A 68789-nucleotide genomic window follows, 5' to 3' on the forward strand; every position below is an offset into this window, starting at 1 on the left:
GCTGACTCGATCAGGTCGATGTTTTGCTCCGGTGGAGTTAAGAAAAACCAACCCAGTGGCAACCAAGAAGCCAGTGTCAGAAGAAGAGGCTGAAGACTTCCTGAGGAAGATGAAAGTACAAGACTATTCTGTGGTTGAGCAGCTGAGAAAAACACCTGCCCAGATCTCACTATTGTCATTACTCCTCCATTCCGAGGAACATCGTCGGGCCCTGTTAAAGATATTGAACGAGGCCCATGTACCCAGTGAGATTTCTGTAAACCACCTGGAAACCATCGCCAGCAAGATTTTCGAGGTGAACAGGGTAACATTCTCAGATGATGACCTGCCGGTGGAAGGTACGGAGCATAACAAAGCTCTATACCTAGCTGTCAAATGTGAAGACTCGGTGGTAACTCGAGTATTGGTGGATAACGGCTCAAGCGCCAATATTTGTCCATTATCCACCCTGGACCAGTTAAAGATTGACCGTGGAAGAATCCGGGAGAATAGCATCTGTGTCCGGGGGTTTGACGGAAACGGAACCGCCACTGTGGGGGATGTTGTACTTGAATTAACCATTGGTCCGGTCCTATTTACCATGGAATTCCAGGTGTTGGACGCCACGGTATCTTACAACTTGCTGTTAGGACGACCTTGGATTCATGCAGCTAAAGCGGTGCCTTCCACCCTACATCAGACAGTGAAGTTCGAGTGGGAAAGACAAGAGGTCGTGTTGCACGGCGAGGATACAACATGCACCATGGGCGGAACCATTGTGCCTTTCATAGAGACCACTGATGACAAGGGTCCCTGGGTCTACCAGATTCTCGATACAGGGTCGGCCAACAAAATTTCTGAAGGAGAAATCATCCCGCACCCTAGGGTGGCTGCCGCAACAGTCATGATGGTATCAGAAATGCTGGGTAATGGGTTTGTGCCGGGAAAAGGCCTGGGAGTTGAACTTCAAGGGATAGTCCAACCTGTCTCCCTTCCTAAGAATCTGGAAACTTTCGGGTTGGGGTTCAAACCAACCACAGCAGACAGGAAGCAAGCGCGAAAAATGAAGAAGAGGGTCTGGTCTCTGCCTAAACCAGTGCCACGCCTCTCAAGGTCTTTTGTTAAAGCTAGTGCCAAGGGGTCAGCGATCCCAAAGATTCGAGGACCTTTGATCGGTATAAATGAAGACCTGAATCAGAGTTTTGAGAGGCTATTTGCGGATGTCAGTATGGTGGAAGCTGGAGAAGGTTCCAGCAGAGCAGAGATACAATTTGTGGGGCCTGAGGCCAAGACCAACAATTGGACGGTTACTCCTCTTCCTGTCCGAGGGGAGTCTTGGTAGTAGGCTTTGATTAATGTTTTGTTTGTTTGTTTGTTTGATCGGATTATTCAAGGGTGTAATCCCAATTTTACTTTCGTTTTGTAAAAGTGTGAACCCTTTTTATCCTGCAAATTTAATAAAGTTCTTTTCTTTTGTCCCATTTTAATTTCTTGTTTTGTTCTTTCTGAACAGTTCTCTTTTTACTGGTCCTAATGACATGGCATGCACAGCGGATCTTCGACCTAGTCTAATAAATCAATCTGAAACCGACTCAATGATGCAAAAGGTCGTTTGTGACGATGAATCTGAATGTGACGAAGGTGAAGCCTTCGAAGAAATAAACAGAGAACTGTGCCAATTTGAAGAGAAACCCAAGCCTAACTTAAATGACACCGAGGCTGTGAATCTAGGAGACGCTGATAACGTCCAAGAGACCAAAATTAGCATCCACATTGAGCCGAATGTCAGAACAGAATTGATCAAAACTCTCAGGGAATTCAAAGATGTTTTTGCCTGGTCCTATGATGATATGCCTGGATTAAGCACCAATTTAGTGGTTCACAAATTGCCCACTGACCCGGCATACCCTCCGGTCAAGCAAAAACTAAGGAAATTTAAAACAGAAATGAGTGTAAAGATCAAAGAAGAAGTGATTAAGCAATTACAATCGAAGGTCATTCGGGTCACTCGGTATCCCGAGTGGTTGGCCAATGTGGTACCAGTCCCAAAGAAGGATGGAAAAATCAGGGTATGCGTTGATTACCGCAACCTCAACAAAGCAAGTCCCAAGGACAATTTCCCGCTGCCCAACATTCATATCCTGATCGACAATTGCGCAGGGCGCGAGATTGGATCCTTTGTGGATTGCTATGCAGGTTATCATCAGATCCTAATGGATGAGGAGGATGCTGAGAAGACAGCGTTTATTACGCCATGGGGAACCTACTGCTATCGGGTAATGCCGTTCGGGTTAAAGAACGCCGGGGCAACGTACATGCGAGCAATGACTGCTGTGTTTCATGACATGATACACAAAGAGATTGAGGTGTACGTCGACGACATGATCATCAAATCTTGGCGTCAGGAGGACCATGTAGCAGACCTAAGGAGATTTTTCCAAAGACTCCGGAGGTATGATATCAAGCTTAACCCGGCCAAATGCGCATTCGGGGTTCCATCAGGAAAGTTGCTAGGATTCATCGTCAGTCGACGGGGGATTGAGTTAGACCCATCCAAAATTGAATCCATCCGAGATTTGCCACCGCCAAGGAACAAAACAGAGGTAATGAGTTTGCTGGGTAGACTCAATTACATCAGCAGGTTCATCGCTCAACTCACAGCAACTTGTGAACCCATATTTCGGTTGCTGAGAAAGGATGCTGCAGTAGGTTGGACAGCAGAGTGTCAGGAGGCCTTCGACCAAATCAAAGGGTATCTGTCTAATCCACCCGTATTGGTCCCGCCTAAGCCCGGGAAACCCCTAATCCTTTACCTGACGGTCTTGGAAAATTCATTTGGTTGTGTACTGGGGCAACATGATGACACAGGAAGGAAGGAGCAGGCCATCTACTATCTCAGTAAGAAATTTACAGTGCATGAGGTCAAGTACACTCAACTCGAGAAAACATGCTGCGCCCTAACTTGGGTAGCTCAGAAATTGAAGCACTACCTGTCTTCATATACTACGTATCTCATATCCCGTTTGGACCCATTGAAATATATATTTCAGAAACCTATGCCCACGGGAAGGTTGGCAAAATGGCAAATTCTGCTCACCGAGTTTGATATCGTCTATGTGACGAGGACAACCATGAAAGCCCAGGCACTGGCAGACCATTTGGCAGAGAATCCCGTTGATGAAAAATACGAGCCCTTAAGAACGTATTTTCCTGACGAAGAGGTGATGCATACGAATGAGTTGGAATTACCCGAGGAACCGGGTTGGAAGCTTTTCTTCGATGGAGCTGCAAACGCAAAAGGGGGTTGGAATAGGAGCAGTACTCATTTCTGAAACAGGACGGCATTATCCTGTTACGGCTCAACTACGCTTCTATTGCACCAACAATATGGCCGAGTATGAGGCTTGCATTCTGGGTCTGCGCCTGGCTGCTGACATGGATGTCCAAGACGTCTTGGTCTTGGGAGACTCGGACCTCTTGATACATCAAATTCAGGGAGAATGGGAAACACGAGATCTAAAACTCGTACCATACCGACAATGCTTGCATGATCTGAGCAAGCAATTTCGATCGGTAAAGTTCAAACACATCCCGAGAGTTCACAATGAGGTTGCGGATGCCTTAGCCACCTTAGCATCAATGCTGCACCACCCTGACAAAATGTATGTTGATCCTCTGCACATCCAAGTCCGTGATCAGCACGCCTACTGCAATGCCATAGAAGAAGAAGCGGATGGCGAACCCTGGTTTCATGATATCAAGGAATACCTCAGGATGGGGATATATCCAGAACATGCCTCTGGAGACCAAAAAAGAGCCCTTCGGCGTTTGTCGAATGGTTTCTTCCTCAGTGGGGGAATATTGTACAAAAGAACCCCGGATCTGGGATTGTTGAGATGCATAGATGCCAGGCAGGCAACAACGGTTATGGCAGAAGTACATGCTGGAGTTTGTGGGCCACACATGAGTGGATATGTATTGGCAAGAAAAATCCTTCGAACAGGGTGTTATTGGCTCACCATGGAACACGACTGTATCACTTTCGTGAGGAAATGCCATCAGTGCCAGATACATGGAGACTTGATTCACTCTCCGCCAACAGAGTTACATACGATGTCAGCACCCTGGCCGTTTGTAGCATGGGGCATGGATGTCATTGGGCCCATCGAGCCAGCAGCGTCCAACGGTCATAGGTTCATTCTAGTGACCATTGATTACTTCACCAAATGGGTTGAGGCTAAAACCTTCAAATCAGTAACTAAGAAGGCAGTGGTGGACTTTGTTCACTCCCATATCATCTGCAGATTTGGGATCCCAAAAGTGATCATCACGGATAACGGTGCGAATCTTAATAGCAGCTTGATGAGAGAGGTATGCCAACAATTCAAGATTACGCACCGCAATTCCACCCCATATCGTCCTAAGGCAAATTGGAGCAGTCGAAGCAGCCAATAAGAATATCAAGAAGATACTGCGAAAAATGGTGGAAGGGTCCAGACAATGGCACGAGAAATTACCCTTTGCTTTGTTGGGTTACCGCACTACCGTCCGGACTTCCATAGGCACAACTCCTTATTTGTTGGTGTATGGAACTGAGGCCGTGATACCAGCGGAGGTCGAAATTCCGTCCCTCCGAATTGTCGCTGAAGCCGGAATTGATGATGATGAATGGATCAAAGCTCGCTTGGAACAGTTGAGCCTGATAGATGAGAAAAGATTGGCAGCAGTGTGCCATGGTCAGCTGTACCAGAAGAGAATGGCAAGAGCGTATAATAAAAAGGTGCGCCCCAGGAAGTTTGAAGTAGGGCAGCAGGTATTGAAGAAGATCCTCCCACATCAGGTCGAGGCAAAAGGCAAATTCGCCCCAAATTGGCAAGGGCCTTATATCGTGACCAGAGTCTTGGCCAATGGTGCTTTGTGTTTGACAGATGTCGAAGGTAGATGTGTCGACATGGCTATCAATTCAGATGCAGTCAAGAGATATTATGCGTAATTTCTTTAAATTATGGCAATTTTGGTTTATTTGTTTGTATTTGGCATTTGTTGAATAATGAGATGACGGAGGCAATTCTTTCTTCTATCCAAACACTCTTAACCCTCGCTTCCCCCTTTGAGCCTTAAGCAAATTCTTTCAATACCCCTCTTTTGGAATCAATAATGGGAAAGACATGAAAAAAAAGAAAAAGGAAAAGAAAAAAAGAAGAAGATAAAATCACAAGAAATACAAAACCGTGGGAACTACGTTTGACCTGATTCCTCAAAGAGGATACGTAGGCGCCTCACGGCTCGGTCATAGTATGCATCATAGCAAATATAGGATGCATAATGTACATAGTGTGCATAATAGGCACAATGTGCGTAACGCACATAGCTCAACATAAGCATAAAAAATAAATTCCCCAAGCAAGAAAACTGGGGCAGAAGTTATGGTTTGATTCCAAAAGTTGTAGCACATCACCCATCAAATTATTTTCATTTTTCATAGCCTTTCTTTAACTCCACACCAAAACCAACATCAACGTCCCAAAGACCTCCCGATCAATGTTCAAGAGATGTCAAGTCAGGCAAATAAGACCGAGAATAATACACCAATCCCCAGCAAAGAAGAGGATCGTAAGACTGGAAATGAATTGATAGTCGAAGGAATCTCCAGAAGAGAGGGTCGTATCTACAACGCCCCGATTCCTCGAAAGAAATAAAATGAGAGAGTCTCATCGGTGAAAACCTTCGCAGGCACCGAGAGGCGATGTAAGATGAGGGATATGAAATGAGAGAGTCTTATTGGTGAAAACCCTCACAGGCACCATAAGGCGCCGGGAGATGAGAGAAAAGAGAGAGTCTCATTAGTGAAAACCCCTCGAAGGGCACTATGAGGCGACGAGACAGATCAGCGAAACTACCACATTCGAAACGGAAGGAACACTCCTTTATCATCCCCAGCAAGTCAAACCATCGGGCAAATCAATTGATACAAATAGACTGGGTCAGGAATCTATGGTGCACGCCATGATCACAGGGACCAGTTGTGTCCTCCAGATAAGTTCTTTTGATTGTCTCCTCCCACAAAAAATATTGGTTCAGAAAGATTTTCTCCTTTTCATATCTTTTATTTCTTTTCCTAAAATGTGTCTTGAAAGGATTTTTAAAAAAGCTTACTACCAGGAACCAAAGGGGAATTCATCCAGTGCAGGATAATACAAACAGTCTTAAAGGCCGGTCCCGGGCAATACAGTGATTGTGCCCGGAAATTTTGGAAGAAGTAAGCTCCAAAAGGGAGTGGTTTCGGGAGTTAGAAGCAGACTCCCACATCATATGTTTTAAAAGAAAGCAGAAAAGGGGATAAATTGAAAACCAATCCCCAGCAGGCTAGAGACCCCCAACAGGCAACTTTGCCCGCCAACCAATTATGGGGACAAAGAGCAAGAAAAGAGGAAGAGAGAAAAATTGCTCGCCAGAAAGGCACCCTCTACCACCACGATTAAAACTGACCAAATCCTTTTGTCTGTTGCAGGGGAACAGAGGATTGATGAGGGCTGCAAGATGCACCGCCATGGAAGTCACCAAAAACCGGGGCAGAAAATTTTCTGCCGATTGTCGAAAATTTTCTCGGAAGAACGGGGAAACAATTTCAATACATTTAAGTTCTAGGTCGCCCACCAGTATAATGCGGGAATACATTTTAAGTTCTAGGTCGCCCACCAGTATAATGCGGGAATACATTTAAGTTCTAGGTCGCCCACCAGTATAATGCGGGAATACTTTTAAGTTCTAGGTCGCCCACCAGTATAATGAGGGAATACTTTTAAGTTCTAGGTCGCCCACCAGTATAATGCGGGAATACTTTTAAGTTCTAGGTCGCCCACCAGTATAATGCGGGAATACTTTTAAGTTCTAGGTCGCCCACCAGTATAATGCGGGAATACTTTTAAGTTCTAGGTCGCCCACCAGTATAATGCAGGAATACTTTTAAGTTCTAGGTCGCCCACCAGTATAATGCGGGAATACTTTTAAGTTCTAGGTCGCCCACCAGTATAATGCGGGAATACTTTTAAGTTCTAGGTCGCCCACCAGTATAATGCGGGAATACTTTTAAGTTCTAGGTCGCCCACCAGTATAATGCGGGAATACTTTTAAGTTCTAGGTCGCCCACCAGTATAATGCGGGAATACTTTTAAGTTCTAGGTCGCCCACCAGTATAATGCGGGAATACTTTTAAGTTCTAGGTCGCCCACCAGTATAATGCGGGAATACTTTTAAGTTCTAGGTCGCCCACCAGTATAATGCGGGAATACTTTTAAGTTCTAGGTCGCCCACCAGTATAATGCGGGAATACATTTAAGTTCTAGGTCGCCCACCAGTATAATGCGGGAATACATTTCAGTTCTAGGTCGCTCACCAGTATAATGCGGGAATACATTTTAAGTTCTAGGTCGTCCACCAGTATAATGCGGGAATACTTTTAAGTTCTAGGTCGCCCACCAGTATAATGCGGGAATACATTTCAGTTCTAGGTCGCCCACCAGTATAATGCGGGAATACTTTTAAGTTCTAGGTCGCCCACCAGTATAATGCGGGAATACTTTTAAGTTCTAGGTCGCCCACCAGTATAATGCGGGAATACTTTTAAGTCCTAGGTCGCCCACCAGTATAATGCGGGAATACTTTTAAGTTCTAGGTAGTTCTAGGTCACCCACCAGTATAATGCGGGAATACATTTTAAGTTCTAGGTCGCCCACCAGTATAATGCGGGAATACATTTTAAGTTCTAGGTCGCCCACCAGTATAATGCGGGAATACATTTATGTTCTAGGTCGCCCACCAGTATAATGCGGGAATACTTTTAAGTTCTAGGTCGCCCACCAGTATAATGCGGGAATACTTTTAAGTTCTAGGTCGCCCACCAGTATAATGCGGGAATACTTTTAAGTTCTAGGTCGCCCACCAGTATAATGCGGGAATACTTTTAAGTTCTAGGTCGCCCACCAGTATAATGCGGGAATACTTTTAAGTTCTAGGTCGCCCACCAGTATAATGCGGGAATACTTTTAAGTTCTAGGTCGCCCACCAGTATAATGCGGGAATACTTTTAAGTTCTAGGTCGCCCACCAGTATAATGCGGGAATACTTTTAAGTTCTAGGTCGCCCACCAGTATAATGCGGGAATACTTTTAAGTTCTAGGTCGCCCACCAGTATAATGCGGGAATACATTTAAGTTCTAGGTCGCCCACCAGTATAATGCGGGAATACATTCAGCTCTAGATTGTGGAATCAGTCACCCCACCTGAAGACGGAAGGGTACAACAGAGATCCCCAAACGGGAAACAATGAAATCCCAGCACCAAGAAGCAGACAACTGCAGAGGCAAGCGCACAATTCAAAAGGAAAAAGGAACGCGTCTCAAAAGAAGCAGTTTGGGAACGTTGTAGCATGCCCAGTATAACGATGCTGATGAAGAAACATACCACTAAAGAAACCATTGGAAGATTTAAAGAAGAAAGCCATGTCCCCAGCGGATCAAGCAAAGTGATGAAAACTGGCATTCAAACGTCAGCAAAGGACCAACATCATCTCCCAAAGTCACAAGATAAAGGCATCGGAGGAAAGCGTTAGCCGACAAGAAAGCAAGGCAACAAGAACAAGTTGAAGATGGATGAGATTTCAGGATCCTCAGTTTAGCTTAGCTTCTTGTTTTCCTTTTAGAGCAATGTAATAGGGAGATCGGTTGAGCCGTAGCATCCTACAGCAGCATACAACAACGCACAACAACAGCAAACACTACAGTCACACGGTAGTCCCAGCTACCAAAGATTTCCCGAACTACATTGACCTGATTCCTGTTCAGCCCAGGATATGTAGGAAACCTCTGAAGCAAAGGTTCGGTCAAATCTTTTTCAAAAAATGCTTCACACGGAGTATTCGGACGGGCAAAAATCGCTCGCTTTATCTTTGCGCGAAAACCCTTCGTGTCTTCGGGCAAAGAGGGGCAGCTGTAAGCACGTGATTTTTGCTTTACGAGCAATCGCTCCAAAAGAAAATAAAAATAGTGACAAATGATTTCGCGGTACAATTTTTCGAGTTTTCCGTGACATGTGTTGTTAGTCATTTATGGGTCTGTCCGTTTTGCATCTAGGCATTATCAAACAAAAATACAAAAATGCCTGTCGTTAAAAGAAAATTCAAAAAATGTGTATGTGTGCATCGTTCGTTCTCAGCTGTGAGCTAACCATTTTTATTTTTATTTTATTTTTTCATTTATGTGTGTTTATCGTTGTGGGTATCACTCAATATGTGTGTAGGTTTATTTTAATTTTTACATTATTTTAGGAATTTTTGTTTAATTTGAAAAAAAAAAAAAGAGAAGGGAAAAGGAAAATCTGATTTGGGCCCCGAAACAAGGCCCAAAACCAAAGTACTGATCCAGTCCAAGACGAGCCTGCCCAAACACGGACTCAAACGACGCCGTATCGGCGTCCCTACCAAAGCCGTTGATCTGATTCAAACGAACGGTCCAGATCAGGCTGTTCAACTCGCCTCAACGACGTCGTTTCAGGCAAGATGATCTAAGCCGTCCAACCCCATTGATCCAACGGATCCAGGCCCTCCTCTAAACCCGTCAACATGACCCGATCCATGCCCTTTACCCGGTCTCACCCACCATCACGCCCAAACGACACCGTCTTTCCTAAGTGGATGGATCCTGGCCATAGATCTCACTTGATCCAACGGCCAGGATCTAAACCCTCAATACATATATAAGCTCTCCATTACACCCCACGCCCCCAAACCAAACCCCACCTTCCCCACTGTACACCCTCGTCCCAAACACAACCCCTTCTCATCCTCGAACCCTAGCAGCCGCCCCAGTATCCCTCGCCATTAAAGCCGGCGGCATGAACGCCGATGACCGCCTCCTGAACACCCTAGGACCACCTCACTGTCCTGAACACGAATCCACTAACCACGAGCCTCGAATCACTTTCGTTCGTCTCGAATCTTCATTTGAAGATTTGAGTCGAACCCGGATCTATGCCAAACCACCCCATCTTCATACCAGACACTCCCCTGACCTTCCTCGTGACCAAACCAAGCTTGGTTTGGTCCGAATCTACCCACAACTCCCTAAAAATCAGATCTGGAAATCCAGACTTTAGAACACATGCACCTGGGGAATCCGGCCGGTTTGGACATGGGTTTGAGGTCTAATAGACCTTAATCAAGGTGTTCTCATGTGAGAACACCCTGATTAAAGTTTGTTCGGCCTCAAAAGTTCGAAGTTGAATCAGATTTGGGTCTGTTTGATTTAAACATTTTCGGTAAGTTTTCCTTTCTTTTGTGTTAGTTTTGATTAAGTGGTCAGCATGTTTCGTTGTGTTTGTTTGTTATTTTTTGTTATTTTTCATTCGGATTTCTTTCATCTCTGTAAAGACCTTTTATTTGGTCAATTGTTTTCTGTGTATGATTTGAATGTATTCTGTGATGTACATGTTCGATTAGATTAGTCGTCAAACGAATTAATTCATATAGCCCCAGTAATTGAACAAAAATTGTCTGATGCCCTTTAGGTCCCTGTATGTGTTGTTTATTTGAACGACTGATTATTACCCGTTATAATTAGTGTAGTCGACTTGATAAATGTCGTCGATTAGTCTCCTACGACTGAATGTTCAAATATTCTGAATGGGCCTGTATTGTGATTTGAATTGGGCATTGCCTGAATATTAGCTTGTAACTACCTTGTAAACAATTAAAAAGCCAGGTTGGGGCAGTTCTGAATGGTCAAAGCCCAAAGTGCCCTGATACTGCAATGAGCAGGGCAGTGATAATCAAGGGCTAGCAAGGGTAGTCTGGGGTTTGAAAAGAACAAAAATGATTAGTTTAAATGAGCTGACAAGTAAGGTACTAATTTAGGATTAAACTAATACCAATGGGGAACAAGACACAAGGGTATGGGGCTTAAATTGAATAAAAAAGGGATGCCCATAACTCCTGATTAAACAAGACCAGGCGTGGGGAACAAAATGGGCTGGCACCAAAGATGTTTAGGCATGGGTTTAAAGGGTATGGGTATTCTGCCAATTGGCAGGGCAGGCAGCTCAGCTGCACTAGTGCATTTGGCCTATAAAGAGGCCATTTGAGAACTTAAAGAGGGCTGGATTTTGGAGTCTTCAGAAAAGAAAAAAACTTTAGTCTGAAGAGAGGTCTAGTGAGTCCCAAATCACAATAGCGTAAACACAAGGTAGTTTCCAATAGACATTGTAACCAAACACTGCCTGAAAGTTGTACAAGAGTGCATATTGGTCAAAGCTGTCTTGGCCAAGTTCTGTTGCTTGCATTGGCTGAGTTGTTTGTGGTTGTTGAACTGTTAGTTTTACTGCATTTGAACCCTCAGTTACTGCTATTATTCCCTTACTCTTTCCTGGGATTGCTGGCTTGGTTTCGACTATCTGCTAGTCCTGGTATTCTGGGAGATATTGTTGGTTATCTGTGGCTGTGGAAAACACTTGGTTTAGTTGGTTGTTGCTGTGTTGTTGTTGTGTGTCTGCTGCTGCTGCATTTACTGCATACTGCCCAGCTGATCATTCCTTTCTTCTTTTGTTCTCTATACCAGGTACACACCTAATACACTGTCAGATGTAATTGGAAATTGAGGATGAATACAAAAATGAGAAAACCTGAAGAATGTCTTTTATACGTAGATTGTTGCATTAAATATCATGTAATGTAGAATGATTTTTATTTTGGTTTGGATGCTGGAAGTAGCTTGCACGCCTAGTAGATGTCAATGCATGGTAATTGAATATCAGTTTGTATACGTATGCTGCTAGTTAAAAGTATTCTCAATAAATTAGTTTGTATCTCAGATTTAGTTTACTTTGCCATATATGCTGTAATGTAGGCCAAAATAGGAAAACTATCCACATGAGTTAAAGTTCTTTCCCCTTTCGCTAGTTTGTCACATATAAATTGATAAAGAACAAAGAATCAGTTCTAGGCCTCAACCTCAGGAAGGCCGAGCCCAAATCGAAAGAATCAGCTAGGCCTGTATCGGAAAGGCAGGGCCCAAGTCTGGCCATCTCGCATGAGCTAGTTTGGGCCCATAATTTGCGACTAGTTGTCCATAAGTGCAGTCACGTTTTATTATTCTGTAAAAGCATTTTAAATCCGGTTTTATAATCGACTAAGGCTATTTACTGCTTTCAATTGATAGAGACAAACACGACAAGAAACGTAGGTGCTATAGGATATCCTTTAAAAATAACAACGAGATGAGCCTCGATAAAAATAAGCAAAACGCAGATGCGGGGCCCTTGTTAAATGTATATTAGTGAAGCATTTAGTTTCCAGGACGGGTTGTTTAGCAAATCTCACAACCCTCCTAAAATAACAACACGTTAGTCTCTTTAGGATACGCCTTAACAAATCTTACCTTCTTAAACTAGGGTGCGCATTCATGCGACCCAAATCCAATTCTCAACGGAGTCGAAATGTGTTTCTAATCACGGGTACATTGACTGTGACGTGATTCGAGATGCATGTCCATGACGTTGCAAATTCATAAAAAATAAAGAACGAGATGAGCCTCGCCAAGTAAAACATACAAATTGCGGGGCCCTCAGTCAATATTTGCTTTAAAAATTATTTGGACTTCGGGATGGACCGTTAGTAAAATTCCACGGTCTTACCCAAAATAAATACGCTAGTCGCTTAGGGTGCGTCTTTAATAATTCAATTTCTTTAAACTCGGGTGTGCATTGATGTGACCCAAATCCAAATCTCAACGGAGTCAAAGTATGTCGACGACCACGGGTACATTGATTGTAACGCGGTTCGAGATACATTTTCACAACGTTGCAATTCATGATAAAAACAGTAAAGTGATAAAAGCGGTTTAAAGATAAAATTTGCACACAAGTTCATATTGTATTTAAAATCAGATAAATAAGCCAAATATAACAGTTGAGCGACCGTGCTAGAACCACGGAACTCGGGAATGCCTAACACCTTCTCCCGGGTTAACAGAATTCCTTATCCGGATTTCTGGTACGCAGACTATAATATAGAGTCATTATTTTCCTCGATTCGGGATTAAAATTGGTGACTTGGGACACCCTAAATCTCCCAAGTGGCGACTCTGAAATAATTAAACCAATCCTGCTTCGATTGTCCTTTAATTGAAAAAAACTCCCCTGCGCCCCCTCGGGCGCGGAAAAAGGAGGTGTGACAAGGCTAACATTTGAGAACTAACATTAGTTACTAACATTATTTACATTGCTATTTAAAATGATGTTATTTACTCAAGTGAACTCGCAATTTCAGAATTAGACCTATTAAACCAACATGCTGATTTCCATAAACTATTTGAACCTGTTTTGTGACATAAACTATTTGAAACTATTTCATGACTACTGAAAAAGAATTAAATACAGTATATTTCATAACTAGTAATCACCAACTAAGATTAATTACAATTGATTTTCACATGTTTGTAGAAATAGATTCAATCAGTCCAGTTTATGCATTCCAAAGTCATTCTAATACATACTATGAAATATCAAGTGAACTACTGCTTATACATTAAATTAAACACAAAGAAACAGGGGAAATTCAGAAATCCATTCCAACAACTCTTTACTTGCCATTAAATTTGAGAGCTTTAGAACGTGTACCTGGATAATAGAAATACAAGAAGATGAAGGAGCAGTCAGCAACAGTAATAACACAGCAATACAGCAGCAACCCAACGGCAGCGATTCAAACCAAACTCGAAGCCCAGAAAGATTTGAAGAAAACCAAACATGCTCGATAAAACAGCCCCAAAATAATACCAAAACTCAAGTTTGAACACATGGACCGAAATGCAAGCAACCAGCTCTTCTTTTTAAGATAACAATGACCTTTCCTCACTCTCCAAAATTAAAATGCTTGACGGCTTTTGAACTCTCTCTGAACTGATAAAAAATGCTCTTAAGAATTCTCAAAATGTTGTTTAAGAACTCTTCAGACTCTCTTTCAATGCTTTTAGAAATATTCCCCAAACTCTCAACACTATGTTTTTGTATTCAAGCTTTTAACTCTTTTTTACTCTTCTGCCCGTTCCCCCCCCCCTCCTTTTATGTCTCTATTCATCTCTATATTTAAACCCAAACTCTTCAACCCTTTTCAACCCTCCTCCTTTCTTTAAAGTTGTAAGAAGGATCTTTTATTATTACCCCTAAGTTTCTTTTGCTTTTCAGCTTTTTAATATTCCTCCCCATGTGAACCCTTTTAGCTTTTTCATTATTATTCCCCTCTTTTTACTTTCCAGCCCCTTTTTCCTTTATTTTCATCACTATGTCTTGTTCCCCACTACTCTTAAACAAATACAATAGTTTAATGATCCATTAGTACCTTACTGACAGCCATTCAAACTAAAGCATTTTTCAAGTTTTGACACCCCAAATTACCCTTGTGATGCCCTGAACAATATTCTACCTCAAACCTCTGCGACCACATCAGCTATAACCAATTCTTAAATAAGAAACCTAATCACTGATTTACCTAAACTAATCCTTAATTAATGACTGAAAACAAATGAACTGACTCTAAACCAATAAACACATCAGCTATAACCAATTCAAACTTATCAGAATCAGTTAACGAATCAAGCTAGAAACTTAGTTTAGATCAAATATCATCAGAATGAAACCAATGATTCCGGGCAACATATATTGAACTATTAAGTTCAGATTGATTCACACAGATACAGTGAATAAGCTAACCAATTCTAACCTAAACAAGAACAAATGAACACTGAACGAAACAAACTGAACTCATATGAAAAAACATGGTGAATAACAATGAGAAAGGGAAATTGGAACAATTTGAAACAAATGATACCAACAGGCTTATTTCAACACAAAACTAGAACAGAAAAGAAATAGGAGGGTAACCCTACTGGAATGAACCAAAAATTAAACTATTATCATGCTAATCTAACATTCAAGCATAACAGACTAATCGGCGACACTTATTCAATCGATTACACAAATTATAACATATAACAATCGACAACAAACAGAAGCAATGATAAAATTGGACCAAATAAAAGGTCTGATGGAGAAAGAAAAGAGTAATTGATAAAAGACGAATTTGAACTCATCTTAAACAAACAAACAACAAAACATGAAAAACAAATAGAGAAACAGAAGAAATACCTCTGAACTCATACCTATCTCTCACTCGCTCTGCTCGTAACTCCGACTTGAGCCTTTTGGGGTAAAAACGGACTTTAATCAAGTGTTCTCAACTGAGAACACTCAACTATAGTCGATTAGAACCCCCAATTTTTCCTCGGACTGCCTCTAGGTTTGGTGTTAGGGTTTGTTTGTTCGATTTGGGATTTGAATAGTTCCGATGAGATTCGAACGAAACTGGGGTGTGATTTGGGACTGGGGAGGTCTAGTGGTCAACGGGTGTAAGTTTGGGGGCGATTGGGTAAATTAGGTTTTTTGGTCGGATTTTTCGATCTAAGATTCGAAGAGCTCTGTCATGATTCGAGGTTAAAGGGGTATGGATTCGGAAAGAGGAAGGTATGGAGGTTCAGCGGTGTTATTTGGGTGGCTAGCGGCGTCGTTGCCGCCGGGTTCAGGCGAAGGTGTAGGGTGGCGGCTCTAGGGTTTCGAGGGGTCGTTTGGTCTGTGGTTTGGGAGACGAAGAAGAGTGGTCGGGAAATGAGGGGGTAAGGGGTTTAGGAGTTTGGTATATTGAGATGGTGAGATTAATGTGGTCCGTTGGATCAATGAAGATTGATGGTCCAGATTAGATCAGGGGGGCAAACTGGGCTGGTGATTGGACCGGGTAAAGGGGTGAAATTTGGGCCTGGTTTTGGTCAAAATAAAACGGCCCAGTTCCGATTTCTTTGGATTTTTCATTTCTTCCTTTTCTTTTAACTTCTTTTTAATTCCTAATTACCAAAAATTAAATTCTAAAAAATCTTAAATTAAATTATAAAACTTAAATTAACTTGTTAAAAACACAAATTAACTTCTATTACAACTATTAACACAATTAAACATCAATTACAAACAAAATCACACAATTGGACTAAAATACATATTTTTGTGATTTTCGTTCTTTTAAAAACCAAATATGGTTCAATTAATTCCTAATTGCAAAATTAAATCCTAAATGTGCATGCAACATATATTTTGTATTTTTCCTTTAATAAAATGAAAACAAACATGCACAGACAAATACAGATAATTAACAACATGCCACAAAAAAAACTCTCAAAATTTCGTATAAAGGAAAAATTATTTTATCTTGATTTCTTTTAGAGTAGTTCTTTGTGAAGCAAAAATCACGTGCTCACAGGTTGGACCATGTCTTTTAGGTTTGAATCTAGGCTAGGAAGACCAAATAGTACAATGTATCTATAAAATATAAAAATCACTCTAAATTAAAATAAACTAATATAAAACTAAATACTAAAAGTGAAACGAATTTTTGTATTTTCAAATGTTATAATACTATAAATATAAATGTACTAATTGACTTTAACCTAAAGAAGAAAATATATAAAAAAATTGTAATTTTTATTTTTGTGATAAAAATAAAGTAAAAGAGTCAAAACTATTTAGAATAGCAATATTAAACCTAAATTAAATATTTACGCTAAAATGTGTAAAATCTTGGGGAGGGTCAAAAATTACATGTCTACACTTACTTGCTTGGTACTAAAGGAACTCATTATATTCCTCTTTAGATAAAGAAAATTCATGGTTACATATTGTCTCGGTCTGAGCAATATAAGCATTTTTGGGTGGTCGACCATGTAAAAAATAACACACTTCACGAGTGTGTCCAAGTTTATTACAATAAGAACACTTAGGTCTAGATTTTCAAAAATGACCTCCTCCTCGTCTATTCTCCATAGTTTGAGATGCCCGATTTACACTGTTTGCGATACGGGAACAGAGGAGTCAAGTGTCCATGATGAGATAACTGGGTGACTTAGTTCTACAACAAGACGAAGTAATAGAGAGAATAATTCATCAAATGTTGGGACAGTCGGACTAGCCAAAATTTGGTCACATACTAAATGAAGGTCATTAGGAAGTCCAGCAAGTGTAAGAACTAGAAACATATTCTATCGTTACTCTTGTTGCTTTTCAATACCAGTAGAAACTAGCATCAGCTTCTCAAATTCTTCCATGACTGCCTGTACTTGTCCCAAGTAAGTAGACATATCTGATTCATATTTCTTCAAGCTTGTCATTCGCGAAATCAAATCATAGAAACGAGATATATCATTAGTGTATAAAGTACGAGCCTTTTCCCAAACTAAATAACATGACTGGAATGGGCGAAATAAAGGCATCACTTTGGAATCAATAGATCGTCACAAGATACTATAACTGAGCGTCGATCTTTTTTCACTGTGCTTTGGCCTATTTATCTCCCTCACTAGCCTTTTTGGTTAAGTGGTCTTGAACGCCTTGACCCTTGCCCCACAACTCAACAGATGAAGCCCAAGCTAAGTAGTTGAACTTCCCATTATGGACTCTGAAGTAATCATGAAACTTGAATTTGCAGAACACGAGCTTTTAGAACCAAATACATCAGTTCCCAAAGACATTGTTGGATAGAAGAGAATTCTAGAAACAAGTAATAAAATAATCAACTGTATCTTGTTAAAAAGGGAAGAAAACACTGTTTTTGCCAGGAAATCACAGCTTATGCTAGAAAAAATAATTGTAGTTGCCGAAAAAAATTGAAAGTGATCGAAATAAAAATAAAATATAATGAGTAGGCTCGAAGTTGATAGTCGAACACATTGTCCAAAAGAACTTTCGCCAAAAACTGACCAGGACATAGTCCACGCGTCGGCACGTGTGACAGACGCGCCGCCGGCGTCAGCTATTTAATGCACGCGTGATGAGGCGTGTTAGGGTTTATTTCGGGGTAGTTTCTTGGGGTTTGGTCACCGGAGCCTTTCGAGTATGTTGGTGGTGTTGGTTTTAGCACAACACTCACCAATAGGGAGGTGACACAATCAAATCTGGAAAAAATCGTCGGAAATTGATGCACAACGACTGTCCGACCTTTCTAGAGCTTCTCGTTGATTCTATGATACCATGTGAGAATTAATAACTCCGAAAATTATATTATTGATGTACTGACAATGATACAATGAGTCTTATATATATAATACATGTTCTACTCTTACTACATATGGGATTAGGGTTATTTACATAAGACCATTTAACTAACAAACTAATAGTAATAATGCTTGTAGTGCCTTAGTTGAGTGTGGAAACCAAAGCCCTACTAGTAGCACATCTTCACATATAACATTTGTTAGGCAGAACATGGGCATAGTTGGTGCTCCATAAATGGCATATGCTCGACAACACATGAGTATGATTGGTGCTCCTCATATGACACAGGTAGGCCAACAGTTGGAAAATCAAGCTAGAGCTCCTAATGCTGCCTCAGCCACCCCATTGGCTCCACTTGCCTGTACCTTCACCAAGGAGCAATATGATTAAATCTTCCAAATTCTTAACAAGGCTACCTGCTCTTCATCCTCTTCATCTACAAATGTATTAGGTATAAGTAGTGCTTGCTTGGCTTTTGTCTCTAATGATCAACAAACAGAAGAAACAGGTACATGTAGTGCCTGCTTGACCTCTAATTCTAATAGTCAACAAGAATGGATTATTGACACTGATGCTAAAAATCATATGGTATCTAGCATTAACCTACTAGATCAGTCTTCTGTTGTTGTACCACCTAAGTCCAAGAAGGTGTTTCTACCTAATGGTGCTATCACAAATGTTACACATGTAGGTGTCAGTCTCTAACAGGAGCACACTCAAGAATGTTTTCTATATTTTAGAGTTTTAAGTATAACTTACAATCAGTCTCTAAAGTGACTAGAGATTAATGTTGTTCTATGGTCTTCTTTCCTGACTTTTGTATCTTCCGGTATCTCTTCAATGGCAGGGTGAGGAACATTGGAAAGGAGAAGGATGAACTCTACTTTCTACTCAATCAACCTCTTGGAAAATTGATAGCAGGTCAAACTTACAATGCATGGAATAAAGTGGACATTGCTCTTTGGCACATAAGACTTGGCCATGTCTCCTCTGTAGTTCCAAAGAGAATGCTTTCATGTACCTTATCACATATATCTGCTATTGTCAATAAATGTAGTGTTTGTCCTTGTGCTAACCAACCTAGACTTCCATTTCCACCTAGTAGCATTAAAAGTAGTAGTTCATTTGACATGATTCATGTAGATGTATGGGTGCCCTACAAAACTGCTATATTTGATGGTAATAAATACTTTTTGACAATTGTTGATGACTATACTAGGATGACTTGGCTTTTCTTGTTAAAACTAAAGATGGATGTCTGTGTGGCCTTGCAACAGTTTTTAATGTATGTGAGTACTCAGTTCAACAAAATAGTTAAAATTGTGAGGACTGATAATGGTACTGAATTTGTTAACAGTCTATGTGAGGATGTGTTTAAGAAACTGGTATTATTCATCAAATAACTTGCTCATACAGTCCTCGACAGAATGGAGTTTATGAGAGAAAGCATAAGCACAATCTTGAAGTAAAAATGGTAATCAAATTTCAAGCCTCTATCCCTCTTAAGTTTTGGGGCCATTGTGTGCTTGCATCAATTTATCTCATCAACATGATGTCTTCACTAGTTACTGGAGGCATACCTCCTTATGAGATGATGTATGGTAGGAAACCTCAGTTGGAATATATGGGGTGTTAGGTTATCTATGTTATGCCAAGACTGTGCAGGAAACTGACAAACTTCAGCCCAGAACAAGAGTGGCAGTCTATATGGGGTATTCACATGTTCCAAAAGGATGTGTTCTCTATGATTTGTCTAGCCATGTATTCTTTGTTAATAGAGATGTGGCCTTCAGAGAACATGTGTTTCCTTTTCAAATAATAACCTCCTTTCCTGCACCTGTTTATGTCCCAAATGAGTATTAAAACTCACTTGTTGAGTCTCAAATTAGTCCTACACACAGACCACCTATTGAGTCGTCTATTGTTAATCCTAACCGTCCATCATTCGAGTCTTCTGTTGTTAATCCTAACAGTCCCCCTCTTAGCATGAGTGATACCTCAAATGCAAAATCTTCTAGTGAGAGAGACTCCACAACTGAACTGCACCATCTCCAATGGAGAATAATGATGCTAACACTCTCATAAGATCCACTGGGGAGAATAATCCTCCTATTTGGTTAAAGGATTTTGTTACCCTCAATGTTCAAAAAAATGTTCCTATGCCATATCCACTTATGTGTCATATGAGAGGTTGACTCCTAATTATCAAGCCTACATAGCAACCTTCTTCTCTATTGTGGAACCCACTACCTATGAAGAAGCCAGTAGATATCCCAAGTGGATAGAAATAATGAAATATGAGATTGCTGCACTTGAAGACAATCATACCTGGGACATTGTGTCTCTACTAGCTAGTAAACATCTAATTAGTTGCAAGTGGATCTGTAAAGTCGAATACAAGACCACATGAGAGGTTGAAAGATTCAAAGCCCAACTGGTTGCAAAAAGATACATCCAACAAGAGGGTATTGACTATCAGGAGACCTTTTCTCCTTTAGTCAAGATGGTCACAGTCAGAACTGTCTTAGTAGTTGCAGTTGCCAAGAAGTAGCACATCCATCAAATGGATGTCTACAATACATTCCTACACGGGGATTTGCATGATGAGATTTATATGGACTTACCACAAGGATTTAAGAGCCACGGGGAGTCGAGACCGGTTTGCAGGCTCATAAAATCCTTGTATGGTCTTAAGCAAGTACCAAGGCAATAGAATGCTAAGTTAACAGAAGCACTACTTAGCTTTGGCTTCTTGCTGAGCCGACATGACTATTCCTTGTTTGTCAAGAAGGTTGAGGGTGGCATCACAATTGTACTAGTCTATGTTGATGACATGCTGATCACTGGCGCACAATTGAGCCTTATTACTGAGACAAAAACAAAACTACAATAAGCCTTCATGATGAAAGATTTAGGAGACCTAAAGTACTTTCGTGGTATAGAATTTGCTAGATCAAAGTAGGGTCTATTGATACATCAGAGGAAATATGCTCTATAACTTATATCTAGAGTGTGGACTAACAACAAAGAGCAAAATGAACTATTACCTGATGTAAGAAGTTATCAGACATTTATAAGAAAACTTATTTATCTTACAATAACAAGACCAGACATAGCATACAATGTCCAAATACTGAGTCAGTTCTTGTAAAGTCCTAAGAAATCTCACATGGGGGATGCTTTAAGAGTTGTGCGATAAGTGAAAAGTCAGCTAGGACAAAGTATTATATTGTCAAGTTGTAACAAGGACACAATTACTGCATACTGTGATGCAGATTGGGCAGCCTGCCCTCATACCAGAAAGTTTGTTACAGGTTTTCTCATTAAGTTTGGTGACTCTCTAATATCTTGGAAGTCAAAGAAGCATAGTGCAACTTTTAGAAGCCCCGCAGAAGCTGAATATAGAAGTCTAGAATCCACAGTTGCAGAACTAACATGGCTATTGGGATTGATCAAAGACATGGGAATTAAGGTCAAACTTCCTGTAACTGTGTTCTGTGATAGGAAATCAGCATTGCAGATTGCTGCAAATTATTTCATGAACAAATTAGACATACTGAAATAGACTGTCACTTTATCAGGGAGAAAATTCGAGAAGGATTAGTTAGAATAGAGTATGTGGCAACAAGAAATCAACGGGCTGATATACTCACAAAGAGCTTGAACAAAGTGTAGCACGAGTACTTGAATTCCAAGCTAGGTATTTTTGATATTTTTAGACCACCTGAGGGGGGAGTGGTGAGAAGGGTATTACATAAAAGAGACTAGTTGTGGAAGAGTAGTTTAGTCTATTTAAATGTACAGTGCTAAGTGACGTCGGTTAAGGAGTGAGTTAGGATTAGCTGTCAATTAGTCAATATATATGTTTGTACTGTCAATTACAACTTACAAAGATAACATAATTTTATTTTTTGAAATTGCTTTCTCTCTCTAACTCTTACTGCTCTCTCGTCTCTCTCCGCTTTTCATTTCTTGTTAGGGTTCATCCGAATTGATTCCTTGATTTCATCAATTTATTTTCCTCCACCATCTATTTCACTTTTGGATCCTATTATACGGGTAGAAATTAATGTCTCTACCTCATCTACCATTAAATATTTCCACATTTTTTTCGATCATATATTTTCTATGAAAATGATTACTTATTGTTTTATTTTAAAATGTCTTGAAATGCTTGATACTATACAATTATCATTTGGTTGGTTGTATTGACATAGTTAATTTTAATATAAAATAAAAAAATGTTGTTGCGTCATTAACATAGTGTTTGTTATCGGTATTAAATAACACTCTCATTAAGTAATGCGAAAATTTATGTATTATATATGAAGTAGAATACGAAATAATAATACATATATTAGTAACACATATTAAATTATTGAAAGATAGAAATAGGTGAAAAGAGAGACAAAAATATATACCTAACAAACTCTTCATTAATATTGACGGCATAAATAATTCATTTATTATATTCTCCGTGTAGTAGCACCTAAGGATGTGATATGGCGGTCGATAAAAAATAATGAGTTTTAATATTCAAAACACAGCCGTTGTTAAAAAAACTCCCCTTTGTTATAAAATAAAGACTTTAAAGTAAAGAAATCAAAGACAAGTAGAGGGAGAGGGATTTATTATTCAACTTCAAATTCATGTACACAATGAATTGAAATCTCCTCTATTTATAGAAGAAATGAAGTTGTTGTGTAAGCTGCTACGACAAGCTACTGTGTAAGCTGCTACGACAAGCTGTTGTGTAAGCTGCTACCGCAAGCTGCTACTACAAGCTGATGTGTAAGTTGCTTGTAAGGTGCTTGTAAGTTGCTTGTAAGCTGCTACTGCAAGCTGTTGTGTAAGCTTCTTGTAAGTTGCTTGTAAGCTGCTACTGTACCAGATATAGATAATCTTCTGCCGGGGGTAATATTTATTCATAACGAAGTACCAAAATGATAAGCTTCTTCGGGAAGCTTATTTACAACGGAGTACTAAATGAACATCCATAATATAATATATATGCATAACACTCCCCCTTGGATGTTCATTAAAAGATAATGTGTCTCATTAAAACCTTATTAGAAAAATCTCCGTGGAAAAAAAATTCTAGTGAAGCAAAAAGAGTACACATATTTAGTAATACGCATTGCTAGGTGCCTCATTAAAAACCTTATAAGGAAAACCCCGTGGGAAAAAACCTTAGCAAGGAAAAAGGAGTTCATCGCGTATTTTACTCCCCCTGATGAAAACCTTGTTTCAAATATTCGAGTCTCCGCATTCCAATCTTGTATACCATCTTCTCAAAAGTTGAATTTGTCAAGAATATTATTCACCACTATTTCAGATCGATTTAAATTAATCTCATCATACCAAGAAGTTGCTACAAGTCATTTCATTGAGTTGCTTGCAACTTGCCTGCATCAGCTGCTTGTAGAAAACTTCAATGAAGTGCTAAAATGGATAATCTTCTTCAGGAAGATTATCTACAGCGGAGTAATAAATGTGCATCCACAAAAATATTTTCAAAACACTCCTCCTTGGATGTTCATTATTATGTACCTCGTTAAAACCTTACTAAGAAAAACCCCGTGGAAAAAAATCCTAGACAAGAAAAAAAAGTACACTAATAATATACATTGCAAGTTGCCTCATTAAAAACCTTACCAGGAAAAATTCAGTGGGAAAAAATCCAAGCAAGGGGAAAAGAGTACAGTGCAGAGACTTGGGTATATCTGGACCAAGGAGTTCATCGTTCTCTTATGGAGGTAAGAATGGATCCTTAATCCGTGTAGGAGAAGAACTATATCTTGCTAGTAAATTAATAGAAAATGTTATGCCAGGCCTTGTAGCATTAGCAAGATACATTAATGCACCAATTGCACTGAGATAGGGTACTTCGGGACCAAAGAGTTCCTCATCTTCTTCTGGAGGTCGGAACAAATCCTTATCCACTTCAAGTGATCGAACAACCATTTTTGTACTCAATGGGTGCGTCTTGTCCATGTAAAAGCGTTTTAAGACCCTTTTTGCATAGGCAAATTGATGGATAAAGATCATGTCCGCTAAATATACAATTTGCAGATCAAGACAAAGTTTTGTCTCATCAAGATCTTTCATCTCAAATTCTTTCTTAAGATATTCAATTGTCTTTTGGAGCTCTTCTGGAGTTCCAACAAAACTTATGCCATCAACATAAACAACAAGTATATCAAATTCTGAATACATGGACAAATAACACCATATATGTAACTTTCTTTCAGCAAATATTCATTGAGGCGATAATACCACATACGCCTAGATTGCTTTAAACCGTACAAAGATCTTTGTAACCTGATTGAGTACATTTCCTGAGATTTTGAATATGCTTGAGGCATTTTAAATCATTCAGGGATCTTTATAGAGATTTAATCAAATGAGCCATATAGGTTATGACTCACATTTAAATAGCATGACATCTTCAGGTGTCTGGACTACTGGTTCGATCCTCACAATATTTCACAGTATTGTGCACTATATGATATCAAATATATCGTCGATGATCATTTTGTATCGGTTCACAAGCGACATAACTTGTTGAGATCTCATCACTTTCTTTATTTTCAGGTACCTGAACTTCTTCTGGCGTTTCATGAAATGTTATGTTGTGGGCTCTTCTAGAGCTCATTTCCTCCTCATTATGATCATTTTGATCATTAGCTCCTTATCACTTTTCAAGGATTGTTATCTTTGGAACCGATTGGTCTACTACGCTTCATGCGAATAGTAAACTCTATCCTTCAGGGACTTTAAATTTTAATAGGAACATTTACAGCTGAAATATGATATTTGATTTTGGATCAACAAATGCTTCTGGCATTTTACTTGAATTATCTTTTAAGTGAGGATCATATTAATGATAATTCGATTCATATATCATATTTTAGCTGTTTATTCCATCCCCCAAATGATAGAAAACTAACATATATTTTCAATCTTTTTTGGGAAACATATCTTTGTATATTGTGGTAGAGAAATTAACCATATACCACATATCAAGAGATAGTAAAAATATTTGGTTTCTGATCCTAAACCAATTGTGAGGGGAAGACTTATCATATATTGTTGGTCTGATGCATACAAGTGCTGCTATATGCAATTTAGAAAATCTTAGACAAACACACGAAGCTTTGTTCTCATAAGCAATGGTTTAGCCATTAATAGGAGGTATTCAATGCTAAACAAGCTTGGATATAAACCAACATTATCAAGATGAACTGTCTTGATTTCATAATCTGAAAGTTTTGCTCATAGTTGAGAAAAGCAATTTCAAATGTCAAACTGCAGGTTGACAATGAACACACATGTAACCATCTTATATATGCATCTATGAGTGGTTCACATGATAGGTGAATGAGCCCATATTCACCTTTATATATTCTAGAATTTAGGGGTTAGTCCCAACTTTAGCCGGTATAACTAATTTATTATGAGAACAAGCAGCACAAGAGAATTATTGAAGAATCTTCTGGTTCTTCAGTATATGCTTATCAGAATTCTCAAATAGTTCATTTAAAAAAATGGCAAAATGAAAATTTCAAGTTTATCATGGCATGTGCTATCTCTTAGTAAACTGCTGGTGTACTATGACATAAATTTTTGCATTAGTAAACTTCTGATTTACTGTGGCTACTTTTGTATTAGTAAACTTCTGGTTTACTATGATACATGATATAATACAAAATTGAAGAATAAGGCGGGTAACTTCTCGCATACATATTATTTTACCCCCTATGATTGTGGAAACATGAAGATTTTCAATCTTCCAATCATTTTTAGTCTCGGTATGATTGTCATTTGTATTAGTAAACTTCAGGTTTACTACAACATATGTTTTGACCATAGTCATATAATATGAATGAAATATTTGTATATAAGCTCTTCGAGAGACTTCATTTATTATCCACAGTCTAATATTTATCGGACACTACTGGTGTCATGTGTATTCTAGACAAACAGTTAGCTCTTCAGGAGTTGTTGATACATTTTGTACTATCAAATATTGCTCAGACACTTCTGGTATCCACCAACTTTGTGACAAATGTCTCCTTCAGGGAGAAATGCCATTAACATCTGAATATTTTATATCAAAGCGGTAACAACATAGTCATTATATCCTTCATGGAAAGATACACGAGTTGTTATTTCCTTCGGGAACTCGATAACTAACCATAACAAATTAATGTGGTTGTAGTAGAAAACATTCTACAGGAATGCTTTTGCCTTGGAATGATATTTAATAAATATTCCAAGATATTTTACGTACAACAGGTACGTGTGACAATGATCTTTATGCCACAGAAACAAGATTTATATCCTTTATTATTCTACCTCTTCAGGAGGTAAGTTGTGGTATTTCTTCACTCACTCCAAGTAATGAAAATGTGCTTCAAAAATAACTTTGAATAGCTTATTATTTTGTTTAAGCACAGAAAGACACAGTTTCATAATATTTTCCTGCTTCAGGAGAAAATTTCAATTGTGTTACTTCTTCAAGAGCAAATTTAAAATACGAAATATTGAGTATATATTCCCTCAAACATATTACCTCTTCTGGAGGTGACTTGTAATATATTCACATCAAAAGCGCGTTCATATTTACGAGCTTTATTAATATTGTCACATTCACTTCGGGGAATGAATTAATATATATCAAAAGTTCTCATCCTTCAGGGAACGGAACATAATTATTTGAATGTGAATTAATCACACCAAATTATGTGACGGCTTAGAACCTCTTTTAAGATATTGCTACTTCAGGAGCAAATCGAGGCATGTAAGTAATGTAGAGAAATTTTCTCTAATTTATCTTCAATTGTAACCATAGAAAGCCTAAATTATCACTTTTGGTGGTCATAGGCATATACCACTTCTGGTAGTTACCAAAATTTAGTTACAATGAGATATATGAAACATAACCACTTCTGGTATTTGTATATTACTTTCAAACTCTACCAGAGTTGCAAACAAACTTATTTTCTTTGCTCGCCTTTAGAATCAAGTTATAGGACTTCAATATAAGGTAAAAACCTTACCTGATAAGCATGAAATGCTTTTAAAGTGGTGCTTGTATTTTATACATGGTAGACGATGATGCTCATGAAATCATCGTAACCAAGAGCGTGACTTTAGTTGGAACACATATCTTCAACCGGGAGGGACGTTACTGCCAGCATCTCAACACCTCAGTTGGTTAGAACTTACTTAATTTTAAAGCTCTACCATTCACTTGAGATAGGAAAATCAAATTCGAAGTAAGTGCTCAAAATGACAGAGTCTTGTGCTGATAACGTGTTATAAAATAAAGACTTTAAAGTAAAGAAATCAAAGACAAGTAGAGAAAGATATTTATTATTCAACTTCAAATTCATGTACATAATGAACTGAAATATCCTCTATTTACAGAAGAAAGGAGGTTGGTGTGTAAGCTGCTACTGGAACCTGCTGTGTAAGCTGCTACGGCAAGCTGCTGTGTAAGCTTCTTGTAAGTTGCTTGTAAGCTGCTACTGTATCATATATAAATAATCTTCTGTCGGGGTAATATTTATCCATAACGGAGTACCGAAATGAAGCTTATTTACAACGGTACTAAATGAATATCCATAATATAATATATATTTATAACACCCTTCAGTAACCTCATCAATTATTATTATTATTTGAGATTTTATTTCATTATAATTCGACCCATCTGTTGACGAAAAAGGGGAGGGAAAAGAAAAGGAAGAAAAACCTCAGCTCCATCCCCGTCTTCACTAAGCTCTGCGAGTCAGTGTAGAAGCAAAGAGAAGCAGAGAGCGACGGCGCTATGGGAACGTCGGTTCAGGTGACGCCACTCTGTGGAGTGTATAACGAGAACCCTCTCTCTTACCTCGTCTCTATCGACGGCTTCAATTTCCTCATCGATTGTGGTTGGAATGACCAATTTGATACTTCTCTTCTTCAGCCCCTTTCCAGGTCAACAAACAACTCAATTTCACTTCAATGCATATAATATTCCTATTTCTCAGAGCAAAACAAATATTACAATGTAGGATTTAACAACAGATAGCTAACTATTGCATGAAATTTCTTTATCTATTTACTGTCTTTTGAATTTCTCTGTGCTGAATAATATATTGTTAATATACAGGGTGGCTTCAAGTGTGGATGCTGTATTGCTATCACACCCTGATACATTTCATCTTGGTGCTTTGCCCTATGCTGTGAAACAACTTGGTCTTTCCGCTCCTATTTATGCTACAGAACCAGTGTACAGACTAGGGTTACTAACTATGTACGATCAGTATCTCTCACGGAAGGTGAACCTTTTACTCTAGCGTTATCCATGAATTATCGAATGCACTTGTCTATTTTAGTTTATAAGCTTTATAATCAAGCATTTCACATGTATATTAAGTGACCGTCCTTAACATTGATGTCGTGTTTAATTTTTTGTGCTTTGCAATGAATTATGTTGAGCTATAGATTCCAATGTGCTTAATGATTTATGTATTCCCTAAGGGAGAGAGTTTATCTGAGGCAATACACAAGTTTACTAGCCAGAGTTTGAGGCTTCTGTTTGTATGTTTCAAACTGTCTTCATTAGAAAAGGAAAATAAAACTTTCGACTGTTACAACATGTATTATAGGGATCATTATCTCTATAATCCTTCTGTATTTTGTTGACAAACTGATTAATTAGGTCTTGGTCTCCTTAATTATTTGCATAGTAAACGACGAATGCAGACTACTGATTCAGTTGCTGTCTACTTGGTAGTTAAGGTGTCAGTGATGCTAACCAACCCTTTCAAATTTTAGAGAAGAACAATGGAAATAAAGTTGGCAAAAAGTGAGTCACCATTATCAGACCCGTATGTACCAACTCGAATGTTACTTAAGCTTTCTTCTTCTACTAATAGGGTTCAAAACTTTTTAAAGAAAAATAAAGAGAAATAGAAGTACCTATAGAACAATATTTGGCAGCTGCTAAGAATAGTATTGTCCAATATCTGACGGAATCATTTGTGTTTGTTGTTTATGAGTGTGTAATCGTATAGAAGTCCATTGACATTCTCTTCTCGTGCAGCAAGTTTCAGAGTTTGATCTATTCACTTTGGATGACATTGATTCTGCATTCCAAAATGTGACCAGATTAACCTACTCTCAAAATCATTACATGTCTGGTAGGTTTCTTTTTTGTTTAGTATGTTACTCCACCTTTTTGAGTTCACTCCATGTCCGTTTATGGTCTCTTAATATCATGTATAATCTAGTACTTCATATTGTCAAGGAGATAAAGTTGCCCATGACGTTGATGAGTGGTCGTTAAGAGCTAGATTGGTTGCAAGTCCTGACTACAACTGAATTTGAAGAACTTAAATCTATTAATGACTCCGGAAATGCTGTTATATTGTAGGAAAAGGAGAAGGGATTGTTATTGCTCCACTGGTAGCTGGTCATCTGTTGGGAGGTACTACATGGAAGATAACAAAAGATGGGGAGGATGTCATATACGCTGTTGACTTCAATCACCGTAAAGAAAGGTAAACTTAGAACAGTCTTATTATCCGGCTAAATTGGATTCTACTCAACTTGATCCTAATATTATAATTACTCTTTTCTCCCTTCCAGACATCTGAATGGAACTGTTTTAGAGTCTTTTGTCCGTCCAGCTGTTCTAATAACGGATGCCTTTAATGCTTTAAACAATCAACCCTCTAGGCGCCAAAGGGACCAAGAGTTTCTAGGTAATTGTTGTTCCTTTTTTATTGTGAAGAACTTTTTGGATCTCATAATGGCTTGTCATACGGACTTCGTTGGTTTAGGCCTTTAGGGGAAGTCACAGATACACACAATATATTTTAAAATTTTTTAGTTATTAACTTGCACATCCAGAGGACTTCCGGATTGTGATTTGGTCTTCCCTTATCCTCATTCAAAAGAAAAAGATCGCCACTTTTCGGTTTGAGGAGCTTTTTTGGATCTGAGAAGGGCTTGTCCGACACATTTTTATAATTTTACAGTTATTAATTTGCATATTTAGAGGACTTTCAAAAGGTCGTTTGATCTTCCCTATCCCCATTCAATAGAAAAAAGATCGTTGGATCTTCTCTTCCATGCTGTAAGTGATAATTTCTCAGTTCTTGTCTATGTGTTTTTCTTTTTCCTGTAGATGCCATAGAGAAAACTGTAAATGTTGGGGGAAATGTATTACTTCCTGTTGATACTGCTGGTAGAGTTTTGGAGCTCATCTTGACGTTGGAACAGGTGCAGGAACGAGAATGTCTCATTTTTTTGTCTGCAACTTATTAACTAGTTAGTCTCATGGCTGGTTTTGGTGAGAATTGCAGCACTGGACGCAAAAGCAGTTGTCGACTCCCATCTTCTTCCTCTCATATGTAGCATCAAGTACTGTTGACTATGCGAAGAGTTTCCTTGAGTGGATGAGCGATTCAATTGCAAAATCTTTTGAGCACACTCGGGACAATGCTTTTTTATTAAGGTAAGGATGATACACTTCAAATGTTTTCATTATTGGAGATTTATTAAAAAATGTTGTCATTCTTGGAGAGATATTTAACTAATGAATTGTTTTGCTTCAATGATGATTCTTTGAGGCTATTGAACTGTGGGGGTCGGGTTTACTTATTTACTTTAAGTTGTCCATTATTTTTGGAGGTTACTGAACCCAAAGGGTAAGATTTCCTTTAAGGAGGTTAGCAGATAACTTGTGACAGCCTGTGCTTTAACAGCCTCAGCTTTCAAGCTAATCATACCATTGTTATAGGCTAAGATCAACTGAAATTCATTGGATCACCTTTCTGTCAAATTACAAAGAAAGCCTACATAAGGGAAGTTAATGCAAGAGATAAAATGAATCTAGTACCCTCCTAAGTTTGTTTTTTATTTTTTTATTTTGTCCTTTTGTCTCTGGGTATTTTTTCCAAATATTGTATCTACTTCTTGGGAAATCAGGATGAAGGTTTTGAATCATCCGATAGACGGGGTAAATGACTTGGAAGTTGAATGTCTAGTTGTGTCAGATCAACCCTACTAAGGTTGAAGACGTCCTCTTTCTTTAGTTTCTTATTCTTCTTTTCTTTGTTCGAGTGGCTTTACAAATCTGGATAACATATTCCATTTTGGAAGGTGAATGTGGCATCATATTTACCTTTTACTGATTGTCTTGCTGTCACTTATGGAATTATAGCAAAGGTTTTTTGTTACTTCAAAAACTCAAGTGGTGATCCTTTGAATATTGCTCAACAGGATGGAAAGTAGTGCAATAAACTCAAAGTATTGTTGTCACCTTTTTTCTTTTGCTACCTTCAAGTGGCAAATACTCTCACTTGTATTTGTAATAGTCAGCATGATTAATATTACTTAAATTTTCCTATATTCCAGCAGTTATAATCTTATTAGAAATATAATGGAGCGTTTATACAATATATACAGGAAAATTAAGCTCGTGATTAACAAGAGTGGTCTTGAAGAAGTTCCTGGGCCAAAGGTTCATTTCACTGCTTCTTTTGGTAAAAGAGGACTCGTCTTTATGTTTTCTCAGTTGATCTGTATACAATGTATAGGTTGTTATGGCTTCCATGGCCAGTTTAGAAGCTGGATATTCGCATGACATCTTTGTTGAATGGGCAGCTGATCCAAAGAATCTTGTTTTGTTCACTGAAAGAGGGCAGGTGTGCTTGTACTCAGATTAATTAATCCTTTTTCAAAATTTGGATTATGACCAGCATTTTTTAATGCTAACTTATAGTAAGACATATCAGTTTCACCCCTTCTGAGGTCCAAGGGATACTCGTCTGTTAGAATATCTCTATAACTTACTTGTAAGATGCATGTGTAATTTTGCAGCTCCAGTATCTATACTTCTTGAGTGAATTTCTTCTTGCCACGTTTTTTGAATAGTAATAATATATTTCGTTAATGGCAGCTCATTTTCATTGTTGGAAATTGGTTTCACCGTTCTTTGCTTTGCAGGAAAGCTGCCAGTTTCACTGATAAACATTTTAATAATATTTATTCAAAATTTCGTATTTTGAGGAAATTGATCTTGTTTCTGTTTGTATCTTCAATTACATATGCTTATACTGATGCCTTCAACTTGAATATAGTTTGGCACATTGGCACGCATTCTTCAGTCAAATCCACCTCCTAAAGCTGTTAAAGTTACTATGTCAAGGAGAATTCCCTTGGTTGATGAGGAGTTAGCCGCTTATGAGGAGGAGCAAAACAGGATAAAAAGGGAAGAAGCTCTCAAAGCTACTCTTATTAAAGAGGAGGAATCAAAAGCGCCTATTGGGGCCGAAGTCATCACTGGTGACCCAATGGTCATTGATGCCAATGTCACACATGCTTCCTCCAATGGTATAGTGCAATCTTCTGATATGTGAATGAAAACACTTTGCATCTGGTACCTGTGCACTTTGACTCATCATATTTGAGAGGATGTTGAACCTTTAAATTGTATGTTTTTTTCTTTGAGATCTGTCAGAATCCCACATCGGGTGGGTATGGGTTCTTTGGTCCCTTCATATGATCTTGAGCAATCATCACCTTATAAGCTAGCTTTTAGGGTTAAGTTAGGCCCAAGGTCCATTTCTTTATCCTGGTATCAGAGCCAAGCCCATCCCAATCCATTGTTTACCTGATGTTGAGCCCCCATCTTATGTTTTCCACACTCCAAATGTCCAGTCCTTGGTGTCTGGTCAGAGTCCCACATCGGGTTCTCACCCCATAAGCTAGCTTTTGGGATTGAGTTAAGCCCAATGTCCTTTTTTTGTTGGTAAAATAATAAAATTCATTAAAACAAGGGAAAAAATCACCCGTATATAAGAAGTATGCCAAAGAGTAGAAAACCTTCCAAAACACCCAAGGTCCATTTCCTTATCAAGATCCATCTTTGAAACTTTGGAACATTTCTCATCCCCCACAAAAACATGAAGTAGAAAGGCTGAATGCATCACTGGATTTCCATTCCCTTATTCTTTTTTATTAGACAATCCTATCACTAATAGATGTGAACATTACTTTCCTTCAGGTGTCTCTCTACAAATTGCTTATCCTAGAGTTTGGTTCCCTCTCCGCCCTCTTTCTGTATACGTCTTCTGAATTCCTTCTGTGTAGTCCTCTTTTCTCCTACTTTATTGAACCTGCTTCTATGCCAGATCTTCACTATTCGTCCGCCTCCTCTATCTGAATGCTCTTCTGAACCTTGACTCTCCCTGCCCCTATCACTTTGGTCTGGAGAACTCCTGATGGTGTATGTGGGTAAACAAAATATTTGTGGCTGATTTCTGCTGGTTTCGGGTATAATTTTCAGATCTGGCAGTATATTGCCGGTTGAGATTTACCAAAATTTATTTTGATCGGATCTGGGTTAAACCAACAAATTTAAAATGTTGAAGGGATATTCATGAAATTAGTCGTCTGCTGGTGGTCAGATAAGGAAGTTGTTGTCTTGTTGAAAAGTGAGGGCATAATCACACTAGTGGGCTTTAATATGCATGCTAAAGAAATAACAGACACACTGAGCTCTAAATTTTTTTTTTTTTTTGAGAAAGAACTGAGCTCTAACTTTATTTTGAAGAGAATATATATCTACTTTTTGGAAGTAAAGAAAATTGGCAACCCCACTATGAACAAGGATGCAGACAAAATATCTATAGCACCCATGCACATACTTTCCTTTTTTTTTTCTTTAGAACTTTGATATTTAAGTTAAACATAGGTCTTATCATGTTTACAGCTGCTGGTCCATACAGTGGTGCTTTCAAGGATGTCTTGATTGATGGATTTGTTCCACCTTCATCTAGCGTAGCTCCAATGTTCCCTTTCTATGATAACACCTCCGAGTGGGATGACTTTGGTGAAGTCATCAATCCAGATGATTATGTGATCAAAGATGACAACATGGAGCAGTCGTCAATGCATGTGAGTTAAAGTTGGTCAATTGTGCCTTCAGTTGAGCAGTGTCATGGTTATTTTCTTGTTTAGAAATCAACTTGTATGTTGTTTGTCCAATGCAGAAAATCTTTCTGGTCTCATCTGAGTCAAGAAGATTGAACTCTGAATCATTTTGCTAATGATTGTTCAAATGTAACCATACATCATCAGAGCATCTGATAGATTTTAGTGGCAGCTCGAGTACTTTCTGAACTAAAGTTTCTCATGTTCCTGAACTGTTTATATCGTAGCCCATGTAGGGTGAAACAATAATTTCTCTTGGGCTTAAAATCAATTTTGGGGTTAACAGCATCACCTGTGGTCTTAAACACGCCTGTAATTTTGTAAGGGAAGAAATGGCGATTTGCCTGTGAATCATGTATTATGATACTTGGAGTTGGAGTTTGTAGTAAATAATTTTACAGGTAAACATTATAGCTCTTGCATACATATGACTCTTTTTAAAAGTTTACAGTTCTTCAAGACTTTATATCATGGATATTGTACATCCATGGTAGACAGGAAACATGTCTTCTCACATTTGGCGAGTTCAAAGTTTTTCCTACTGTTTGACTCAGAACAAATGGCTATCTCTGGTGTATCATTTATGTCTTGTGATAAGCAGAGAAAATACTAGGAAGAAATGAAAGACAGACACTAGGAACTAGATCTAGCATTACTTTCTGCGTTGTATAGAAGAATGAAGGTCTCTTCCTTGGTTAAAGTTTACTAGCATTAGCTGACACCTCAAGAATTAATGAACATGTTATTTATTAGATGGTAAAATTTCATCTCTAGGAAATTACAAGTATCCTGCTGTTAACTTTTTTCAACCATTCAATTAGCTACAGTTTTGTGGCGAATTGTACGTTTCCCGACCTTGTTGGATAATTATTTACTGTCTTTCTAATCTTATTCTAGGTTGATGGAGATCTAAATGGAAACCTTGATGAAGGATCAGCAAATCTAATCCTTGATTCAACGCCCTCAAAAGTTGTATCGTCAGAGTTAACGGTAAGTCTCAGTTTGCTTCTTGATTTCTTTTGATACTCTAGGTAAAGCTGAATTTGCTTGAAACCACTTCAATAAATGAGAATGTAGAATCTTAGTTACAATGCAGTGATCAAATTGTCTCTTCAAAATGAGCAAGTGAAAATAGAATTGGTCAATCCAACTTTTGTATCGTGGTACTATAGGCCTGTCATTTTTACTTTTACTAGTCTCCGGATACCCGCGTTGTGCGTGTACCCTATATAGATGAGAATAACTTTTTTGAAAAAAAATGACATTCAAAGCATGCGTTTGAGTCACAAAATAAATATTAAGTAAAAATTCAAGTTCCTGAAATTGATAAATATTGATCAGAAAATTGACACATATTATATTCATTTATTTTTGACCTTATGTAAAAATATTTATTTAAGTTACAAATTAAAGTCAAGGTATACAAAATCTTATTATGAGTAATTTGAAATTAGATATCTTATGAATATTGCTTTGTTTTGATCGCCATATATAATGTGATTCGTCATGGTTAGATATATAAGAACCAGTAAAGATTGGCAAATTAAGTTATTTAGTTAGGTATTACTTATCTATACTATATTAAAAGCACGAAGACCATTAGCAAAATGTCGTTCGCCTTTTTTACCCTTTTAAAATAATGTTCACACTAGACAAAATAGTCTTTCCATTATTTTCCTAATATTTAGAAATATTATTTAATTATTTTCCTATATTTAGGAATAAAGATTTAATTAGTTTCCTACTATTTAGGAATAGTCATTTAATTAATTCCCTATTATTTAGGAGTAATCATTTAATTATTTCCTAATATTTATAACTTTTATGTTTTAATACACTATGAAAGTTTTGTTCATGTTCAAGTTCATTCATACGTTGGAGTATCAAATTTCTCTTTTTAGGTTTAGAAGGGTCTTTTTTAGTTAATAAAATTTTGACATATTATTCACACGCAGCTCAATTTGACATATTATTCAAATTTCAAGTTCATTCATACGTTGTACTCCTTTTAGGTTTAGAAAAAAACAAAACACTTTGAACTTCTTTTTGATTTAGGAGTATTTATTTTTTGATAATATTTTCTTTGTCTATTTGAATTATACACAATTAAACCTTATTTGAATTATATAAGCGACTACTTCTATTAAAGAAACAACGATTTCATATTTTATTATCAAAACTTTGTGTTGTTCGGGTATTGAGCAAAAAGATTTGTATTAGTAGTTGAATTTTGAATTTACGTATTTGTATTAGTAGTTGAATTTATTCACAAGCTAATTTGAATTTTGCATTCACGTATATTATTTTTAAAAGTTTGTTCTTATTAATACGAGGGTCATGCGCTATATTAAAAACATGAAACCCCTTAGCAAAATATTGTTCGCCTTTTTTATCTTTTAAAAATAAGAGGGTGTTTGGTTAAGCTTATAAGCTGGTCAAAATGACTTATAAGCACTTTTTGGCTTATCTACGCGTTTGGTAAAATTAAAAGTGCTTATAAGTTAAGTGCTTATAAGCCAAAAATAAATCAAAAGCCATAAGTTGGTCTCCCCCAACTTATCAAATTTCAGCTTATAAGCACTTTAAGTTTGACCAAAATATTTACTATTCTATCCCTAAAATACTTCTTTTTAAAACAACACTCTTCGTATACCCAGTTCTTTAGGTGCATATTATTAATTTCAGCACTTTTATACAAACACATAACTGCTTATTTTTTAAATAAGTTTCAGCACTTAAAAAGTGATTTTCAGCACCTAATGCTTATCAACTACTCTAAATCAGCTAAGCCAAACAGGCTCTAAGTTTCATACTAGACAAATTAGTCATTTAATGCTTTCCTAATATTTAGGAGTAATTTTTTCCTTATTTTAACTACTTTGTAAGAATTTCTATATAAGATTTTAAAAGTTTAGTATTTTACCTAATTTTTTTTCTTATTTGGACTTTGTAATATAAATATAATATTTTTTGAAAATTTAGATGGGAGAGCATTCTCGCCTATATTCCTCAATGAAGTATCTATTTTTTTAAATAACTCTTATGTAGTTATTTTTAATTTTGAAGCTTAATTTGTTAGATTTTAGTGTTCCCTAATAAGGATGCAATATCAAGAAAATAAAAGACTATGAAAAATAGGCAAAGTTGTTTCTGACAAGAAAAATGCCACAAAAAATGATTCTTCGGCCTTTTGTCATTATATTTTAAATTTTTAACCACATAAGAACAATTTTTTCCCTCTATTTTTCTTTCATATAACCTATTCACGGTTAGTAAAACTCAATTTACAAGTGTTTTTGAAAAATTTGATTGATATTTACTCATAACTATTCTTGAAATTTGATTCCGTAAGTGTTTCGACAATATTTTTTAGATAATATCTATTATTAGGTTTACAAATTGGAGTTATTTTCATAAAATTAATTTTGTAAGTGTTTCTTTAAATTGAAAGGTTAACTGATAATTTATATTTTTTCTTGCTTGGATTTTTGAAGACACTGTACCTCTTTCATCTTTATTTCATTACTCAAATAATTTATAATAAAATATTTATGTAATTTTTACTATTTTATACTTATTGAGATAGGATACACGCGCAACGCGCGTATACTTAGACTAGTAATTGCAATTCTTTGGACGTCCTAGAAATAAAATAATGCACTGGAATTCTCGAAAAAGGTTTATATAAACTTTTATTTGATTTTAAAGTCCAAAATCTTAGGACTTCTTATACATTAATGATTTAATAAGCAAAATTTTTAGTTGATCTCAAAGTCCTAAATATTAGGAAAGTAACTTAATTTACAATCTTATCCAATGTCAGATCTATTTTTAAAGGGTAAAAAAGGCGAATGATATTTTGCTAAGGGGCTTCGTGCTTTTAATAGAATATAGATTTATCAAATTCAACCACTTTAATGTACGCCATCAGAATGCAGAATTCTTAGTAACAATGTAGTGACTGAGTAGTTCTTTCGAAATGAGAAAGTGAAATATTGTAGAGCAATCAAAATATTGTATCATGCTAGCTTAGGCCTGTTATAATTTTTCTTAAAATTTCTTTCTTATCAAAGTTTCATGCACTTGCTACTTCCGTCAGTATTGCACTTTTCAGAAACTATTTCAGGGCTGTGATAGTTTTGAGATGAGAAGCAAAAGATGATGCTATTTCTGGAATATCTTATCGAGCAATTAGTTAATCCGGCCGCCCCAATTTTTTGGGCTCTATTACTATTTGGATAATCAAAAGTTTTCTTTTTAACTAAGATTTTTTAAATGTTTTTAAATTTTTTATCACGCGCCTATGTATATAGCTTTGGAAAATCTATATAGGATGACCTTGTCCATCCGCAAATAATGAGAAAGTTGGAAAATCACACCCAACTTTTGACACAGGAGGTCTCCTCTTCCGTTCCGCTTTCTTCTGCTCACCGAATCAAAACTCCATTTCAAAACTTAGAAAAAATTGTGATTGATGGTACTTTTATGCAGACACATGTAAAGTGTATTGCAAAGCATTTGAGAAACCTATATCCAAATTCACTTTAGATAAGTTGAGATGGGGAGCCTTGGAGCAACGGTAAAGTTGTTTCCGTGTGACCTATAGGTTACGAGTTCGAGCTGTCGAAGCAACCACTAATGCTTGCATTAGGGTAGGCTGTCTACATCACACCCCCTGTGGTGTGGCTCTTCCCGGACCCTGCGTGAATGCTCCAATCGGGTTGTCCTTTTTACTCTAGATAGGTTGACCCTCATACTTTAACCCTAGCATTCTTTTTGATGATTGGGACAGAGGGAGTATATGATTAGATCCTAGCTGGAAGTAACTTACAGTCGATGCATCTTCAAACTGTCTCTATCTGAATTCACTCTTTCTTTACAAAGTTGGCTCTTAAAAATGTTGCTTCAATTGTTAAACTCCGGAAATGTTGAATGTCACTTAAGTTTTGACATGTGTTCCTGATCTTCTGAAACTCTAGTTTTAGTGATCCATGTTTTGTGATTTCACAAATATACAGATTCAATCATTAGCCTTAGAAAAGGGTAACAAGTTGTAGTGTACTGTGATCTGGAAAGTTGGATGGTTTGCTGCTAACCTTTAGTTCTTTTTTTCTAATTGCACTTGCTCACCAGCAAACATACAACATTTTAATATGCTCAGTATTCTGATTAGCATCCTGATAGTATGTTTTGCTCCAATTTCCATCCTCCCCTTTTCCCCTCTCGCAGGTACAAGTCAAGTGTTCCTTATTATACGTGGATTTTGAAGGTCGTTCAGATGGCCGCTCAATCAAATCAATTCTTGCTCATGTTGCGCCCTTAAAGCTTGTATGGACGTCCTTTCTATAACTGATAATGTAGATTTCCTTAAGATAAGAGAAAATCACATTTTTTCTTTCATGCACTTCTACCATCTTTTCAAAAGTTGCTAGTATCAGTAATAACACAATTGTTCTCGTGTGTTTTATGACGTGTCTTCTATGTTCTGTGTTTTTTTTGTGTTTAAATTTTCATTTATGACATATATTCACACGCTTCCACAATGTTCTCATTCAAAGAACAACATATATTCCTCATGCATGCATGGAATATATTCTTGGCACAGTTGGATCATAGGCTTTCTTCTACCATGAAGAAATAATCTCCAGTAAAGTGATCTGAAATATTTTGGTCATTTAATGGCTTTTCTTGAAATAATAGGATATAACATCTTTAAACCTGTCGGACAAGAGGATGTCGTGCTTTTAGTAAAACTGGAGGGTTTTGTTCTTCTGATCTAACTGCTAGTTCTCTGCTGTATAGCTTCATCCTAAATTGTAAAAGAATTTCTTAGCCAAAAGACTTGTGGAACTCTTAACACATTTGAACAGATGGTTTTGTTGGAAACACTATTAAACTACTGCAGAAGAAAATTATCTTTTTCTCCTTCTACCTCTGCTGCCCCACCTTAAGAGAAAAAAGAGAAGCATTTGTATCCTATGTAATCAGAATCTGGTGAATCATCTGACCTTGCTTGCCTTTTCTCTATCTGGCGAGGAAAGTGGAAAGCCAAAAGAAAGAAAACCTGTAGGTCACATATATTAAGCTTTCAGTATATATGACCGAACTATTTTCGTTTTCCCATAGAAGATGTATTTCACTGATTCTATATCATGTTCTTATATTTTATAACTTCATTTCACAAGATGAAAACTGCTAGCTTGGTATCGATTTCTACTTCAATGCTACTGGTAGCTTTTTACTAACGGAATCAAAGGATATTTTTTTTACCGATTCTGTATTGCAAACAAGTTGAGTCAAAGATTTTGAAAATCTCACATAATATATTTGAATATCCTATGAAGACTTTATTTAGCTTTTTTCTCTTGTAAAGCTGAAACATTGACTGATGTTGGTTATCCTTAGTCTGAAACTTACTTGACATGAGGGTTACAGGCTTACAATTTTGGAACCAATAATAATAGGGTTTGCAGGAGCTAGTTGAACTCATCCCATCCTGCATATGAAAAAAAAGAATATAGGAAGGAAAAAAGTGATGCATCAAGATTTGATAAAGGGCCTATTAGTATGGTTCATTAATGTACGTCTAGATTAATGAGTCTGTATTCTAAAATATCAATGTCAGTTAGTTTATTTATGTCTTTATTTTTGATAACCGAGATATCCCCAAGGGTTGGTGGCGCAAGCTTTGAAACTCGATGGATACGGGGCCCACACCTCTACCCTTCTCCACTTAAATACCAGACTTTTGTCTAGGGGAGGGTTCGAATCCGTGGTGTGCGTCTAACCTACACATCACGTGCTGCTCTTACCACTAGACCGAAGCTCCTGGGGATTAAAGATCAGTTAGTTTATGTTGTCCACAACTTCTCCTGGATCACAATTTCCTAACTGAAGTTGGTAATTTTGTATTAGAAGTTCAATAGCACAAAAATGGCCATTTGGATTGATTGGATCTTCATGTCTACATCTTTTTGCTTTTGATGCACTTATTGGATGTTCATTAACTTAACTTTGTGCCCTTTTCCCTATAAATACTATCCCTGTTCTACTTCTCTTCTTCTTCAATTATTTGAAACCATTAGTTCTTGCAGTTTCGACTGTTTGACATGCTATAATAGCTGTTCTGTTTTATAGGTGTTGGTGCATGGATCAGCTGAAGCCACTGAGCATCTGAAGCAACATTGTCTGAAACAAGTTTGTCCGCATGTTTACGCTCCCCAGTTAGAAGAAACAATTGATGTCACTTCAGATTTGTGTGCTTATAAGGTTAGTCTACTTTCTTTATTGTGGTTTATACCTTTGTTAAAAAACACACCAGTATTAACATCCCGGTTCTATGTTTGTTTCCTTGATAGGTCCAACTTTCTGAGAAGCTAATGAGCAAAGTGCTCTTTAAGAAGGTAAGCTGGATATGGTATGGCTATGACATCAACAAATGACTTTCTTCAGGAATTTTGCCCCCTTATGTATTCTAAGAACTATTTTTACGCATTTATGGAAGCAGGTGAAGTTAGTAAGTAAATTATGCACATCCAATTTAAAAAAGTTAACCTATGTACACTTGCTGAAGTTATATCAAGGTTCTCTTTCTCAAAAGTTTTCTGCACTAGCAATTTTGTAGCCATCCTTCTGTTCTGAAATGTTGGGGCTCTGTACACTCCATAAACTAGAAGGGTATAAAGATTTCAAGCGTTTGTGCTAAAAGTTCTGGTATATTCGACCTTCTGCCCCATATGCTGTGGCAGAGACCAATTTTACTTTGATCATATTGTGGTCCGAGTCTTCCTCTCTCCTTGGTTAATTGTGTTAACATTTGTAATAGCTTGGAGACCATGAAATAGCATGGGTTGATGCTGAAGTGGGGAAGACAGAAAATGGCATGATCTCTTTACTTCCTTTCTCGGGACCCGCTCCCCCGCATAAAACAGTTCTCGTCGGAGATATAAAAATGTCCGATTTCAAGCAGTTTCTCGCCAGCAAGGGCGTCCAGGTCCTTTTGTTTTTCTTTTGTCTTCTCTTTTGTGTTTATCTTTTCTACTAATTATGTTTTGGCTTTTGCTTAGCAAATTGTTAAGACCAACAAATTTCATTTTTCAGGTAGAATTTGCTGGTGGTGCTTTACGTTGTGGGGAGTATGTGACCATTCGCAAAGTTGGAGATGCTAGTCAAAAGGTGGTAACTTTTGATAATACCTCAAAATCTTTTTCATATTACTAGCAAATTTAAGCATTTCAGAGCCTTTTCTTTGACTTCCTTTATTGAAACTTCTGTTTGGGAAATTTATTTTAGGTTGGAGGTGCTGCTATTCAGCAGATCGTGCTTGAAGGTCCATTATCTGAAGAGTACTATAAAATTCGAGAATACCTATATTCACATTTTTATTCCCTCTAATGTCAAGAGCAGAGTAACTTGTCTTGTATTTGTACCCGGGTGCGGAGGCAGAGGGATGCAAGGGGTTCAATTGAACCTCCTTTGTCGGAAAACTATGTAAATAGTGCAAAAATTGGAATTTTTTTGCTTATTTATTAGTTGTTGAATTCCCTTGGCATAAGATTTTTTTTCTGTTTAAATCCCCTTGTTTGGATTCCTGGCTCCGCCTCTGTTAATTGTACTTTGTATCCATAGTGCAGTTTTGCTGTTCCTGTTTTTGCCTCTTTTCCTTCTCATGGACGTGGCTGTTTTCCTAGTAGTTTGTAAATATCTTCTCTTTGGTTACGGAAAGTTCAATCGTCAGTATTTCCTGCAGAGTGGAGACCGTTTGACTGTTGAATTTGCGCCAATGGCAGTTCCGAACGAAAATTAAGAATATACTCACTGCTTGGTAAATGAAGAATCACGAATCCTGACGTATTAGAGTAGAAAAAACTGAGCTGAATTTAGAAGTTTCGACCAAGCTATTGACAGAAAAAAGAGAGGACCAATTATAACTTAGCGTACATCTCTAATTGAATGTTTTGTTGTCAATTAATTGTCCCCTTTTATCTTTTAAGTCTGGGGGAAGCATACATGTTTCTTAAATAGGGTTTTGGTTTAACTTTTCCCGTGCAAGTTTCAACAGGATTTTTATTTATCAAATTGAAAGATGACCAAATTAGAAAGGGAGTATTGGATAACGGTAAAGTTGTTTCCGTGCGACTTATAGGTCAGGGGTTTAAGCTATGGAATTAGCTATTAATGCTTGGGTTGTCTACATGACACCTTTTCAAGTGTTGTTCTTCCTCGGATCCTGAATGCTTTTTACATCGGGCTGCTTTTTGAAAAATGACCAAATTAATGCTGCTATTAGATGTTGGCGCACTTTACATGAGATGTAAGTATTCGTACGCTGAACCAAGCGTTAGGTAAGATCGGGCAGCAAATAAATGAGTAAGCCGAATTTGATTAGACATATAGTAATACTTAATACCCGCAGTTTTATTTGATTTTAGGGAAAGGATGAACAATTATAGGACCATCCGAATATTAAATTTCAGATATTATAGATCCAAATTAGTTCGCAGGTTCACTTCTTTCTAATGGAAATACCCAATTTCTGTTGCCTTTTATCCTACCCTCCACGCCTCTCTCATTCCATTGTCTTAACTTTTATTTTTGTTATTTTGCTTTTACTTTGTATGGTTCTTTTAGTAGCTTGATATGTTCTACTATGTTTTAAAAAAATCTTAATCAAAATTGTTATTTTCTTACGTCTATCTCATCAACAAAACAAAGGATAAAAATCCATCAAATCCCATCCAAAACAAGATTAAAATTCATCTTTAACTTAAACTAATTAAAATTAATATGCAGTTTGCTGATTTAGTCTTCTGGTCAACCGCCTCAATTACTTAATGTATGGTAATTCTACTCATAGTACGAATTTCGCCTTTACCGTATTAAGATATTCCATATTTTTTGATTTATGTGATATTATTTTTTACTACTAATCTGTTTAAAAAAGAATGAGACATTTCTTATTAATCGTGTTATGATATATTCTTAATACCATAATTAAATTAAAAAAAATCGAATCAAATTATGTCGATGGATGGAGTACTATATATATATATATATATATATATATATATAATTTCAGGATTAATAATGCATTTGCAGAAAAAGTGTATCTGTCGTATATCTGGTAACGGGTAATTCAGTTGGTCTTTGACAGCTTATATAGCTGTATTTCGTAAAAATATTTAGTATGAAAAGCAAAAAGGAAAAAGTTGGTATCGTATAAGAATAAGAATTAAGATAAAGCAAAGATAAGATAAAACAAAGAAAAGGTGAAACAAACATATCTCTATTTCATCTTCTACAGTTGTACTTGCTCCATAATACTGACAAGAAAAGCCCTAAATTTTCTCACTTCCAAATATCTTAACAACATTTCTGTAATTGTGTGTTTTCACTATTCATATATGCAGAGTCAAATTGTTTGAACCATTGCTGACAAAGCTCAATTCACTATATAAACCCTAATTTATCAATTGGGGTTTTGTTGAAAATTTACAACAACAACAAAAAAAAAAGGATGAGTTCTTTGAGTAGTACAACATGGTGTCCCAACTCTTCTCAGCTTCGACTAGCATTCAGCTGCAAAAACAAAAAGCCTTCAGTAGTTTTTGCAGGAATGCGTGTAGGGAAGCTGGATTATCGTGGGGTTCGTTTGGTTTCGATTAGTGTGAATAATATTAATGTGTCAATTGGTGGTGGTGGATTGGAAAAAAGAAGTACAGGGGTAAATTCGACTTCTTCTTCAGCTGATGGTTTCGCTGGATGGTCTGGAGCTGATGCTGCTGAAAAATCCACGGACTCGCAGCAGCGGAAGAAGTCCATCACAGGTATAATATGCGACACTAATTAGTTAGAATTCAGGCTAATCGTGTTGGTACACTTACATTAAGTTCAGTTTTTAGTATTTTTTTTTTGGATGAAGTAAGCAGGATATCATTAAAGGCATCAAGAAGATGCAAAAAGATTACAAAGCAAAGTTTATCAGCTCATTTACAATTGAAGTGCTACAAAACTAGAGAACTGAACATTAAGTTCAGGTTTTTAGTTTGTATTAGATATTTGTATGCCAGTAGAAAATGTAGAAAGAGTGTAAGAGAAGTTATAATTTGGTTTTAAGATAAAATATTGAAGGTCGAAATGAAACAAGTTCAAATTAGCGGAATGGATATTGAGAATCCATACAGCTAACCGCAACTTACTTGGAGTTGATGTTGCTGTAGCTGTTTGGGATAATCTATCATTTTATTTTAAGTGTGCCTGTAAAATTTGATGAAGCAGTCTCTTGATTGACTTTGGTAGTTTACATGCTTCAAGTTGACTGTTAGGATGATGTATTGGTTCTTAGACATCTGTAATACTCACGTGAAATGATAGCAGTAATATCCATAAAACTAAATTCAGAATCATGACATATTGTGATTTTCAAATGGAATCTGATTAGTGTTCCGGTTTCCTGGCAAAGATTGGGATTATAGGTGCTTATATGACTGCAGAATACATAAAATGTTTTAAAGCATCACGCTTTTGTCTTGGTTCTTTTGTGGACTGAACACTTTTGACGTAGCTTACTTTCAGGGATTTTGGGAGCAGGAGCAGCTGCTGTTATACTTGTGTCTGGCCTTACCTTTGCTGCACTGTCAATAAGCAAACGGAGTTCAACAAGTGAGTTTAGTACTTTCCACTAACTGTGATGACCAAGTGATTTCTGTCAAAAGCTATTGGTGGAATGTTTACTAAAGTAATGATGACTGGAAAACCTGATTGGGCATTCCAATCACCAGCCAAGTCTGGATCGTGTTTCCATTAATAAAACTATCTTGCATAAAATAAAGCTGATTACATTTGTGAAACATCAGCATGTGTATGAGAAGTAACAATGTGAATAATTTTAAGAAGTCCTCAGTTTGACATCTATAAGAGGTTTCCTGCACGAAGTATGTGGGACCTGTCAGTGATGATACTCACTCAAAATCCCTCTTCTCTTTTGAAAGACCGATTTAGTCTGTGACTTTTGAGGAGGGTTTAAATGGTTACAAAGAAGCTTATGTGTTTGATTATAACATGTGTGTTTGGATGGTTAATTATGCTTTTCATGACTTAAAAACATGCACATTCCCTTCAGAGGTGGTATTTTCCTTTGAGAGCTTCTTGCTAGTCAGGTTCATAATTTGCAAGTTCATTCGCACAGGAATTAAACAACAGATGGAGCCCTTAACAGAACAACAAGAAATGTCAATCAATTCTGGCAATCATAATGGCACAGTTCAGGGGGGGATAGTTGTAGATGATAATGAAATCAAAGATAATAGCAGTGAAGAGTTCCAGGCAGGTATAAGCAAGGATCCATCTTTATATTCTGAAAATGAAAGTAGAGTTAGTGGGGACACTAATGATGGGCATCCATCAAATGATGGTATCATCATTGATGAGCCCCATATTCATCATGATTTGGAGGATGGAAAAGCTAGTGATGACGCAGTAGTTGCTACTGAAGCCATATCTGAATCCCTTGATGGGACCTTCACAACATCAAGCTATGAAAGTGAGGAAGACAGCCTTGGTGCTGGAAAACCAGAACCAACAACTGTACCAGAATGGAAGAACTATAATGATGACGAAGTAGCTACTTCATCAGTCCTAAATCCTGATTCAACATATGAAGCTGATAACCAGGTGGGAGTATCTAGTTTGGAAGGATCAGGATATCCCGAGACTTGCTTGGATTCACCTCCTATTGAGCCTTCGAACCTCAACACTGGTGTTAATCTACAGTCAGAAGCACTTCTAGAACCGGTGATTACGCACAAAGAGTATGTAGAGACTCGAAGCTCATTTGCCACCACCAGTGTTGACCTGAGCAAAATGCTGGAGGTTCCAAATGATGGGGATAAGTCATCTTTTGAAGTGCATAAGTTAACCAGGGACAAGGTGCCTGATACAACTTTGGTTGCTACAACAGCTTATGACCATCTTGAAAATGAACTTAAGGATTTGAATGCGAGCAGATCATCTTTGAACTCAATGGATCCTGATGATATCTTTACTTCTGCTGGTATTCCTGCTCCATCTACTATTTCTGCAGCTCTGCAGGCACTTCCAGGAAAGGTTTTGGTTCCTGCTTCCTTTGATCAAGTCCAAGGTCAGGTGCTCGCAGCATTACAAGCTTTGAAGGTATTAGATAATTACTTCATCGAGTTCAGTCTTTCCTGGAAAGAGTTTTCTGCGTCGTGGTATATAATTTTATTGCGCTAGTTACTTTGCGTTGATATTTTTCACTTAGATAACTCAATTTCATGAGGTAAGCCCTTCCCTTTCTTCATGGTACGTTTTTCTTTGAGAAACTGATGAGAGATGTTAGACAAGTGTTATGTAAAACCGCTGTTACATTGCCATAATACGGCATGGGATAAAAAGAAAACCGAGGTGATTTCTTCCCATCTATCTAAGCCTTGGTAGGCAGAGTTGTCCGGTACATGTACTTGTAGGATGTAGTAGGTACCTGATGGAATAGTCGAGGTGCCCTTGGTGTGGACACCATGTTACAATAAAATAAAATAAATAAATAAATGAAGTGCAGCCCCTATGGGATTCAACTTCTACCTGCATTGGCCTTCTAGCCATCAAAAGCAGTATTCATGTACCCTCATCATGTTTTAAGATGAAAATTCAAGTAGGTGTTAGTGGGATATTTGATTCGTCCTTTTCCTCGAGTTTCGATGTTTGTGGTTGGTCCTAAGGTTGGCCCCAGACTCATTTCTCGGAATCTTGGTCATAAAAAAAAATTGATCCAGCCTTTTCTAGTTGAATAAAACTATCTATGGTACATAAGGTCAAGGGGAGAAGTGTTCAATCCTATGTTAGTTTGTAGTTGTGCCAATATGCGTTTTGCACCTGGTTTTGAATCTTTAAGTTGTAGGTTATTGAGTCTGATGTTCAACCTGGAGATCTTTGCACTCGGCGTGAATATGCTCGTTGGTTGGTCTCTGCTAGTAGTACTCTATCAAGGTATAACCGTCTCTTATACTCTCCAACATGATCGGTGGTCTTGTTTTATATTTGAAACACTGAAAAGTCAAGTGACATACCCATTGAGGAAGCGAGGTTGCTTTTGATTACCACAGGACCACTGTCTCAAAGGTCTACCCTGCTATGTATATTGAGAATGTTACTGACCTTGCCTTCGATGATATTACACCTGATGATCCAGACTTCCCTTCTATACAAGGTAGAGCTTCGGACCACCAATTTTCTCTTGTAAGTTATACTTTGAGTTCAAATACTTAACTTTGGAGCTGTGGCTTTGTGAATGTGAATCTTTTTAGGTTTGGCTGAAGCAGGGTTACTTTCCAGCAAGCTCTCAAGACGTGACATGCAGTCATCTTCGGATGATGACCAAAGTCCCGTCTTCTTCTGTCCTGAAAGGTATAATACTTCTCACAAATGCAATGTTGGGCTTTGTTTAGGTGATCACTTTTCAAGTATCAATAGTTCAACGGTATTTTACTGGTGGTGACTGAGCTGATGAGTGTCTTAAATTTCCATAGCCAGATCCTCTGCGTCTCTCATACACTAGGTCCCTTCACTGATGAGTACAAAACTTATCTCCTTATGGCTTTTTTTGTTAGTATGGGTTTATGGATGCTTATATGTTTCTTACATCTTGTATTCATTTAAGTTGCTGATCGATGTTCTCCTGATGTATTTGCAATGCAAGAATAATATTGTTCCTGATCTAATTACTATTAGCTTCATGGCATGCTAATGTATTTTGAGGCCAACTAACATTTCCTAGTCATTTACTACTTGATGCACTAAAGTTCTGCATTGCAGTCCTTTATCACGTCAGGATCTTGTCAGCTGGAAGATGGCCATAGAGAAAAGACAGCTACCAATAGTTGACCAAAAGGTTGCATGCAAATTGAAGAATGATGGCTTCTATCTTGTTTATTGCACATTGCAAGGGACGATCTACTAATTTGCTACAATCTCTTTTCCTTGACAGTCCGTACAGAAAGTCTCTGGGTTCATAGATGTTGACAAGATTCATCCAGATGCATGGCCTGCGGTGGTAGCTGACTTATCATCAGGTGAACAAGGAATAGTAGCCCTTGCATTTGGTGAGTCCTATTAATCGTGTCTGATGTGGAATTATATTATATGAGAAAGGGTAAGATATGCTACTACTAACCTCTCAAAACAGGGTACACAAGACTCTTCCAACCAGATAAACCTGTGACCAAAGCCCAAGCCGCTGTTGCCCTAGCAACTGGCGAAGCTTCTGACATCGTTGGCGAGGAACTTACGCGCATTGAGGCCGAGTCAATGGCTGAAAAAGCTGTTGCTGCCCATAATGCTCTGGTAGCTGAAGTTGAAAAAGATGTGAATTCAAGTTTTGAGAAGGAACTCCTATTTGAAAGGGAAAAGATTGATGCAGTGGAGAAGTTGGCTGAGGAAGCAAGGAGAGAGTTGGAGAGTTTGAGAGCTCAACGGGAGGAAGAGAATTTAGCATTAATGAAGGAACGTGCTGCTGTTGATTCAGAGATGGAACTCTTTTCCAGATTAAGACGCGAGGTAGAAGAGCAATTACAGACTCTTCTGAGCAACAAATTAGAGATCTCATATGAAAAAGAGAGGATTGACAAGCTTAGGAAAGATTCAGAAATTGAAAACCAAGAGATAGCACGATTGCAGTATGAGCTGGAGGTCGAGAGAAAAGCATTATCCTTGGCTAGGTAAGAGATATATTATCTTGATTTTTCTTCTAGTTGGATCTTAATTACCATGCTGATTCACCACATTCAAATGGCTCATCAAGGTGGATATCACCTGCTTGCTAATTAATGTCACTCCCACAGTTCACTTGTCGTGTATTATCACTGGCTGACGATCAGTTCCATAATGTATTGATATTTTATGTATTCTGGGGAAGTTTTGGCAACATCATGTATCATGAGAGTTGGTACTAGTTGTACTTCGACTTAAGTTATAAAAAAATCGTGGAAAGGAGCTATGAAAATTCATCCCATTTTCGTCTTTTGATAATTTTGAAACCTGTTCCTTGTCTGGGCTCTACCGATTCTTGTTCGAACTCACTAGCTGATAATTGCCAATAAACAGAGGAGTTACAATATCTCTTGGTCCCATTTTTAAGCTGTCACCTTTTCTGTCCTTGTAATTCCAGTGTTTTCCCTAAACCTTCTGCCTTGATCTATGGATTGCTTTAGTATCACAAGAAAGTTACATTTTCTAACAAATAGGTTTTATGTGAAACTACCGCCAAGCATCTTTGGTATTGTCCCTTGTCAGTGATTGTTGGTCTGTTGCTCCACTCACGCAGTCACTCCCAACTGTAAAATACCTAATGTTAAGCAACTTTATCTGAACGCATTGAAACATTTAACACATCATATTTTATAAATAGTTTCACTGGTGTTCAAAAACTTCTTTTCTTTCCCCCTTTCTTCGTAGTTTGCATCTACAGTTGATTAATTACTTATTTGAATCTTGCAACTAGAACTTGGGCGGAAGATGAGGCTAAAAAAGCTAGAGAGCAAGCAAAAGCCCTGGAAGAGGCTAGAGACCGCTGGCAGAAGCAAGGCATCAAGGTGGTAGTTGACAATGACCTGCAAGAAGAAGCAAATGCTGGAGTTACTTGGGTGAATGCTGGAAATCAGTCGGTTGAGTCAACTGTTAATAGAGCTGAAACATTGGTTGACAAGCTCAAGGAAATGGCTGCTACTGTCGGAGAGAAATCAAGAGAGACAATTCATATGATTATTGGAAAAATAATGTTGCTGATCGCTACGCTTAAGGAGTGGGCACTAAAGGCAGGGAGGCAAACAGTGGAGTTCAAGGATGCTGCCATGTCAAAGATGGGCAGCTCAGTACAAGGAGTGCAGCATAGCTCAGCTGAAATAGGCTCAGCTTTCAAGGATGGTGTTAAGCGCTTTGCCGGTGATTGCAGGGAAGGAGTTGAGAAGATCTCACAGAAATTCAAGACATGAAAAGTGTGATGTATTGAACGCTCTTGTATCGCTTTTGCTTTTTTGGTCAATAAATTCTCTGATTTAAGCAGTCAATTTTGCCCCATATAAGCTGGTGGGTATAGTCCATCCACCAGAAGAGAGGAATAATAAGAGAAAACTCTACAAGGGATATACGTCTTCCATTAGCACATTGATAATTTTAGCTTCTTAATTGTACTATATACATGTTTGTACTAGTACTGATTTTTTTCGCTCATGTAATGTCACTGCAAACTGATCTAGACAGGTTGCATCTCCCCTCACAAAAAATGACTAAAGACATGATAACCCCCTCCAACCGGCTACCCCGACCCCAAAACCAGATACTAGAGTGTTATATCCTTTCAAAAACTGAAGGAAAAGTTCAAAATGTCCTCCTAACAAGGTGTAAAGACCCTTCATATCAGAAACAATAATAATAATAATAATAATAATAATTTAAAAAGGTACTTTTCCCTATTTGAGAATGGCTTACTCCTGATTGGGAGGTGGACGAATTCAATATTTTGATCGAAATACTCTACTAACAAACAACGTACTCACTGGTCAGGGCTCGTGGAGGTGGAGAGCAAGAAGTGATGGTGCATTTCGAGTAAAATCAGACTACTATAAGCTTTTAGTGAAGTCAAGTTTTCTGCATGTTAGTTTGGATTCCTAGAGCACAGAGGAGAGTGCACTTCTTCTCTTGGTTGGCAGCAAGGGAGCGACTCTGACAACAAAGAACATGAGGAAGAGGGGGGATTACGTATGTTAGGTGGTGTTTTATGTGTAGATGTTCAAGAGAAGGTGTGAATCACCTCTTATTACATTGATAGATGGCTTCCCGCTTGTGTTGGGTTTGTACTGAACTGGTTTTAGTATGCAGAGAACTAAGTAAAAATAGCACGGCCTAGCCAGTTTTCGGACTGGTCATTCAAAAATAGCCAGCGTTTGTAAAGTCATTGAAAAATAGCTACTATTTTGCTGCACACGGAAAGTTCCAGCATAATATAGGTGCACCTGTGTATGAACTTCCAGCATATTATGCTTGAACTCCAACACGCGGAAAGTTCCAGCATAATATACTGGAGATTGGAGCACTTGTGTATAAACTTCCAGCATATTATGCTGGACCGGTATATTATACTGGAACTCTAATATATTATGCTGAAAGTCCAGTATATTATACTGGAGTATTTTCCGGATTTTGAACAATGTTTTCGTTCATATTTATCTTTACATAAAAAGTGACTAAATTTTAATTACTTTTGAAACCGTGACTATTTTTGAATGACTACTTGTAAATCTGACTATTTTTGAATTTCTCCGAAGAACGATGTCGAGATAAGTGAAGAATGTCACATAGATGAGGTGCTAGCAGATGTAAGAGAAGACGCTGGACATGGGACACTACCCCGTTAGCCAGCATGTTTGAGGAGTTAGAATACAAATTTTAAACATTTGAAAAATGGCCTCTTATTCTTTGTTTTTGGTGCACCCTCGGAGTGTACTCAAAAATTTTCATAAATTGTGTCAATATTTAAAAAAAAAAATGAATAAATTACTGTAACGATAAGTGGTGCCATTTTTTATATGTATACCCAGTATTTTAATTTTGTTTATTATTTATAAATACAAATTACAAAAACAAATTCGACAAAGCGGTGAAATTTTATAGAAGATTAAATAGGGTACCGCGTTATTATATAGATTGTCTACCTTCTAACTTCTAACTATACGACTTGTTTACGGAAATTTTTCGGGGGATTTGCATCTATATCCACTTTTTGTGCCACGTTTTAACTTGTGCCCGCTTTGCAAAAAAAATTGCAAACGTACCCGCTTTTTCGCATAACTTCAGCATAAAGGGCTGAAGTATCAAAGGCAATCACGCAAAACATCAGCATTCTAGTAGACGGGCCTGCAGTAGCAAGTGTGCTGAACCAAGTGTGCTGAAGTTTTTGTTTGTAATTACAGAACTTAAGCATAGTAGCTGGAGTTTTGTTCTCTATTTGCATTGCTGAAGTTTTTGTTTTTGTAACTGGCGAACTTCAGCTCTAGAGTTGAAGTTTTTGTTTTTGTAACTGGCGAACTTCAACTCTAGAGCTGAAGTTTTTGTTTTATAACTGGCGAACTTCAGCTCTAGAGCTGAAGTTTTTGTTTTGTAACTGTCGAACTTCAGCTCTAGAGCTGAAGTTATTTAGTTCATTTGTAAAAACTTCAGCACTATATATAAGCAATGCTATTTCTTATTGCATACAACTATACAAGTAACTTGGTGTTTCCTTGTCATGGGCAAGATGCTAAATTTGTGGTGAATTGCTTTCACTTCAAACTGAAGTTAAGGGTGAAAAAGGACATGATGCCAAACAATGACCACTTGTAGATCCATTCGTATTTCTTGACTGGAATACAGTAGTGTAAGAAAATTGTCATCTTATCATTGAACCAGATATGTCTACACAAAATTTTAATAACTGAAGTTCCATAGCAGCACCAACAACAACAGAAGAAAGAAGAAGAAGAAAACGAAGGAGGAGAAGGAGGAGGAGAAATGGGGCTGAAGTTATTTAAAAAGTGGGTACAAGTTAAAAGTTTTTTAAAAAATGGGTATAGGTTAAATGGGGGCGACCAAATAGGGCGCCACGTGCATTTTTTACAAATTTTCCTCCCATTAAAAAAATTATTACCCCTCCGAGATATAGGCGACTTGACTAACAGAAAAACTATGTCGTAAAACAATAATGTGCACCACCTCAAAACTTTCAACAATGTTGCCCACCCATACATATTGAAAATATGGAAAATGGCCAAAAATATCCCTATCATATGGTAAATGGTTTATAAAATCCCCTCGTCAATCTATCCGTCTGAAAATATATAGGACGTTATTTCTATTTTCAAATTTACCCCCACGACTAACGGAATTCCATGTGTGCATCTCATTAACTGATGCGGCCTTATTTCATTTGTCCACGTGGATCAGTAGGTCTAATATTATATTTGGTTATTTTTTTACCCATTAAACTGATCCGACCCATTTCTTTTACCTATAGGTCATTCTTTTAACCCTAAACCCACCGACAAAACATTCATTTTTACCATTTCTCTCATTTCTTCTATCTAAACTATCAATGGCGATTTTAGGGCTTCGTTAGGGTTCATTTTTCTGGTCCGATTTGGTGCACTCAAAACAGGAAGACCTTTGATTTCCAGCTATATCTTGCATTAGTATTCGATTAAAGTAAGTATTTACAGCTTAAAGTTATTAAATTGTAGGGCTGGGGAATATTTGGGAACTGACAGGTTTATGTCTGCTGCATGTGATGTTTTTATGTTTTCTGAGCTATTTTTTGTACCTTTCTAGAAATTTTTATGTTACTTTTGTTTTTGGTGGTCCTTATCGTATTGGTCCTACATATTAAAGCTATGGTTTTTGTTGATTTGTATATTTAATTGATGGTGGGATTTCATATCTTTATATTTTTATTGTCGCTTTGTATTATACTGATGATGTGGTCCTATTTTGCCCTTTTTATTGTTGTTGCATGTGATTTTATCCGAAGGATGGTGAATAAAGTGAATTTATATTTTAATTATGGGGGTGAGTGGGTATTGGAACCTACGTTGTCTTATACTAAGAGAGATGTGCACGTGTTGAGTGGTTATGAAGTAGACCATCTCTCTTATATTGATTTGTGTAAAGAATACACTGAAGTGATAGGATATGTTGAGGTACAACATCTGATATATTTTGACCCTTCTGGGAGGTATTTTTTGTTAGATGGGGATGAAGGGATTAGGAAGATTCAAACCCTAATTAATGATGGTTTCACTAATGTATATTATTTGGTGTTGACCTGTTGGATGATACTGTAAATGTTCCTGTATTTACCCAGTTTACAACAACAATAGATAGTGTACTTGTTGCTGTAGCTTCTGACTATGATAGTAGTGAAGATGATACAGATATTGAAAGTGTTAATAGTGATTATGATAGTGATGCCCTAGGTTTATTTGAGAGGCAGAAGAAGTGTGAGGTAACTGACCAACTTGATAGGTATAAAACATTGGAAAAGGGTATGACTTTCAAAGATCTTGCTAAAGCTAAGGAGGTTATTTGTTATTATGATGTGTCTAATAAGAGGGGCCTTAAGGTAGATAAGAGTGATAAGAGAAGACTTAGATACAAGTGTCAGATTGGGTGTCCCTTTAAATGTCTTATTTTTAAGGATGACAAAGATTAAGGGGTAAAGATAAAAACTTGGAGGGATGAACATGACTGTGGTGAAGTCTTGAGAACACAAGAGCTACTCCTGCTGCTTTAGCACATTATTTTAAGAGAAAGATTCAAAATAATCCTAAGTTTAAGATAAAGAGATGAAGGTTGATTTAGAGGATAGATTTAGTTTGAATGTGAGTGACTCAAAGTTAAAAAGAGTAAAGAGAATGGTTTTAGAGAAATTGAAGGGTTCTTACTTGGATGAGTACAACAAATTGGAGGTATATGCTCAAAAGTTGAGAGAAACAAACCCTGGTACTGATATGGTGATACAGATATCCAAGGATGCAATGGAGGAAGGTAAGAGAAGATTTTTGAGGATGTATGTTTGTTTCCAGGCCCTCACGAGTGGATTCAAAGTAGGTTTGAAACTTTTTATAGGTCTAGATGGAACATTTTAAAAAGGCAAATACAAAGGGATGTTGTTAGTTGTTGTTGCTCAAGATTCTTGCAAACATGTGTATCCACTAGCTTGGGCTATAGTGGATAAGGAAACAAAGACAACCTGACAGTGGTTCATGGAGAACTTGAAGGCTTCTTTGGACTTGAAAGATGGTGAAGGGTACACATTCATGTCAAATATGCAGAAGGTATGTTACCATATGCAGATTTTTACATTTAGCACATTCTTTGTTGATGTAGTGTTTCTTCATGTGTAGGGTCTGTTAGATGCTGTGAGGAATGTATGTCCACAATTATATCACAGATATTGTGCAAGGCATATTGAAGCAAATTGGAGCAAAAAATGAAATACTGATGAGATGAAAAAGTTAAGGTGATGGTGTTCTTGGAGCACATATGAGGAGGAATTTAAGGACATGTTGAAACAGTTAGGTGAAGTTTCTGAGGATGTTGTCAGGGACTTGCTGAATTATCCTCCAGTAACCTGGTGTAGAGCTTACTTTGATACCCAATGTAAGAACCCAATGGTAGACAATAACTTTACAGAGTCCTTCGAGTCAACAATCCAATCAGAACACTCAACAGCCAACTCAGACATCCAGTCATGACACTCAGCAGCCAAGTCAGCAATCCAGTCAGGACACTCAAATGCCAACTTACTCCAACCATGATACTCAGCAATCCTGTCATGACACCCAGGCAACTAAGATGCCAAGTCAAAGTATTCAAACCAGAAAAAGGCTTATTCAAGCAAACTTTGGTGCAGAAGCTGACCCACTTTTGAGGCCTAAGGTTGTGTCTTATATTAAGACTAGATTTCAGCGTAGGAATCAACAAAATTCCGGCACTAGGAAGATACTATTCACAGGTGATCACACTGGTAGCTCACAACCAACAAAACTGTCATACTCCCCACAGAAAACTACCTGGAAGGGGAACGAAGCAATGACAACATCTCAATTTTTGGGTGTGAAAGAGAAAAAGATTGGCAAACTTAAATATAGAAGAGGCAAGGGGAGGGACAAGGGGGAGTAGTGTAGCAAGAAATGATGAACGTAATATACATTAAAATCCTTTTTTTGCATGACTGTTCGAGTACGTGATGTTTATTTATGTTCTAGGTTTTTAGACAAGTAAATTTTGTGATAGTGGTACAGGTTTTTGGATCACACATTTACTTGTCTAATAGCAATGTTTTGTTGGGCTTAAATCTTGAAACAATGTATATTTGCTACTCGATTAATGGCAATATTTTTCTTGTCTATCTTGTCTATCTATAAGAGATTTCTATTTGTTATTGTGATTGTCTGTGCATGTGCACCTTTACAAATGCAGAATTAAAATGTTGTATGAGAGTGAAGAGAATGGTAACAAACTTCATTTCATACCAAAAGAGAACCATTACAAATGCAGAATTACAAAAGAAACATAATACATAAACATTACAAATGCAGAATTACAAAAGAAACATAATACATAAACATTACAAATGCAGAAAAAGGAAAAAATCAGAACCTAATACATAAACATCTGCAAACTTCATATTTCAATTTTGTGGTTTAACTTCAAACTTCATCAAAACATAATACATAAAGTTCAAACTTTTGCATCATAACATAACTACACCATAACATAACTGCACTACATCATCTTGAAAACTAGTACTAACACAAAGACAATCCAAGAAAATACAATAAACGACTTCGTATTTTGTAGTTGAGCCTCCATCCTAGCAACCTTTTGTAATTTTGCTGAATTAATTCCCTCGACCTCTTCCATTATTTTCTCCATTTTCAGTCTTTCAGCAGAAACAACATCTTCCAAGTTAGCCACCATTTTCTTCAGATAATTTCTTTCAACTTCCACCGACTTCAGTGAAGTATTCAAGTTATGGATTAGCATCGTCACATATGGTGGCATCTCTTCATCCCGCAATTCCCACAAACCACATGAAGAGGCCTCGTCAAAAAGAGGATATTTGTAGAATCGACGACCACCGTTCAATTGAGTCTTAGCCACAAAATGAGTTGCAATTAAACCACAACCACAACAACGCGACGAACCAGAAGAGATAGAATTTTCAGACATTTCGAAGGAAAAAAACAAGATTTAATTAGTTGTAAAAGAGAAATTTTAGGGAAGAAAAAAAGGGAATAGGGGAACTGATGACCTAGGTTCTAAATGGGGGAAGAAGACGAGTAAAAAATGTGGGTTTAGGGTTAAAAGACTGACCCATAGGTAAAAGAAATGGGTCGGATTGGTTTAATGGGTAAAAAAATACCCAAATATAATGTTAGCCCACTGATCCACGTGGACAAATGAAATAAGGCCACATCAGTTAATGAGATGCACACATGGAATTTCGTTAGTCGTGGGGGTAAATTTGAAAATAGAAATAACCTCCTATATATTTCAGATGGATAGATGGACGGGGGCTTTTATAAACCATTTACACTACATACTTTTTGGCCCTTTTCCGTTGAAAATATTAAACAAGCCAAACTACTTGGGGCTTTTGAAAACTACAAAAAAGAAAAAGCAAGAAAACTTTAACACTTAAGGTGATTTATCTGAACCATTAGTTGGACAACGTTACACTTAGACATCATGTTACAATTAGAATGAGACTAGAAAATTCAGACTTTTAGTATGACTTAATGACACAAAATTCAATACTGTGATACTCCTTTTGGTATGACTAATTTTCAGGGCTAACTTTAGATTGCACGCTGAATAGATTCCTACTCAAGCAGAGACTTCCGGAGGGAACGAATGAAATGATTAGTGTGGAATAGTTCTAGGGGATAAACCATAGGTCCTCGTAATATAGGATGATCCGAGGTCAACCCCCTATGGAACGGTGTATATGATTTTCCCGAAAATATTAAATAGTACTAGTGCAAGACTAAAAATAACTTAAGATGTAGACTTGAAAGTTGAGCAAAATGTCATAATAATCTTGATGAAAATTCAAAACCATAGATCTGATAACAAGTTTTCTTTCTAGAAAAGAGAGAATTACATAGCTAAATCAAAAAGATCATATATATCTAATGAACTCAGTTCCTCAATCATCAATATGAGGATTACGTCTTCACTTCTTCTTTTCAGCACCTCCGGTGGCCCTGCAAAAGGCAAGGAACATCATGAAATATTAGTCAAGGATTTTGCATACTCTTCTTCTGAGATAGTAATAACAATATGAAATAGAAACCCAATGATCACAAGACATTACCTCATCTTACGGAGAACGCTTGACATCTCCTCTCTCTTCTTCTTTGCTCTCTTGTGAGTACCCAACTTCCTCTTGGCTACCTTCAATGCACGCTTGTCCTTTCCAACCTTGAGAAGCTCAGTAATCCTCTTCTCGTATGGAGCAAATCCAGCAACTTCTCTGATGAGGCTCCTGACGAAATGGACTCTTTTGCTTGTTTTCTGAAATATCACAAACACCAATTGAGCAACAGAGTTCCAATGTCATTTTGACAAGTATGCAATGTAAGCTAAGCATGGTGGGCACCATCCGATACTGGAGACCTCATTTATGGATGAATAAATTCATCCTTCCACAACAGTAAATGAAACCTTTCCTCTTTTTGTTGGCACAAAAGAAAAAGAATTACAGAAAGAGCCTAATTACACAAATAATACAATGTTGCTTTAGATAATGGTTTCTCGGTTGTTAATTGAGCAAGAATAGCCACTATGAACTCATTTTACTATACAGACCACATGCTTGAATCAATAGAAAGATACATAACTTAAAGCACATTCTAGTAAAATGACAATTTTTGGTTTGTCCCAGAATGTACTCTTCCTTTAGTCATCATTATTTTCAACTCCCTAACCTCGTTAGAAAATAGATATCAACCATTAGCTCTCAACGTTCTCTGCATACACACATTTAGGCCCATTCTAATCAAAATGATGACATTTCCTGTATAACACAACACAGCTTTTTAACTCCATAAACTCCTCGGGGAGTGATTTGGATACAGAAAAAGCTAAAATTTTAGGTTCTGTATGTACACCTTTTATTTGTGATACATGTAAAATCCATGGTCACAAATAAAAATAAAACCAGAGTACAGTCTAATGCACAGGGCACTCCACTTGCAGAAAGTGTTTATACGGTTACACTAGTTCATATTTGTGGTTCAAATACAATTAACCTAACGCAAAAAAAAAGGCAAATGTTCAAATTTAAACATTACAAGCCCGATATAGCAAAGGTGGATCTAAGGCTAGTTCTATGAGTTCAACAATATCCATTGCTCCCATCTCGAACTATGTATGCAGACCTCAACAATATTAAAATGTATATGTATAATGAAATCACGTTCATTCAAAAACTTCTAACTCTAGTTCTAAATTAGTAAACTATTACAGATTTCATAATAAACAAGAAGCTATAGGCTCAAAAATATGAATGAGAATTACCCCTTTTCTGTCAGAAGGGCGAGGAGCTAACTCCTTCTTGGTCACAACATGGCCTTTGTTCAATCCTACAGCTAAACCTGTATTCGGTGGCGCCATTCCAAAAGCTTACCTTCGATTTGCTCGATCTGAGAGTCTGAGGCGGGGGATAAGCTGAGATTAGGGTTTTCGGTATTTTATATACCACGAGCTCCATTAAGAGGGTAAAATGGTAGTTTCGACGGCTTCTGGAGGACTTAGGGTTTGGGCCGTTTGGGCTTCGACCTTAATTGTGCTATGTTCGTCACTCCTGCAATACAATTAAAACCCAATAAGCCTAAGGGCCATTTTCGGGAGAAAAAATCAGAAATAGCCAGATTTACAATTGATACGTGAAAAATACTCATATTTTCAAAAGTAATTAAAATTCAGCCAATTTTCATGTAAAAATAAAATGTAAAGTACGAAAATATTCTAGCATAATATGCTGGAGTTTGAATTTTTACAGCATAATATATTGGAATTTCATAATGTGCTAAAATTTTATACATAGGAGCTCCAATCCAACATATTATGCTAGAACTTTCTGTGTTTCAGTAAATCAATAGCTATTTTTTAATAATTTTGTTAACGTTGGTTATTTTTCAATTATCGGTCTGAAAACTTGCTAGCCCACGCTATTCACGCCGTTTTCTGCCGACAAGAAAATTTTAAAGATATCGTCTATTGTAAATATTGAAGCAAGTAAATGTTCAAAATTCCAGTATAACAAAAAGAAAAGCTATCAATTCTAGATGGTAAATGATCTTATAAATATCAGTAGGACCAAGCTAATTTTCAATTTCATACATTAACTTATGTAATGATCGGTATTTTCTTTTAAAAAAATAAAATAAAACACTATCTAAAATCACAATTAAGGTGTGAACTACTAATACAGCTTAAATGAAGACTATGAGAGAGTAGCGCTCGAATCTTTTCAATGGAAAAGAAATTAGGTAAATCTTGGTGAATTGAACTATTTAGTATATGTACTGATGGAAATGATATTGTTTTCAGTGAAATAATTGAATTCTAAGTAGACACACTTATTTTTTTAAAAGAACAAGAAAAAGAAAGGTAATTGCAACCACATTGCTCATTGCTGGTCTAACTCCAATTAAACTGCATCATGAAAATTCATTATACTCTAATTCCATGTAAATGGCCAACTTTTGACTAAATTCATGGTGAAATTTAATCCGTGAGCAAAACTTGGCTCGAGTTATCAGAGGCGGATCTAGGATTTCCGTAGGATGGGTGCACTATTATTTTTTTTAAAAAAAAATTAAACAAAAGGGTTGGTAGTGGTTTTGATCCCCTGACCTTAGACTATTGGAAATAAGAGACCAAAATCAATGCACCATTTGGCCTCTTTTGACCATGGGTTCCATCAAATATATATTTATTTTTGCCAAATTATGTACATCATATCTATACTTTAACCCGAGGACCACGGGTTCACGTGAACCATGTTTTACATGGTAGATCTGCCCCTGCGAGTATATCTTTAGCCAAAATATAGGAACAGGGATAGAAATATAATTGTACATTATTTTATAATTTATATGTATTAATAATGTAAAAGATTTCATGTTATCATTAGTAGAGTAACTTTATTGGTTTGTAACAAGTCATCTACTGCCTTTTGCTGATCACCAATCCATATGTGCTACAAGCCTACAATAAGGTTACCACAATTGATTTTTGAGTGATCTGATATTAAATTATCAACAGATAAGAATTAAACTACTGTTTAATATATCTAACAACGATTATTACAAGATTGTTTGTGTTACTAATTAAATAGTTTTCAATTGATGATAAAGCCTTAATCCTTACGCCATGTCTTCATTATACAAAAAGATAGCTTCGATTACACCTCAGCTGATTGATAATATCTGGTTTATGATATGCTTTTAATTTCAAATTATTTTCACACTACTAGTCTAGTTTTATTAGTTCGTAACAAGTCATCTACTGTTTTTTGCTGGTCACTATCCTTAAGTGCTGCAAAAAGGTTACAATAATTAGTTTTTGAGTGGTGAATATTACACTATCATATAATTATTAAATTATTTGCAACGTATCTAGCAACTATAATTTATAAGGTTATTTGTGTTACTAATAAATAGTTTTCAATTGATTATACTCCATAGTCTTAGTCCTTACGTCATGGTCATGCATTCCTTATACAAACAGATAGCTTGGATTACACTTCAAATACTGTAGTTTGTTTAAAGGTATGCTCTTAAATAACATAGTGCATATTAGCCTCACGTAACATTATATAAAATGGAGACTACACAACGACATCCCTACATGATAAACAAAATAACTAGTTCTAATCTTTTGAATAATCGTTGAAGAATTACAAATTTTATGGTAATCAGATAGAGTAACATTCAATTTTACAAATTATAAGAGTTGAATTATGCTCGTAACATTTGTGCTTTTTTTTTTTTTTGTCGAAAGTAAATAAAAAAATTATTCAACCATGGTACTAGTTTGTGGGACTCTATAACTGGAGCTCCTGAAAGAAACCATTCCTAATCTAAGAAATATATAGCATATTCATCAATCTACTCGTACTGTTGCGCGGCCCCTTCCTGAGCATTCCTTGGAAGGGCGACGTAAGGCTAAGCAACCGATGTTCATGAGGTTACTATCCGCCAACTAAGGTCCCCTCTGTACGCTATACGAGATTGTCAGTATTGTACGGGAAAACCAATATCAATAGCAATTGAGAGAATATAAAAGAGAATTAAGAATGAAAGAAAGCTTGATTGCATTAATGAAAGTTATTACAGAACAACAACACAGTGTCGAGGGTGAGAGACACTAGTACAGAGAATTGTTTGCTGCTTGAAAGTTTGATTGCTTGATCCCCCTAATAATACTTTAAAAAAAATAAACCAAAGTTACAGGACTTGACATAACTAAGCTAGAGAGACATAATGGAAATACATGAAGTAAAACTACTCTATATTTACAATAAAAAAGACTTAGATTTCTTTAAAGTTGAAGCAGGTCCGTTGGCAGCAACCTTGTCTTCAGCATCAGAGTCTGTGTGTGGGGCGTTGTTGGCATCTGCCTGCGACTGGCACTGGCGAGGGTTATTGATGGGGCGACATAGGCACATGTGCGTTTGTCACTTGGCGCGGCCAAGACCACAGGGCCGTCCATGGCGCTAGGCGTTGGGAGGCTTGCCAGGACACCATTGGGCGCATCCGAGGGGTCATGGGGCATGGCTGAAAAGCCTCTCATGACATTCTTTTCCACCTGAGTTGGAAATGTCCTCGGCGCCTTACTTGCAAGATAATCTTCGATGAGGCTCTTGTAGGCTTTGAGGTTTGTTGCCCTCTCCCAAGTATTATCCTCTGTATCATAGCTCTGCCATTTCACCAGAAATTTTTGGATCTTTTCTTGAAGCATGAATCACTCGATCATTGAGAGTAACTTCTACCCGCCTTTTCCCGATTGAATTACAGCCTCGAATACTGGATAGTGTGAGTTGGCTCCGTGAATGATCCTCCATGTCTTCCCGGAAAGGTTTCACAAGGCTGACATGGAAGACTGGATGAATCTTCCACCAGGCTGGGGTATCCACCCGGTTGTAACTTTCCCAATGCACTTCTTAATGGACAAGGTCCCAATGTACTTTTGCAACAGGCGAGAGTCATGGATCCCTGCAAACAAGTATCGCTTGGGATTTTCACTCATCACTTTGTCTCCTACTTGATATTCAACATAGCAACAATTTTGATCAGCAAGCTTTTCCATCCGCTTTTGGGCTTTGACAAGATAGCTCCGCACTATCTCCAAATTTCACTTTCATTCCTTCGAGAAGCTAGAAGCTCTCAGGGATTTCGACATGTTAGGGGCATTCACAGTGTGTGGGAGTAGCGATTGTTGTCCAGTAAGAATTTCAAAAGCGCTTCTATTTGTAATAGAGCTCTTTTGTGAATTGAAACACAGTTGAGCACCATCCAGAAGCTTAACCCAATTCTTTTGCGATCCAGTAACAAAGTGGCGGAGGTATTCCTCTAACATGCCATTGAACCGCTCCGTCTGGCCATCAGATTACGGATGAACTGGAACTGTGGCTCAACTTGGACCCGTGGCACTTAAAGAGCTCAGTCCAAAAGTTGCTAGTGAAGTGAGAGTCGCGATCACTAATAATGTCTTCGGGCAGGCCCCAATATTTGGCAACATGAGAGTAGAAGAGTTGAGTTGTATCTTCTACCGATATATATTTTGGGCATGTTATAAGTGGAGTATATTTGGAAAATCGATCCACCACAATCAAGATAGTTATAAGATCTCCGACTTTGGGTAATCTGGTAATGAAATCCAGTGACACAATTTCCCAAGGTCTCTTTGGAACAGGCAATGGCTATAAAAGTCCGCTTGTATCAAGCGGTCCGACTTGTCTTTCTAGCATACTAGTCAAGTCTTCACATACTGAGCAACGTCATCATCCCTTTGAGTCCAACAATAAGCACAATGCAATGATGCTTTAGTGCGTTGTTCACTTGGGTGGCCGGCCCACAAAGTATCATAGCATTACATTAGAAGACTCTTTCACAGATCCCATCTTTTAGGAACATAAAGTCAGTTCTCTTTCACTTTCAGGAAACCATCTTCCATGTAGAAATGGCGGGTCTTTCCCTGCCTTACCAAATCAACCAAATATTGTGCAGCAGGATCCTTGGTGAGTAGATCTTGTATCTGATCTCTTATAGTGGTGGCCACTTCGCTCCCCTTAGGGTGGCGAGTAGGCACACCGATGCTAGATCAGCTCTCCAACTAAGCTCATTAGCAACTTGGTTGGTCTTCCCACTCCAGTACTCTAGGTTGAAGTGAAATTTTGCTAGGAGTTCCTGCCACCTCGCCTGTTGGTCATTCAACTTTGGCTGGGTCATAAAATGGCTAACAGCTATGTTATCTATCTTGACCATGAACAGAGTTCCTACCAGATAGTGCCTACAAAGGCGTAAGCAATGGACGACAGCTAATAATTCTTTTTTGTGGGCGGCATAGCGCTGTTCTACATCCTTCAACTTTTGGCTCTCGTACGCCTCTAGATGCCCCTCTTGTACTAAGACTCTACCCAGAGCGTACTCAGAGGCATCTGTTTGTACTTTGAATGCTTGACCAAATCAAGAAGGGTGAAGATGGGGCTACTAGACATAACTGCTTCTAATGCGTTAAAGGCCTACGCTCGCCTGAGACCCCAATCCCAAGGCATGACTTTCTTTAGGAGTTTAGTCAACAACACTGCAATGAGGGAGTAATTTTTCATAATCGCCGCTAGAAGTTGCACAAGCCAAGGAGCGTACTCAAGGCTTGGATATCCTTAGGCGGCGGCTAATCTATGACAACCTGAATCTTTTGTTGGTCCATCCTGATTCTCCCTTCCTCGATGACATATCCGAGGAAGTCAATTTGTTTTTTGGGTAAAGGAGTACTTGGATAGCTTTATATATAATTCGTGCTCCCGCAGTCCGGCTAGGACCTTCCGTAGGTGCTCCAGGTATTCCTCCAATGTTTTGCTATAAACCACAATGTCGTCCAAGTAGACCACTACGAATTCGTCAATGTACTCCCGGAAGACTTGGTTCATCAGGGTACAAAATATGGCTAGAGCATTAGTCAAGCCGAATGGCATGACTAGGAAGTTGTATGACTTATATCTTGTCACACAGGTCGTCTTGTGTTCGTCTCCCTCAATAATACGGACTTGTCAGTAACCTGTCTTCAGGTCTATTTTTGGTGAATACTGTAGCACCATCCAGTCTATCGAACAAGTCTGCCATTAGTGGGATAGGGTACTTGTTCTTCATAGTTATTTTATTTAGGGAGCGATAATCCACACAGAGTCATAGGGTGCCATACTATTTCTTTTGGAAGAACACAAGGGACCCATAAAGGGACTTGGAGGGCACAATGATCCCCGTGTCTAGCATTTTTGTCAATTCTCTCTGAAGCTCGGTGAGTTTGGGTTGTGATATTTTGTAAGGCGCCTGGGCAGGTGGCTTCGCACCCGACACCAACTCAATCTTATGATCCATAGTGCACCTAGGTGGGAGTCGTTTTGTCTTGTCCTATGACATGACGTCTTCAAACTCTTTTAGCATCTCCTTCACGGGTGTAGGAATGGGACCCGAAGAGCATTCAATAACTTCAATACAGAGGGTAGCCAGAGACGTAGGTTCTTGTCTTTTGACTCTCTTCATCAACTGCAAGGTCGATATGTTCTCCGCATCCATCTTTATGGTTGTGCATGAGATGATGAAGGGTTTGGCTCCCATTATCATCAGCATATCAACATAAGGTACATGAATGGTGTTTGTTTGCCTCATGAATTCTAATCCAACTATCAGCTCGAAGTCATTTATGATCACCACATGCAAGTTGAATTTTCCTTCATAAGGACCAGGCTTCACCATTACTCCTTTGGCTATTTCATTCACTGGATAATATGGTGAGTTGATAGCCTTGACATGACCTCTGCCCTTTCCCACAACTAAACCAAGGCGTTTTACCTAAGTTGAGGCTAAGTAGTTGTGAGTAGCGCCTGTGTCTATCATCGCCCGAATAGGCTTACCATTTACTTTCATCTCGACGAACATCAAGGTCTTCTCTTGGTTAAGAGGAGGCCCCTCACTCGCCTTCTATTTCCTTTTCTTGGTGGTTGGGCATGGATCCTTCTTCTTACGGATACCGGCGTTGGTTATCACCAAGGCCTCAGAAATAGAACAAACAAGTGCATTGAAGACACCTATTGGTTATGTCTGGTCAGCATCATCTGTGTCGTCATCCGTCCCATCATCAAAAGCTTGATGAGCGTTAATTTGTGCATGTGGGAATTTATTGTTCCAATGTGTTCCACCGCAATGACGGCATTCTAAAGGGGGCTTCCTCTCCTGATCGTTGTTGTGAGATGCAACACTATTGGTGCTTAAGGAAGGAGTCTTAGATTTCGTTGCGCTCTAATCTCCTTCACTTCTGCTAGGCCAACATTGCTAGGTTGGCCCCCTTTGTATCTTCCTCAAATAGGCGATTAAAGTTTATCCTTCCGAGTTTCCACTTGATATTCCCCAAGGCATTCCGCTGCTTGGATCGCCTTGGGAAAAGTGTCTACCATTTGTCTTTGTAGCTCCATATAGGCATAAGGTTTCAAACCTTAGGAATGTGAAGAGTTTGTCTTTGGCTCCCATATCCTGTATGTTCAGCACGAGCGCAGAGAATTCCCGCACGTAATCCCGCACTGACTTGGTCTGGCGGAGCTCCTATAGCTTTCTCCGCACATTGTACTCAATATTTTCGGGGAAGAACTTTAGGCGTACAACTGCCTTCAGCTTTGCCCATGTTTCGAGAGTATCTCCATCGGCCATGATGGCTTCATATTTCACCCGCCACCAGAGTTTAGCATCACCCTGAAGATACATGGCAACAATTGCTACCTTTTTGCTTCTTCTAACTCCCTCATGCATCAAATTACTATTTGATGTCAAAGATGAATTCTCTACTTCTTTGGTATTTCGATCCCCATTGTAGGGTTTTCGATCAGGAATCTTCAGTTTTTGTGGCACATGGGCGAGGTTCACAATGCCCCCAATGTGGTTTCCGCCGCCTCGTAGCATGTTTTGTAAGGCAGCGTTGACAACATTGAGTTGGCCTATCAAGTTATATATGGTTTGTTGCATGGCCATCACTCTGTTTGCATCTTGTGCCCTATAGGATAAATCCTCGGTCCTCTTCTGTTAGAAGCCTTCGAATTTACCGAAAATTCTGGCTGCCTTTATGGCTGCCATTTGCCGATCTCCTTTAGAGAGGCTACTGATGTTCGCGATGTCATATTCGACCTGCCGCATCTTATGGTCCAGGTTGTCCAATCTTTGCACTAGGCTGGTTCTTGGATCATAAACCATATTCACGAAGAGTTTTATTATGTTAGCTGTCTTTTTAAGGGTCGTAATGTGGTCCCCATGATTCAGTATGATCATAAATGGTGGTAATAACAATGTGTTCCCTCGTCCGATGTCGAGCCTAGACTCTGATATCAACTGTTATGCGACACCTTCTTGAGATTCCTTGGAAGGGCGGCATAAGGCTAAGCAACCGATGTCCGTGTAATTACTATCCGCCAATTGAGGTCTCATTCGTACGCTAGACGAGATGTAAGTGTTGTATGGGAAAACCAATGTCAATAGCAATTGAGAGAACATAAAAAAGAATTGAGAATGAAAAAGAGCTTGATTGCATTAATGAAATCTATTATAGAGAAGCAACACGGTGTAGAGGGGGAGAGACACCAGTATAGAGAATTATTTTCTTGCTTGAAAGTTTGATTGATTGATCCCCCTAATAATGCTTAAAAAATAAAGTTACATGACTTGACATAACTAAGCTAGAGAGGTATAATGAAAATACATGAAGTAAAACTACTCTAAATTTACGATAGAAAGGACTTAGATTCCTTTAAGGTTGAAGCAGGTCCGTTGGCAGCAACCTTGTCTTTAGCATCA

The 68789-nt window shown here is 37.8% G+C and overlaps 3 protein-coding genes across 4 annotated transcripts; 2 read left to right on the forward strand and 1 right to left on the reverse strand.

Moving 5' to 3' along the window:
• The first annotated feature begins 27831 nt into the window (after positions 1-27831).
• On the forward strand, positions 27832-42758 carry LOC104236875 (cleavage and polyadenylation specificity factor subunit 2). Its single transcript, XM_009790914.2, has 18 exons — positions 27832-28104; positions 28280-28448; positions 29216-29312; positions 29546-29672; positions 29761-29876; positions 30302-30396; positions 30480-30631; positions 31585-31639; positions 31716-31823; positions 32259-32511; positions 33893-34077; positions 35011-35103; positions 39343-39441; positions 41251-41382; positions 41472-41516; positions 41939-42106; positions 42214-42288; positions 42406-42758. The coding sequence occupies exons 1-18, from the start codon at positions 27956-27958 to the stop codon at positions 42505-42507; spliced, it is 2220 nt and encodes a 739-aa protein (XP_009789216.1). The 5' UTR covers positions 27832-27955; the 3' UTR covers positions 42508-42758.
• A 1607-nt stretch (positions 42759-44365) lies between these two features.
• LOC104236874 (uncharacterized) lies at positions 44366-51354 on the forward strand. Of its 2 annotated transcripts, none has more exons than XM_009790912.2 (10): positions 44366-44939; positions 45688-45774; positions 46301-47283; positions 48029-48117; positions 48234-48337; positions 48435-48534; positions 48943-49018; positions 49115-49229; positions 49313-49844; positions 50627-51354. In XM_009790912.2, the coding sequence occupies exons 1-10, from the start codon at positions 44630-44632 to the stop codon at positions 51114-51116; spliced, it is 2886 nt and encodes a 961-aa protein (XP_009789214.1). In that variant the 5' UTR covers positions 44366-44629; the 3' UTR covers positions 51117-51354. The 2 variants fall into 2 exon arrangements, with proteins under 2 accessions (XP_009789214.1, XP_009789215.1); XM_009790913.2 differs by having other exon boundaries at positions 44924-44939; positions 45677-45774.
• Positions 51355-58724: 7370 nt separating this feature from the next.
• LOC104236873 (large ribosomal subunit protein eL36z-like) lies at positions 58725-60417 on the reverse strand. Its single transcript, XM_009790911.2, has 3 exons — positions 60241-60417; positions 59036-59235; positions 58725-58925 (listed from the first exon to the last, which is right to left on the reverse strand). Exons 1-3 carry the CDS (start codon positions 60334-60336, stop codon positions 58895-58897), a joined length of 327 nt encoding a protein of 108 aa, XP_009789213.1. The 5' UTR covers positions 60337-60417; the 3' UTR covers positions 58725-58894.
• Between the last annotated feature and the right edge of the window lie 8372 nt (positions 60418-68789).

Source organism: Nicotiana sylvestris, chromosome 3, assembly GCF_000393655.2.
Source record: "Nicotiana sylvestris chromosome 3, ASM39365v2, whole genome shotgun sequence".
Lineage (NCBI taxonomy): Eukaryota > Viridiplantae > Streptophyta > Magnoliopsida > Solanales > Solanaceae > Nicotiana > Nicotiana sylvestris.

Excerpts from the sequence above, each read along its gene's own strand:
- LOC104236875 (XM_009790914.2), top strand. The coding sequence starts at position 27,956 with ATGGGAACGTCGGTTCAGGTGACGCCACTCTGTGGAGTGTATAACGAG. Across the intron at positions 29,877-30,301 it reads AAGGGACCAAGAGTTTCTAG|ATGCCATAGAGAAAACTGTA; the intron begins GTAATTGTTGTT and ends TTTTTCCTGTAG. Across the intron at positions 41,517-41,938 it reads GCAAAGTGCTCTTTAAGAAG|CTTGGAGACCATGAAATAGC; the intron begins GTAAGCTGGATA and ends CATTTGTAATAG.
- LOC104236874 (XM_009790912.2), top strand. The coding sequence starts at position 44,630 with ATGAGTTCTTTGAGTAGTACAACATGGTGTCCCAACTCTTCTCAGCTT. Across the intron at positions 48,118-48,233 it reads GCTAGTAGTACTCTATCAAG|GACCACTGTCTCAAAGGTCT; the intron begins GTATAACCGTCT and ends TGATTACCACAG. Across the intron at positions 49,845-50,626 it reads AAAGCATTATCCTTGGCTAG|AACTTGGGCGGAAGATGAGG; the intron begins GTAAGAGATATA and ends TCTTGCAACTAG.
- LOC104236873 (XM_009790911.2), bottom strand. The coding sequence starts at position 60,336 with ATGGCGCCACCGAATACAGGTTTAGCTGTAGGATTGAACAAAGGCCAT. Across the intron at positions 59,236-60,240 it reads GCCCTTCTGACAGAAAAGGG|AAAACAAGCAAAAGAGTCCA; the intron begins GTAATTCTCATT and ends GTGATATTTCAG. Across the intron at positions 58,926-59,035 it reads AGCGTTCTCCGTAAGATGAG|GGCCACCGGAGGTGCTGAAA; the intron begins GTAATGTCTTGT and ends TGCCTTTTGCAG.